Genomic DNA, 72,089 nt, shown 5'->3' with positions numbered 1-72,089 from the left:
TAGAATACTAACATGTTCAACCAATCAGGGTCCTGCAAATTGATTCATTCATTTCTAAATGCAATTTAAAAAAAATGAGATGAGCTCCTGTAACTCCCTGTTTTAATCCCTTTCTAATTTCCTACATGTCAAGCCTTTGTACAGGTGAATTTCCTGCCAATAATTTAATAGGCATCGATTGTTTTTTGTGCATTTTGGCATATGCATATGAACAAGTCAGCATTTCCCTCTTGATCATTATTTGATGCTTCCTACTTGACACTATGGAATACGATTTATAGAGTGCCGATATACTGTATACGGACTTATTCCAGGGTACATGCACTTTTTTAAGGTGAAGAAAGTGCAGCAGCCGAAGGGCTCAGTTATACTCCCTCAATTTGTATATTGGGAGCTCCCTTGCTTTTGATTTACAACGCTCGCTTGCCTAGAGCCCCTTGAACTTATCGTATAAGGTGCACAGAGCACTAGTCGTGGGCAAAGGGCTGCGTTCCCACACTCTGGCACCCCACAAATAAACAGTGTCCCAGTCACACATTGTCCTGCTTGCAATGCAGTGTAATCATTTTCAGGAAGGAGGTCCCCGCTGCATCTACGTCCTTTGGTCTAGGATCAGATACACATAAACCAGGGACACTCACTTCTTAACAACCAGTTCAACTTTATTTAGCAGCCTGAGTTCAAGTTGATGACAAAGCACAGTACATTTACATGTTCTCCATTAATTCAGCCTCAGTTATCACTTTGCTTACTGACTCTGCCCCCGGGATACTCTGTCTAGCTCCCCAGGCTTTACAAGACCCGTCCTGTCTCTCTCATGCACTTTCCTGTCCAGTTTCCACTCGTTGGAACAGAATAAGGCACGCCTCCCAGTGCCAAGTTCATGCTGTAGGACCCCTGGTCATTATAGGAATGTACGCTGGTCATTTCTGACGTTCTCGTACTGCCAGAAGAGTGTGTACTTCTCATGTCCTCCAGTCCTCTGGCCTTGAACTCTTACTATAACTTTATCTATCTCTCTATTGAATTTAACCAGGAAGTGCTCCCCTTTTTAGAAGACCGCACCCCCTCCCATCCTGGACTGGTCCCAAACATTTAACTATTTCTAACTCTGTGCTCCACTTCCTATAACTAATATGCCCACCACTGCATATTTTCCTTCCTAATCTAAAGCCTTATACTACACCTTATGTCCTGAACCTATCTCTATTCTTTCCCTATCCAATACACATTAATAATATTGTACATTAATCATAATACAATAGAAGAACAGCACACATTAGTGCCCATAAGGTTCTATGCACTTTGCATTTTGCACTGCTAAGAAAATGCAATAACACCGCATATTTAAATACACTTCTTGCTAATGTTGTGTTCAGGGGAAGAGACATATGACAATCCCTGTCACACCCTTACAAGAGCACTGACACTGTCTAAGCCTGGCCGTGTGCACACAGTGTCAGTGTGAGCAAACAGATAGTATGGCCGGGCGATTTCTTTTCACTGTCTCCTCTCTGAAGCCGCTCACTTGCTATTCTTCTGGTGTGTATCAGTATGGTGGGAAGGAGTATCAGTGTAGGAGAATACGCCAGCCCACACTGACACTGTGTGCATGTTAAGGCAGTGTCAGTGCACATGGGCAGACATGTAGTTTTAGTCCAGACAGTGTTCGCTCTAGACAAGCAATTAAAAGCAATTATCTCAGGCACTGTACCACTAAAATATACAGTGCTGGTAAGATTTGTATAGGGGTCCGCGATATCAATATACAGCTGGTTTAAACAGCATCTTTCAATAGGATCAACCCCCCCTAAGCCATCTACAGTTAGGTCCATATATATTTGGACAGAGACAACATTTTTCTAATTTTGGTTCTAGACATTACCACAATGAATTTTAAACAAAACAATTCAGATGCAGTTGAAGTTCTGACTTTCAGCTTTCATTTGAGGGTATCCACATTAAAATTGGATGAAGGGTTTAGGAGTTTCAGCTCCTTAACATGTGTCACCCTGTTTTTAAAGGGACCAAAAGTAATTGGACAGATTAAATAATTGTAAATAAAATGTTCATTTCTAGTACTTGGTTGAAAACCCTTTGTTGGCAATGACTGCCTGAAGTCTTGAACTCATGGACCTCACCAGACGCTGTGTTTCCTCCTTTTTGATGCTCTGCCAGGCCTTCACTGCAGTGGTTTTCAGTTGCTGTTTGTTTGTGGGCCTTTCTGTCTGAAGTTTAGTCTTTAACAAGTGAAATGCATCCTCAATTGGGTTGAGATCAGGTGACTGACTTGGCCATTCAAGAATATTCCAGTTCTTTGCTTTAATAAACTCCTGGGTTGCTTTGGCTTTATGTTTTGGGTCATTGTCCATCTTTAGTATGAAACGACGACCAATCAGTTTCTCTGCATTTGGCTGGATCTGAGCACACAGTATGGCTCTGAAAACATCAGAATTCATTCGGCTGCTTCTGTCCTGTGTCACATCATCAATAAACACTAGTGACCCAGTGCCACTGGCAGCCATGCATGCCCAAGCCATCACACTGCCTCCACCGTGTTTTACAGATGATGTGGTATGCTTTGGATCATGAGCTGTACCACGCCTTCGCCATACTTTTCTCTTTCCATCATTCTGGTAGAGGTTGATCTTGGTTTCATCTGTCCAAAGAATGTTCTTCCAGAACTGTGCTGGCTTTTTTAGATGTTTTTTAGCAAAGTCCAGTCTAGCCTTTTTATTCTTGATGCTTATGAGTGGTTTGCACCGTGCAGTGAACCCTCTGTCTTTACTGTCATGCAGTCTTCTCTTTATGGTAGATTTGGATATTGATACCCCTACCTCCTGGAGAGTGTTGTTCACTTGGTTGGCTGTTGTGAAGGGGTTTCTCTTCACCATGGAGACTATTCTGCGATCATCCACCACTGTTGTCTTCCGTGGGCGCCCAGGTCTTTTTGCATTGATGAGTTCACCAGTGCTTTCTTTCTTTCTCAGGATGTACCAAACTGTAGATTTTGCCACTCCTAATATTAGAAAAACGAGAACCACCGAATGATAGGTCCAATAAAGGATACATATAAGACTTTATTATAATAACGGCAACACGTGGCACTTCATGCAAGAAGAAAAACCGCATTGCAGTGACCAAACACAAACAGAAATCATATAATAGAGATTACATAGTGAGCTGCATAGACACATATGAATAATAGTACAACAGGTATACATATAAGACACATGTTAAAGCTCCATTGGACATATAGTAAATACCACCTAAGAGAACAAACACAGAGACAGGCATCAAGCCATCTCATGAATATAGAGGTGCATGTACATCATCATTGTAACCATATTGGTATCAAATGTATCTACTGGGTAAATACTTAGGTGACAGCATGTAATCAGTAAAAGAGGAAATAATATACCTTAGTCTATAGCAGCTTGTGTGGATGGCACGTGCGGCGAACCCCGACGCGCGTTTCGGACAGCAAGTCCTTCGTCAGGGGTTCGGACTTGCTGTCCGAAACGCGCGTCGGGGTTCGCCGCACGTGCCATCCACACAAGCTGCTATAGACTAAGGTATATTATTTCCTCTTTTACTGATTACATGCTGTCACCTAAGTATTTACCCAGTAGATACATTTGATACCAATATGGTTACAATGATGATGTACATGCACCTCTATATTCATGAGATGGCTTGATGCCTGTCTCTGTGTTTGTTCTCTTAGGTGGTATTTACTATATGTCCAATGGAGCTTTAACATGTGTCTTATATGTATACCTGTTGTACTATTATTCATATGTGTCTATGCAGCTCACTATGTAATCTCTATTATATGATTTCTGTTTGTGTTTGGTCACTGCAATGCGGTTTTTCTTCTTGCATGAAGTGCCACGTGTTGCCGTTATTATAATAAAGTCTTATATGTATCCTTTATTGGACCTATCATTCGGTGGTTCTCGTTTTTCTTATGTTTGTTACCGAATGGTCTGCCATTCCCTATTGGTCCATACATTAAGCACGCGATATAGGTTAGACCAGGCCAATCTACAGGTGATAGTATGGTCTGTGTCCCGTGCTCTTTAGTTCAGTGTTTTTTGTTTCACTCCTAATATTGTAGCAATTTCTCGGATGGTTTTTTTCTGTTTTTGCAGCTTAAGGATGGCTTGTTTCACCTGCATGGAGAGCTCCTTTGACCGCATGTTTACTTCACAGCAAAACCTTCCAAATGCAAGCACCACACCTCAAATCAACTCCAGGCCTTTTATCTGCTTAATTGAGAATGACATAACGAAGGGATTGCCCACACCTGTCCATGAAATAGCCTTGGAGTCAATTGTCCAATTACTTTTGGTCCCTTTAAAAGCAGGGTGGCACATGTTAAGGAGCTGAAACTCCTAAACCCTTCATCCAATTTTAATGTGGATACCCTTAAATGAAAGCTGAAAGTCTGAACTTAAACTGCATCTGAATTGTTTTGTTTAAAATTCATTGTGGTAATGTCTAGAATCAAAATTAGAAAAATGTTGTCTCTGTCCAAATATATATGGACCTAACTGTATATGGGCATGCAGCTCATAGAATGTTGAATCAAACAATACCTTGGTATCTGCGATCCTATGAATGGTTCCAAAAAAATCCATGTTTTTTCTTATAAGCAAATGAGCTGTAAAGATCTATGTGTCAAATTAATTTGCATATAAGAAAAATGTGGATTTCTCAGAAACCATTCATCACTTATTAAAAGTACATAAGCGTTTGAAAATCCACCAGAAGACCTATAGTTGTGTACAAAGGTCAAGTATAGCTCCACTAGTGATTTTTTTTTAGGTTGATACTTGTGGCCATTTTTTGACTTGTAGCCAACACATCAATATACAATACACTGAGAGACAGCTGAGATTTGAGATGTCTTTCATACGTTATCCCAAACTCATCTGTTGGGGTAAAATTCCATATTTATCAATTAACAATGGTGCAGAAAATAACTCTATGTTTCAAGACTATCAGCAGCTGTGTGGAACTGCTATGGGTTCGAGTGTTCCTCCTCTATGTACCAATTGGCATGGCTTGAGAACAAATTTATTTACCCAAACACATTATTTCCTAAACATTGCACCATATTGCAGTGTCTTACAGAAGATATTTTTAGAGTATGAAAAGGCAAAATTAATCCTACAAACCCTACAGACCATACAATCCTTGGGTCATACCTGAACTCCATTATGGAAACTGTTACGCACACGCCCGGACTGACTGGCGTGAGCGTGATTACTGATCCCACTGGACCATGAACCGAGGAGTGCCTGGAGGGGTGTAACTAAGTATCAACTCGGTCACACGGCGGCTCAGTCGACTCCGTGAACCAGGGAGGAACCAAGCAGAGGGACCAGGTGCTACTCCAGGTCAGATCCAGGTCACAGCTGTTGACCCACACCGGGGAATGCAAGAACAGGCAGGTTAGGCTGGCATACAGACAGGTGGGTACTGGCAGGCACGGTTGGTATGCAGACAGGTGGGTATTGGCAGACACAGCTGGTATGCAGACAGGTGGGCACTGACAGGCACAGCTGGTACGCAGACAGGTGGGTATTGGCAAGCACGGCTGGTATGCAGACAGATGGGCACTGGCAGGCAAGGCTGGCATGCAGATAGGTGGGCACTGACAGGCACTGCTGGCATGCAGACAGGCTAGTACTGGCAGGTAGGAACGCAGGCAGGATAGGGACCAGTACACACTGGGACACAGGAACAGAGCCGCAGGTGCGGTAGACAAGCAGAAAAGAGCAAAACCCGCAGATGCAGTAGACAAGCAGAGCAGAGCAAAACCCGCAGATGCGGAAGACAAGCAGAGCAGAGCAAAACCCGCAGATGTGGTAGAGAAGCAGAGCAGAGCAAAACCCGCAGATGTGGTAGACAAGCAGAGCAGAGCAAAGCCCACAGGTGCGGTAAACAAGCAGAGCAGAGCAAAACCCCCAGGTGCAGTAGACAAGCAGAGAAGAGCAAAACCCGCAGGTGCGGTAGACAAGCAGAGCAGAGCAAAACCCGCAGGTATGGTAGACAAGCACAGCAGAGCAAAACCCGCAGGTGCGGTAGACAAGCAGAGCAGAGCAAAACACGCAGGTGCGGTAGACAAGCAGAGCAGAGCAAAACCCGCAGGTGCGGTAGACAAGCAGAGCAGAGCAAAATCCGCAGATGCGGTAGACAAGCAGAGCTGAGCAAAACCCGCAGATGCGGTAGACAAGCAGAGCAGAGCAAAACTCGCAGATGCGGAAGACAAGCAGAGCAGAGTAAAACCCGCAGATGCGGTAGACAAGCAGAGCAGAGCAAAACCCGCAGATGCGGTAGACAAGCAGAGCAGAGCAAAACCCGCAGGTGTGGTAGACAAGCAGAGCAGAGCAAAGCCCGCAGGTGCGGTAAACAAGCAGAGCAGAGAAAAACCCGCAGGTGTGGTAGACAAGCAGAACAGAGCAAAACCTACAGGTGCGGTAAACAAGCAGAGCAGAGCAAAATCCGCAGGTGCGACGAACAAGCTTAGCAGAGCGAAACCACAGGTGCTTTGAACAAGCTGAGTGTTACGGATCAGGGTGGTGGAACCTCTGTGCTGCGGTGCAAGGAGGGACCAGAGGGGCCTAACTAGGTATCAACTCGGACCGACCAAGGTCGTACGGCGGCTCAATCGACTCCGTGACCAGGGAAGGACTGAGCAGAGAGACTAGTTGCTACTCTGGGGACCGACCTTGTATGAGAGCAGGTGACTACCAGGGGTCAGAGGGCAGGGACTGACCGGTACAGCAGATGAGCACGGCAGGCAGGCTGACGGGTGATCCGGCCAGAATGTTCTCTACCTCATAGACGTCCTCAGCGGAGACCGAAGCTGGGGAGGTACCTGGATTGTCGGAAAAAGAATTAAGCACAACTGGTTTGAGGAGAGATACGTGGAAGGAGTTGGGAATCCGTAAGGTGGCCGGGAGTTTTAACTTGTAAGGTACTGGGTTGATTCGCTGGAGGACTTCAAATGGGCCGATGAACCGTGGACCCAACTTATAGGAGGGTATTTTGAGACGAACATGTTTGGAGGAGAGCCAAACCTTGTCTCCCAGACGGAATTGAGGCGGATCTAGACGTCTCTTATCAGCATGTCTCTTCATCCACTCGGAGGATTGAAGAAATGTGGACCTAGTGTTCTCCCAAATGGTAGAAAATTCGCTGACCAGAGACTCCGCGGCAAGGTTGTCCACAGCAGCGGAAACGGGAAAACGGAATACGGGGATGTTGACCGTAGACCACAAAGAACGGGGACTTGGAAGAAGATTCGCTCTCATGGTTGTTGTAGGAGAACTCGGCCCATGGTAGGAGCTCCACCCAATCGGTATGGTGAGCGCTGACGAAGTGTCGGAGGTAGCTGGTAAGGATCTGATTGATACGTTCCACTTGGCCATTGGACTGCGGATGGTAAGCAGAGGAGAAATCCAGGGTGACATCCAGCAGTTTACACGTAGCTCTCCAGAAGCGCGAAGTGAACTGGACCCCTCGATCAGACACTATGTGGAGGGGTAGGCCATGGAGACAAAAGATGTGATGGATGAAATCCTTAGCCAGCACAGATGCAGACGGGAGACCAGGCAGAGGAATGAAGTGGGCAATTTTAGAAAAGCGGTCAGCGACCACCCAAATGACTGTACAACCGGCAGAAACAGGGAGATCAGTAATAAAGTCCATAGCAATGTGTTCCCATGGGGCAGCAGGTACGGGAAGAGGCAGGAGATGGCCGGCTGGAAGATGTGTGGGAACTTTATTGCGAGCACAGGACGGACAGGCCGTGACGAAGTCTACCACATTCTGCCGCAGGGTAGGCCACCAGTAATGCCGGGTAATGAGCAGGAAGGTCTTCTTCTGGCCAGCATGGCCGGCTAGTTTGGATGAATGACCCCAGTGAAGAACCTTCTTACGATCCGGAACCGCTACCAACGTCTTACCAGGTGGGAGACGAGAAAGGTCCAAGGGGGCCACATTCATCACTTTGGAGGGGTCGATGATATGCATAGGCTCCTCCTCTTGATCGGGACAAAGCGTCGGCTTTAACGTTCTTGTCCGCCGGGCGGTAATATAGGGTAAAGTTGAAGCGGGCGAAGAACAAAGACCACCGGGCCTGACGTGGATTGAGTCTTTGGGCATTCTGTAGATAAGCCAGGTTTTTGTGGTCAGTATAGATGACCACCGGGTGCAGGGTCCCCTCGAGCAGGTAACGCCACTCCTTCAGCGCCAATTTGATGGCTAGCAGTTCTCGGTCTCCTATGGAGTAGTTGTGCTCAGACGAGGAGAAGAGCTTGGAGAAGAAGCCGCAGGTTGGACCTGAGGGCTTAAGCAGAGTATAACACACAAAGCTACAACCTTGCATGGGCACCTCCATTTTGGAGGAAGTGCCTTTTATATGAGAGGTCCTCCGGCCATTGGCAGGGGACTCCTTAGGACGGCGCGCGTGGCCCCTTTAAGAGGGAGGGAGCACGTGTGCGCGCTCTAAGCACAGTGCCCGGGAAGCTGCACGTGCCGGCAGCAACAGAGGCAGGAGCGCCGGAGGACGCCGGGCAGGGAGCGCGGCAGTAAGTGGGACGGCGTCTCTGCCTGTCAGAGACGCCAATGCTACACTGAGCAGAGCGAAACCGCCGGTGCGGTGAACAAGCAGAGCGGAGCGAAACCGCAGGTGCGGTGGACAAGCAGAGCAGAGGAAAACCGCAGGTGCGGTGAACAAGCAGGGCAGAGCGAAACCGCAGGTGCGGTGAACAAGCAGAGCAGAGCGAAACCGCAGGTGCGGTGAACAAGCAGGGCAGAGCGAAACCGCAGGTGCGGTGAACAAGCAGAACCAGATATACACAAGGTACTTACAATGAAGTAGCGAGTGTACACGAAACTCACAAACAGAAGTTTAGAGACGAGTTGGAGTTAGGTGCAGGTTCAGACACTGCAGGAAAAGGGAAGGTTCGGACATAGAGAAAAACAGGTAACGGGTTAGGACACAGTTCAGACAGGAACTGAACCAGGAATAAGATACAGGAACGAGCCTGGGAACTCAGCCCCCAGGGTGGCGGAGACAGACTAGAAGTCACAGATACAGGTAACAGGCCTGGGTATACAGCCCCCAGGGGCGGAAACAGACAAGATACAGGACAGGACCTGGCAACTCAGTAGCAATAGGCTGGGGAGGCATTAGGAGTGTGCACACAGTAACTATAAGAATCAGGCAGTAGCCGCGCCGCCGCCCTAAGCAATCAGACAAGAGACACAGCAGGTACTGGAGCAAAGTGTGCAGCCTGGATTGATAGGTAAGATGGCGGTCTTGCATGGTGGGAGGTGGTAAGCCATGCCAGCATGCCGCCAGGGATGTTACAGAAACCACTGCAATTTACTTTACAATATGATATCAGTAAAATAAGATTTCTCAACACAATGGTAACTATGTAAGAATGAAAAGGTCATCTATATACTATTCACCAAAATAGTCTTTTGCCCTTTTTAAGTAATGAAAACAACAATAAAAGATAACTTTCCCTAGGTCACAATTATTTTCAAAAAGTCAGACAAATTGTTTCACAACCTAAATTTTTTTCATGGAAATGAAATGACAATACATTTCTAAAATTGGGATTTCCAGAAAAAAACAATTTTTCTCGGAGAAAGTGATATTTGCAAGTAATGTGCAACATACGCATTCTACTCTCAATGCAGACAGCAGCAATAGCTGCAAGAACCGCAGTGCGGCTAATGACAAGTGTGTGTACGTCCTATAGCCAGTCACTTCAGTTCACACTCTGATGGTCATTGTACGGGTTATTAGTATATCGTTTATGGTGTGTTTATTATTTCCATTTTACTATCTTGTGCTCTCAATTATAGTGTTTCACCTGCCAGCCCTTCTGATTTTACTATTTGGTTTATCACCTTGAATTCACCTACTTCTGACCCCTAACAAGTGCCCGACTCTGCTTCTGCCTGATCTTCTCCTGTTCCTGACCCCTGAGTTGCATCAGACATTATCTTTGCTTAATATTTCAGACATTATCTGCTCTTCATCGGTATCCATCCACTGAGCTTATATTTAGTGTTGGGCCACCCCCGTAGTGTTCGAGTTCGGTTCGGTTCGTCGAACACCCGTATGTTCGCCGAACTGTTCATCGTACTGTTCGTCGAACACCTTCGAACACCGTTAAAACCAATGGCAGGCAAACAAAAACACATAGAAAACACCTTCAAAGGTGTCCAAAAGCTGACAAACTGCTCAGAAGACACAACTAACAAATGGAAAAGTGACAAGTACATATAGTCATGCGAAAAGAAAAGAGGTGGAGGAGTAAAAGGAGGGGGAGACACAGATATAGGCATGTCATGCCCTTCTAAAACCAAAAAAGTGCGAAGCCGACACGGCCAGTCCGTTCCTGCCCGTGCGACCTCCGTGTCTCCGGGTTTGTGCCAGAGCTGCGGTGGACTCTGACGGCCAGCCCCCCTCTCTCAATACTGGTGCCTGTTCGCTGGTGGGTCGAGCCCCCCTGCGGTGGGGGGGAGTAACATCTGCAGAAGAAAGACCATCTTCCAGCCAAACTAAGATGTCTACTTCTTTTTGTGGACAATGTGATACGATCCCTTTCTTACGGACACGCCCATCGCTACAAATTCCAGATGAGGCACAAAAACAGCCTGTGCTTCAACGTATATCAAGTGCTCCTTCAAGTGGGCTCTCCTCCACCTCAACTTCAACATCACAAATACTCCAGTCCTCAGAGGTGTCACCCCAATCGCACTTGCTTCCTCACAGCTCCCAAGTCTCCAGCTGCCTGTCTGAGTATGGGGTAACACAGATGGTTGAGTCTGCACAGCTTTTTACTCATACTATAGCCTGGGAAACGGAGGTCTGCTCCAGAGCTTCTGTTAATCCAGACAAGGAAATGATCTGCACTGATGCCCAGAATCTTTATGAGTCGGATCCAGGACCAGATGAAGAAGGTTCTGAGCATAATGTAGACCCTCATTCCCAAACTGTAACTCCTGTTGGTGGAGACAATGATGAAGACGATGATGAGACTCAAATACCTGATTGGAGCGACAACTTGACTTTTCGGTCAGGGCAGGAAGAGGTTGGCTCTGAGGACGACGGGTGTGAGAACACACAGGATGATGATGATGAGGTTGGAGATCCCACTTACTGTCAACCCCCAGTCAGCCAGTCGATGAGGTCAGCAGAGGAGGTGGAGGAGGATGTGACTAGCCCAGGGGATGGGGATGACTCGGTACCTGGGCCTTTGCCTGGCCTTTGGGATGTTGCGGTGGTCGGCTCCCGGGCCCATACCCTGGGGTCAGTCTTTAAAAGGGTGGATAATTGTTAATTTTATAAGAGTTCGTGACGCCACCTGTGGTATCTGGTGAGAAGCACCAGCGCTGTAGCAGTCCACTGAGGCCGGTGATAAGGCAGCTCGATGGTATAGCTCCCCACAGGTGGAGCTAGGCCTCAGAAAAGCGTATGCAGGGGGAATGCAGGACAGGCGAGACCCAGCTGGGTCAGAGCAAGAACGGGAACGGACACGGTAGTCACTTCAGTACCTTTTACTGGTGGAAATTCAGGCACATCACGGAGCACTGTAGGGTGAAGGGTGCATATCAGGATCCTCCCCAATGAGCGGGTGTAGGGCCTCCTGTTTCTTGCCTCTGCGTAGTAAGTTTCTGACCTGCCTGGAGCTAGGCCTAACTTTGTCTCTGTCCTGCGCTGGCTGACCTTGTGGTAGGGCCTTGTCTTGGAGTTCACACTCCCAATATGCGGGGCCTAAGCGTCTCCTGGCTCTGTTATGTATCAGCACCTTAGCGATCCTGGGACTTGTAGTTCTCCAGGGATTCCAGTTATGCCTTACTGGGTCATAGAGATCCCGGTAAGCTCGGATCCGGTGTTCGGTAAATGCTTCGGGGTGAGCTGGTTAAGCTCCTCTGCCCCCTATGTACTAACTCTCCACTCGCCTTCGGCCTACTCGGGCCCTCACTAGGCTATACACACTAACGGCAACTTGCCGCGCTTCACCGATCTTATGGCGCCGGCACACCTTAAGCTCTAACTGGGCTTCCTGAATCTAGCTAACAGGAGCCTCGCGCTCCACTGCTGAACTATTAACTGAGTTCTCTAGACTAGACTGAGCTCCACTGCAGACTGACCTCTCTTAGGCTTCTCTACTGCAGGAACTCTTCAGAGGAGCTGAACTGCCTAGCTCCACCTTCCCTATTTATATCCCTAGCGGGCTCCCTCTGCTGGTCTGAGGTGGAAGGTGGAGATGTGTGAATGTTTATGGGGGCCTCTTGTGGAGGATTCCATCAATGCACTCTTCTAGGATCTGTGATACCAAGAGCAGCTGGGCGTCACAGATGCTATTGACAACGAGGTTAGGTTGCGCCTTCCTGGACAGAGACGGAGTACTGGAAGCACGTCAACAACTGCATCCTCAACCACAACTCTGCCTCTGACCACAAGTCGTAGTGGCTCTTCAGGTCGCATGGGCTCTAAGCCTTGCATAGCCTGGGCATTTTTTCAGATCGATAAGGATGACCCAACTTGTGTTATCTGTAATATTTTTCACCAAAAGCTAAGTAGAGGCCAAAAAATACATAGTTTGAGTACTTCATGCATGAACCGTCACATGGATATGAAGCATAGGTTGCAGTGGGAAGCTCACTGTGCTACAATGCGGCCTAGCGGGCCAGGCCAACCACCGTCTGCCCCATCTTGTGCATCCGCGGCCTCTTCATCCTCTGTGACTGGAGGGACAGCAGTCACACATGTTTTTGGATGCAGACCTGCCACCTCTTTACCCGCAACAGCCAGTGTGATTGGCAGGTCATCATTTCATTTGGAAGTGGAAACACCAGCTGGTGTTGAGCGCTCTCCGACATCGAGAGCACCACCTTTGGATCAAGGCAACCTAACTTTTCCGCCTGCATCTTCCTCACAGACCGGCAAGTTTGCCGGGGACACCCTACTCAACCCCGTCTAAGCACAACAGCCAGCCCTCGGTCCCTCAGATGTTGACAAGTAAAAGACCATTTCCTCCTAGCCATGAGAAAGCTAAGAGGTTGAATTTCACCATCTGCAAGCTGTTGGCTACAGAAATGCTGCCTTTCCGCCTGGTGGACACAGAGGATTTTCGAGACCTTATGTCCGTCGCAGTGCCCCAGTACCAGATGCCCAGTCGGCACTACTTCTCAAAGAAAGGTGTGCCTGCGCTCCACCAGCATGTTGCAAACAACATCACCGCTTCTTTGAGAAACTCTGTGTGTGACAGGGTGCATTTCACCACAGACAATTGGGCGAGTAGGCATGGACAGGGGCGTTACATGTCGCTGACTGGGCACTGGCTAACCATGGTGACAGCAGGATAAGGGGCTGCTGTCCAAGTCTTGCCGTCCCCCATGAGTTGTACGTCAATCCTCTTTATCTAGAAGTTCCTCCACTGCTTCTGCCTCCTCAACCTCCTCTCGGTCCTCCACCTGCACCCAAAGCCTGCCTGGTAATGCCTCCCGCTTTCTAACTGCGCAGATGGAATCCTGCACACCTCCTTACTATGCTGGCAGCAGGGCTCAACGGCATCAGGCGGTGTTTACTTTGAAATGTCTGGGAAATGTGAGTCACACAGCTGAGAAGTTGTGGTCAGCTCTGGAGACCCAGTTTCATGAATGGTTGTCTCCACTGGACCTGCAACCAGGGAAGGCCATGTGCGACAATGCTGCAAACCTGAGTGCGGCCCTTAGCCGGGGCAATGTCACACACGTGCCTTGTATGGCTCACGTGTTGAACCTGGTTGTCCAGCAATTTTTAGCCCACTATCCCGTACTAGATGGCCTTCTGCAGAGGGCACGGTCGCTGTGTGCTCACTTCCGCCGTTCGCATCCCGCAGCTCAACGACTTACATCTCTACGGAAGTCGTTGGGCCTGCCAGTTCACCGGCTGAAATGCGATGTGCCGACACGGTGGAATTCAACTCTGCACATGTTGCAGCGACTGTGGCAGCACCGACAAGCCCTGGTGCAATACGTTCTGACGTATAGCCTGGGCCAACGAGATCCAGAGGTGGGGCAAATCACGCTGCAGGAGTGGTCTCAGATCAGGGACCTATGAAGTTGACGCGCCCCCTTGGCCGTGGGGTACCCAGAGCCGGGCCGGTAGACGCTGGGGGTTGTAGTCACTGTGGCGGCGACCCGGTCCGTGACCCAGGGCGGTCAATCCAAGGGTAATTTGCATATATGGGTTTTATAATGTCCGACTACGCGACCTGTGGAGTGCGGCCAAAGGGGCCGCCGCTGCGGAACAGTCCTCTGAAGCTGGTGGTTTTGCAGCAATGGTATTATTACTCCCCACAGGAAGAGTGTAGCTTCAGGGCAGTGTGGGTGGATGATGGTGGTTGTAGTGCAGGGAGTCAGTAATGAACACAGAGTCCGTGTGATGCAGTCCCAAGATCTTTACTTACAGTTTTTGCAGTCCAGATTACAGGTACCAGAGCAATCTCCCCCGTCGTGCTGTGCGTACTCAATGAGGGGCTTAGTCCACCCCCAGATAGCTCCGGAGTACTTAGCAGGACCTCCTTCTGTGTGTCCTTTCTCTGACCTTCTCCCTGCACCTCACACCCAGTGACACTTCTATCTGGTATCCTCGGGCCTTGGCGGGCGACGTGTTCCGTCCCCTAGGTCCTATGTAGCTACCTTCTTAGTGAGACTGGTGTGGACTTTGGCCTGCAGTACATGAAATGCTGCAGCCTCCGGTTTCTAGTTGAGCCTTGCTGTTTCTCCGCTAGTTGAGGGACCGGTTCCCCTTATCTGGCCTGACCCCTCTACCTCCTGGTAGCAGCGGGCGTACGGGTGGCCTTCTGCACAGTCCGTACCCCTAGGGTCCCTTCGGTTCCTGGAGCCTTCCTGCTCCCACTCCTCTCTTCTCTCCTTCAGTCCTGGGCCTCCCAGGCTAGGCCCGCCTCCGGAGCAGAGCTCATGCAGAGCCTCGGCTCCTGTCACTTCTCCTCCTCTGACTGGCTTGCTCTTTCTAAGATGTCTTCCTATTTATACTCTCCCTGTCATGTGCTCCCCTAAGCTGCTTTTTCCACCCACACCCACTACATAGGACCCTCCCACCAGCTAGGGACCTGGGACTGTGCTCTCCCTTAGGAGCAATCTCGCCCTACCCCCACTGCGGGTATGTGTTGGATGCAGGTGTTAGGGTCTCGAGCCATACTCCTTCCTTACCTGAGGGTGAGATACCACACCTCTGGGTGAGATGCAGTACCTCTGTGGCGACTGAACCCTCAGGGGCGCCACACACCCTTCTGCACAGTTTTGAAATGGCGACGAAGATGTTTAGTGCTGACGACGATGCCATTATCAGCATGACTATTCTTGTGATTTACATGCTGGAGCACACGTTAAACAGAATTCAGAGTCAGGTGGTGGGACAAGAGGAGGTGGAGGAAGTAGAGGAGGAGTCGTATGCGGAAGGGATAACATCTCCAAGGTCCAGACGGTCGGCAGCACCAAGGTGGCAGGCATGGGAGGGTGGGGGAGAGGGATTAACCAGGGCACATGGTAGCAGCCAAACTGTTGAGGAAGGTGCAGGAGCCGAGGAAGAAGTGGAGGACGAACTGGCGATGGGCATGTCAGACTCATCAGATGAGGGAGACCTTGATCACATTTCTGTTGTGCGAGGTTGGGGGGAGAGGGCAGAGGAAGGAAGCATGATTCTTACCTCGCTACCAACACAACAAGGACTTGGTCCTCCTAGATGCGCAAGACACATGAGTGCCTTCTTGCTGCACTACCTGCAACATGACCCTCGGATTGTCAGAATTCGAAGTAATCCCGACTACTGGGTTGCCACACTCTTAGATCCCCGGTACAAAAGTAAATTTGCCGAAATAATTCCTGCCATAGAAAGGGATTCACGCATGCAGGAGTATCAGCAGAGGCTGTTGCAGAATCTTACATGTGCTTTTCCACAAAACACCAGTGGTGCACGTAGTGAATCTCACAGTTCTAACTTGCAAACTGTGGGACTATCGAGTCTTCATCACTCAAACCGTAACAGTAACACAGTATCTGCTGGTAACAGCAATTTTGTGGAATCGTTTCACCACTTTTTTAGACCATCCTTTGCAAGGCCACAGAAGACAAGAAGTCTGACACATAGTCAACGCCTAGAGAGGATGGTACAGGAGTATCTCCAAGTGAACATCGAAGCTATGACTGTGTCACTGGACCCTTGCTCATTTTGGGCTTCTAATCTGGAAAAATGGCCGGAGCTCGTCACTCACGCCTTGGAGATCTTGTCATGCCCTGCATCCAACGTTCTCTCGGAACGTGTGTTCAGCGCTGCTGGTGGTGTGCTGACAGATAAGCGCACGCGGCTGTCCACTGAGAATGTAGAGAGACTCACGTTCATAAAGATGAACAAATCATGGATCCGCAAGGACTTTTCTACCCCTGTGTCATCCTGGGGAGACTAAAAGCTTGAGGATTTGGTAAAATCACCTCACCAACCGTTTTAAGCAACTCTGGGGCAATTGATGCCACTTAAGTGGTGTCTGTGCCACAATTTTTGGAAAAAATGGAGACTCTTTTTGGAGTCTCCTTGCTCTGTTTTACGTGACGTTGGCATCGTCAATTCCAGGTGGGTTGGGTCGCTCCCCCCGCCTTTTAACTGTAAGAAACTACATACACTATGGCTTGGGGTAACACAGATGGTTGAGTCTGAAGAGCTGTTTACTCAGAGGTCTGCTCCAAAGCTTCAGTGTCTGCTAGTCAGCGTAGAATTTTTAACTGCATCTAGCATAGGCAATACTTTGGGCGTAGTAGCCCAGCTGCAAAGCAAGCTGCACCGCCTGTGTATCTAATAAGAATTTTTAAATGCATCTAGCCTAGGCAGACTGTGGGGACCCCCAACCAAGCCCAGACGCTCAGCCCCCCTACCGCCCCCCCTTTCCTTGACAATACAATAATGTAACTCTTACAACTGGATGGGTGAGGATCGGTCACAGCTTTATTAACTCTTTATACTCATTCCATTAGAAAGGCATTTTATTTCTAAAATAATTCAGCTTGTTGCACCATGCCCTGGGTCTCCACATCGGCAAGTTGGCCAACAAGTGTAACTCTTCAACATGTCCTTTCTATTTCCAGGCCATGGAGGATCCTGCGTACTCGTATGCAGGACTCTGACCCCCATCCATCACTCTTAACGCTTGTTCCACTCCGTCCTGGAGTCCTGACAGGAATATGTCCAGTCCAATATCCATTAAGTGAACACCGTCGGGCCATATGAGACCTGCTTTATCTCTTTCCAGTTGTCGTTGTTGTATCACTACACCACCTCTGTCTCTTCTAAATTTTGCCATCCGAATATTTATTACCCGTTCGATGGCCGTGATGTCTCGCGCACCTTGCCATACCGCTATCGGCACAATCTCTGACCATACTATAGTTAGTTTTGTGAAAAATTCTCTGAAGCGCTCAGTGTCTAGTTTCATTATTGCCATTAGTTATGTGCTCTTGTGATGACCTAGGTCGTTTCCCCGGGCCTGTATAACTAAGATGACCGGACCTCTTGCCTCTCTCCCTACCTTGATTACCTCCATTAGTACCTGTGGCCATAGCAGGCCTCTAATACCTCTCCAGATGAAATATGTGTTATGAAACTCTAATTTGCTCCCGCATGGGCGGACTTTCGCCCTTTTTTCTGCCCAATATATATACGAGTGGCCTATCACCCACACTGTTGGCTTAGCGTCACCTGTAAAAGAAACAAACCACGTTAGGATAACAAGTCCGGTCTTATATATCTCGCCAAACACGTGGATCGCTATCTCCCTATCCTCTGAACTTCCGTTTCTGACAGTCCTGCTCTTGCTGCTTCCGTGGCCGCGCCTATGCGGAATGAGTGTGTCCCGTAATCTTTGGGGTGGTTCCCTGCCGATGTTATGCATTTATTAAATATAGCTTGGAACTGGTATCTTGATAATGGCGTTCCATCAATGTGTGATAGGAAGAAATTACTTTGTGATCTGATGGTTATATATGTTTTTACTATTGTTACCCGACTCAGTGTACCGTTTGTGGGTTGTAGAAGTACCCAAGTGCCCCTGCCCGCTGGAACCGTTTTCGATTGGCGTATGCGTAGACATATTACATTATTGGCTATGACTACGTCCTGGTGTAGTAAGCCTCCACTGGTGGTAATTTTGGATTGAGGGACTAATTCGCTTATGCATAGCGCCCCGAAGAAGGCGATCGCAAATGCAGTAGACAGTAGTGTTGCTTGAAATTGTGAGTGTCATGTTAATGGTGTTAGGGATATGATGTGAGAAATCAGTTTTAGTGACACGGGACGGGACGTCTACACTCCTGACTTGGCTGACCCCTTTTCCACCCTTTCATGGATTGTCTGATGATGAATCTCTTTGTCACATCTCCTCAATTCAGTAGTTGGAAGTGAAATGCTACTCCGGTCAGACACCGCTGCGCTCACACCCCTGATATGCCCCTCATCATTAGCTGGTCGAGAAATTCTATGGTGACTTGTAATCTGGCTTGTTCACATTGGTCAACCCGTCTGCCTGCTACTAGTCGTATCCACTCTTCCCATGCCTTACTGTATGCTTGCCACGTCGACGGGGCAACTGACGCTCTGATTAATGCCATCAACTATTCGCTACTAGATCCCATAGGGAGGGTGGCCAACTGTTGCCCGATGGGTGGGCGTTGGGGAGGAGCTCTGTGAAAATCTGCCAATTGAATTGTGATAAAGCGTTAGCAGCAGCTTTAGACCCCTCAGCATCGTGGCTAGCGCGGACCCATGCATTGTGTTTTAGGCACAGGAATGATAGCCGGCGTAGACGGGAGAGATGATGATGCCATCTTATTAATGCAGTGCGCTAGGCTGGTGTTTTTTGTTATGAAGCGTATATTTTTGTTAGCCAGGAGCGCGCCCCATATTTCTATTGCTACCACTATTGGGAAGAAAAAAATTTTTCCGGGCTAAATTATTAGTAATTTCAAAGCTGGTGGAGCTTAGTATAGATGGCCTAATACAATGAGTACCACACACTGCTACTATGCCCAAAATTATTTTCCAGGCAAGATGCAGCTAAAAATTATTAGTAATTTCAAAGCTGGTGGAGCTTAGTATAGATCGCCTAATAGAATGAGTACCACACACTGCTAATATGCCCAAAATTAGTTTACAGGCAAGATGCAGCTAAAAATTATTATTAATTTCAAAGCTGGTGGAACTTGGTATAGATGGTCTAATACAATGAGTACCACACACTGCTACTAAGCCCAAAACTATTTTCCGGGCTAGATGCAACTAAAAATTATTTTAAATTTGCAACCTGGTGGAGGTTAGTATAGATGGACTAACAGAACAAGTCCCACACACTGCTACAAGCCGAAGCCCAAATATTTTTTCAGAGCTAGATGCAGATAAAAATTATATTGAATTTGCAACCTGGTGGAGGTTAGTATAGATGGACTAATAGAACATGTCCCACACACTGCTACAAGCCGAAATATTTTTTCAGAGCTAGATGCAGATAAAAATTATATTGAACTTGCAACCTGGTGGAGGTTAGTATAGATGGACTAATAGAACAAGTCCCACACACTGCTACAAGCCAAAATATTTTTTCAGAGCTAGATGCAGATAAAAATTATATTGAATTTGCAACCTGGTGGAGGTTAGTATAGATGGACTGATAGAACAAGTCCCACACACTGCTACAAGCTGAAATATTTTTTCAGAGCTACATGCAGATAAAAATTATATTGAATTTGCAACCTGGTGGAGGTTAGTATAGATGGACTAATAGAACAAGTCCAACACACTGCTACAAGCCGAAGCCCAAATATTTTTTCAGAGCTAGATGCAGCTAAAAATTATATTGAATTTGCAACCTGGTGGAGGTTAGTATAGATGGACTAATAGAACAAGTCACACACACTGCTACAAGCCGAAGACCAAATATTTTTTCAGAGCTAGATGCAGATAAAAATTATTTTGAATTTGCAACCGGGTGGAGGTTAGTATAGATGGACTAATAGAACAAGTCCCACACACTGCTACAAGCCGAAGCCCAAATATTTTTTCAGAGCTAGATGCAGATAAAAATTATATTGAATTTGCAACCTGGTGGAGGTTAGTATAGATGGACTAATAGAACAAGTCCCACACACTGCTACAAGCCGAAGCCCAAATATTTTTTCAGAGCTAGATGCAGATAAAAATTATATTGAATTTGCAACCTGGTGGAGGTTAGTATAGATGGACTAATAGAACAAGTCCCACACACTGCTACAAGCCAAAATATTTTTTCAGAGCTAGATGCAGATAAAAATTATATTGAATTTGCAACCTGGTGGAGGTTAGTATAGATGGACTAATAGAACAAGTCCCACACACTGCTACAAGCCGAAATATTTTTTCAGAGCTAGATGCAGATAAAAATTATATTGAATTTGCAACCTGGTGGAGGTTAGTATAGATGGACTGATAGAACAAGTCCCACACACTGCCACAAGCCGAAGCCCAAATATTTTTTCAGAGCTAGATGCAGATAAAAATTATATTGAATTTGCAACCTGGTGGAGGTTAGTATAGATGGACTAATAGAACAAGTCTCACACACTGCTACAAGCCAAAATATTTTTTCAGAGCTAGATGCAGATAAAAATTATATTGAATTTGCAACCTGGTGGAGGTTAGTATAGATGGACTAATAGAACAAGTCCCACACACTGCTACAAGCCGAAATATTTTTTCAGAGCTAGATGCAGATAAAAATTATATTGAATTTGCAACCTGGTGGAGGTTAGTATAGATGGACTAATAGAACAAGTCCCACACACTGCTACAAGCCGAAGCCCAAATATTTTTTCAGAGCTAGATGCAGATAAAAATTATATTGAATTTGCAACCTGGTGGAGGTTAGTATAGATGGACTAATAGAACAAGTCCCACACACTGCTACAAGCTGAAATATTTTTTCAGAGCTAGATACAGATAAAAATTATATTGAATTTGCAACCTGGTGGAGGTTAGTATAGATGGACTAATAGAACAAGTCTCACACACTGCTACAAGCCGAAGCCCAAATATTTTTTCAGAGCTAGATGCAGCTAAAATTATATTGAATTTGCTACCTGGTGGAGGTTAGTATAGATGGACTAATAGAACAAGTCCCACACACTGCTACAAGCCGAAGCCCAAATATTTTTTCAGAGCTAGATGCAGATAAAAATTATTTTGAATTTGCAACCGGGTGGAGGTTAGTATAGATGGACTAATAGAACTAGTCCCACACACTGCTACAAGCCGAGGCCCAAATATTTTTTCAGAGCTAGATGCAGATAAAAATTATATTGAATTTGCAACCTGGTGGAGGTTAGTATAGATGGACTAATAGAACAAGTCCCACACACTGCTACAAGTCGAAGCCCAAATATTTTTTCAGTGCTAGATGCAGATAAAAATTATATTGAATTTGCAACCTGGTGGAGGTTAGTATAGATGGACTAATAGAACAAGTCCCACACACTGCTACAAGCCGAAGCCCAAATATTTTTTCAGAGGTAGATGCAGATAAAAATTATATTGAATTTGCAACCTGGTGGAGGTTAGTATAGATGGACTAATAGAACAAGTCCCACACACTGCTACAAGCCAAAATATTTTTTCAGAGCTAGATGCAGATAAAAATTATATTGAATTTGCAACCTGGTGGAGGTTAGTATAGATGGACTAATAGAACAAGTCCCACACACTGCTACAAGCCGAAGACCAAATATTTTTTCAGAGCTAGATGCAGATAAAAATTATTTTGAATTTGCAACCGGGTGGAGGTTAGTATACAGTACAGACCAAAAGTTTGGATACACCTTCTCATTTAAAGATTTTTCTGTATTTTCATGACTTTGAAAATTGTACATTCACACTGAAGGCATCAAAACTATGAATTAACACATGTGGAATTATATACTTAACAAAAAAGTGTGAACCAACTGAAAATATGTCTTATATTCTAGGTTCTTCAAAGTAGCCACCTTTTGCTTTGATGACTGCTTTGCACACTCTTGGCATTCTCTTGATGAGCTTCAAGAGGTAGTCACCGGAAATGGTTTTCACTTCATAGGTGTGCCGTGTCAGGTTTAATAAGTGGGATTTCTTGCCTTATAAATGGGGTTGGGACCATCAGTTGTGTTGTGCAGTAGTCAGGTGGATACACAGCTGATAGTCCTACTGAATAGACTGTTAGAATTTGTATTATGGCAAGAAAAAAGCAGCTAAGTAAAGAAAAACGAGTGGCCATCATTACTTTAAGAAATGAAGGTCAGTCAGTCCAAAAAATTGGGCAAACTTTGAAAGTGTCCCCCAGTGCAGTTGCAAAAACCATCAAGCGCTACAAAGAAACTGGCTCACATGAGGACCGCCCCAGGAAAGGAAGACCAAGAGTCACCTCTGCTTCTGAGGATAAGTTTGTCCGAGTCACCAGCCTCAGAAATCACAGGTTAATAGCAGCTCAGATTAGAGACCAGGTCAATGCCACACAGAGTTCTAGCAGCAGACACATCTCTACAACAACTGTTAAGAGGAGACTTTGTGCAGCAGGCCTTCATGGTAAAATAGCTGCTAGGAAACCACTGCTAAGGACAGGCAACAAGCAGAAGAGACTTGTTTGGACTAAAGAACACAGGGAATAGACATTAGACCAGTGGAAATCTGTGCTTTGGTCTGATGAGTCCAAATTTGAGATCTTTGGTTCCAACCACCGTGTCTTTGTGCGACGCAGAAAAGGTGAACGGATGGACTCTACATGCCTGGTTCCCACCGTGAAGCATGGAGGAGGAGGTGTGATGGTGTGGGGGTGCTTTGCTGGTGACACTGTTGGGGATTTATTCAAAATTGAAGGCATACTGAACCAGCATGGCTACCACAGCATCTTGCAGCGGCATGCTATTCCATCCGGTTTGCGTTTAGTTGGACCATCATTTATTTTTCAACAGGACAATGACCCCAAACACACCTCCAGGCTGTGTAAGGGCTATTTGACCAAGAAGGAGAGTGATGGGGTGCTACGCCAGATGACCTGGCCTCCACAGTCACCAGACCTGAACCCAATCGAGATGGTTTGGGGTGAGCTGGACCGCAGAGTGAAGGCAAAAGGGCCAACAAGTGCTAAGCATCTCTGGGAACTCCTTCAAGATTGTTGGAAGACCATTTCCGGTGACTACCTCTTGAAGCTCATCAAGAGAATGCCAAGAGTGTGCAAAGCAGTCATCAAAGCAAAAGGTGGCTACTTTGAAGAACCTAGAATATAAGACATATTTTCAGTTGTTTCACACTTTTTTGTTAAGTATATAATTCCACATGTGTTAATTCATAGTTTTGATGCCTTCAGTGTGAATGTACAATTTTCAAAGTCATGAAAATACAGAAAAAATATTTAAATGAGAAGGTGTGTCCAAACTTTTGGTCTGTACTGTAGATGGACTAATAGAACAAGTCCCACACACTGCTACAAGCCGAAATATTTTTTCAGAGCTAGATGCAGATAAAAATTATATTGAATTTGAAACCTGGTGGAGGTTAGTATAGATGGACTAATAGAACAAGTCCCACACACTGCTACAAGCCAAAATATTTTTTCAGAGCTAGATGCAGATAAAAATTATATTGAATTTGCAAACTGGTGGACGTTAGTATAGATGGACTAATAGAACAAGTCCCACACACTGCTACAAGCCGAAGTCCAAATATTTTTTCAGAGCTAGATGCAGCTAAAAATTATATTGAATTTGCAGCCTGGTGGAGGTTAGTATAGATGGACTAATAGAACAAGTCCCACACACTGCTACAAGCCGAAGACCAAATATTTTTTCAGAGCTAGATGCAGATAAAAATTATTTTGAATTTGCAACCGGGTGGAGGTTAGTATAGATGGACTAATAGAACAAGTCCCACACACTGCTACAAGCCGAAGCCCAAATATTTTTTCAGAGCTAGATGCAGATAAAAATTATATTGAATTTGCAACCTGGTGGAGGTTAGTATAGATGGACTAATAGAACAAGTCCCACACACTGCTACAAGCCGAAGCCCAAATATTTTTTCAGAGGTAGATGCAGATAAAAATTATATTGAATTTGCAACCTGGTGGAGGTTAGTATAGATGGACTAATAGAACAAGTCCCACACACTGCTACAAGCCAAAATATTTTTTCAGAGCTAGATGCAGATAAAAATTATATTGAATTTGCAACCTGGTGGAGGTTAGTATAGATGGACTAATAGAACAAGTCCCACACACTGCTACAAGCCGAAATATATTTTCAGAGCTAGATGCAGATAAAAATTATATTGAATTTGCAACCTGGTGGAGGTTAGTATAGATGGACTAATAGAACAAGTCCCACACACTGCTACAAGCCGAAGCCCAAATATTTTCTCAGAGCTAGATGCAGATAAAAATTATATTGAATTTGCAACCTGGTGGAGGTTAGTATAGATGGACTAATAGAACAAGTCCCACACACTGCTACAAGCCGAAATATTTTTTCAGAGCTAGATGCAGATAAAAATTCTATTGAATTTGCAACCTGGTGGAGGTTAGTATAGATGGACTAATAGAACAAGTCTCACACACTGCTACAAGCCGAAGCCCAAATATTTTTTCAGAGCTAGATGCAGCTAAAATGATATTGAATTTGCTACCTGGTGGAGGTTAGTATAGATGGAGTAATAGAACAAGTCCCACACACTGCTACAAGCCGAAGCCCAAATATTTTTTCAGAGCTAGATGCAGATAAAAATTATTTTGAATTTGCAACCGGGTGGAGGTTAGTATAGATGGACTAATAGAACAAGTCCCACACACTGCTACAAGTCGAAGCCCAAATATTTTTTCAGTGCTAGATGCAGATAAAAATTATATTGAATTTGCAACCTGGTGGAGGTTAGTATAGATGGACTAATAGAACAAGTCCTACACACTGCTACAAGCCGAAGCTCAAATATTTTTTCAGAGCTAGATGCAGATAAAACGTATATTGAATTTGCAACCTGGTGGAGGTTAGTATAGATGGACTAATAGAACAAGTCCCACACACTGCTACAAGCCGAAATATTTTTTCAGAGCTAGATGCAGATAAAAATTATTTTGAATTTGCAACCTGGTGAAGGTTAGTATAGATGGACTAATAGAATGATGCTATGCCCAAAAGGTTTTACTTCACTAAGTGCAGTTGTGCCACCCCAGGCCTGGATGCCACAAACTTGTAAGGCTGTGTCTGAGAGCAGTAGGGAGGTTCTCTGGTCATGGACCATTTGCATGCAGCACCTCCTGTCCCTGGCCAGTAGGGGGAGCAGGCTGCCCCTATAAAAACTGGTACTGAGGGCAGGGTTAGAGAGACCAGGACCCACTTCTGAAGCATCCAGAAGGGTTCCCAGAAGAGAGGGACAGGTCAGCCGCAGCTGAGGAGTCCAGGAGGCAAAGGAGGAACAGAAAGCCAGGGACAGAGGTGACGAGAGCCGGTCCTGGCAGAGAGAGACTACATAACCGGACACTGGGGTCCGAGGCTGTCAGGGTTGCAGGTCCTGCAGCAGATAACCAACCCGCAAGGGATTTCAGGTCCCTTGGCCTAAGAAGCCTGGAGGCTCCGCCACACAGAGGGACCAGTACAGCACGGAGAAGCTACAGGTACCTAAGGCCCGAGTCGCAAGCCATACAGGCGTAGTACACGGCAAGCTCAGGGACGTGCGCTATCATACCACTAAAGGGGGAGATAGTCAACAAGGGCAGAGAGAGAACGGTAGGCTTACCCACTCACCCTGGCCAGTGGAGCTCACCCGAATGCCCTCACACAAGTCCATTCCTACCCAGTACTCCTGGTGGGTCTGTGATAAGTTCTGCAGTAAAGGACCCTGGACTGCATTATTGGACTCTGTGTGATTACTGCGGCGTGTGCACCATCACCTCCAACATCCTATTACACTGCCCTGAGGCTACACTCCTCCCGTGGGGAGTTGTACTATTCCCTACTGCACCCACAATACCAGCCTCAGCGGTCTGCACTGCAGCGGCGGTTAGCCCTGATCGCAATCCACGGGTGGCGTAGTCGGACATTGCAAAGCACATAGTAGACTACCACTGGTCTGACCACCCTGAGCCACGGACCGGGTTGCCACTACTACCCCCATCATTACACTGAAGCCCGGTTCCGAGTGCCCCAAGGCCCAGGGGGCGAGTCACAGTAAAAAAAATTGTATTCTATACACAGGTGGTGTAGCTTGCAACACAGATAGGCTACTCCACTGACTAACACACACTGCAAGAGGCCAAAAAGGATTTGCTTTGCTCGATTTAGCCAAATGCTGTGAAAAAAACTTGCACAGCACTGGCACAGACCTGCCTGGCAAAAAGTGATAGGAACTGATGTAACCTAGCCCTCAAAAGGACTACAATTACAATTAGCCTTTACTCCCAACCTATCTATTTAAGAGCACGGACCTGCCTGATAAAAGTCGTAGGAAATGATGTAACCTAGTCCTCAAAAGGACTGCAATCACAACTCTTCCCTACTCCCAAGCTATCTGTAGATTTGTGCAAAAATTGGCTTGAAATTAACACTGAAAGTATAGCGCACACAGCAACAGCGGTGCCGTCTAACACGCAGCTGCAGCAGTGAGAAAATGGTGGCGACAGGGAAAATGGCTGGGTCTTATAGGGCAAGGACATGTGACATACACTGCCAATGACACATGCCCTTGCTTGTGTGAAAAAAAAGCAGTTCGCTCCGTGTGTGCGCTGCTGATAGGCTGACAGATTGCACCTCCCCACTGTAAATGCGGGAAAGATAAAAAAAAATGGAGATCTTCATTATTCCTGCAGAGATCCATCCCCTGCCCCTCCCCCCGCCCTGCTGTACACTCAAACTGCGTATTAACATTAATTTTCAGCATTACTGAGAAAAAATCCAGTTATGATTTTGGTGCACGAACAGTTATCAAACATAACCTCGAACAGCTGAATTTTTTTCAAATTGTTCGTGTTCGCCGAACGGCTCGAACACCACCCAAAACAGCTCGAATTTGAGATTGGCGAACAGTTCGAGTCGAACACCGCTCATCTCTACTTATATTGTTGCAGCTTTACCGGTGCTGTTTCTTCTGTGGCTTGTGTGACATTATTATGTCACGTGAGCCCTACAGCCAATCAGCAGCAACGAATGGGCCTCTTTATTCTCATTTTCATTGGATAATACTCATATGCCAAAGAAGTCAGACCTGTTGCTGCTCTCTCACTTCCTCTGGATGTCAGCTTCGGTCAAAGGAAGTGAGTGTGAAGCGTCCCACTAGTGGCCGCTGATTGGCTGTAGGGTTCTCGTGACATAACAATGTCAAGCAAGCCCCAAGAGAACCAACGTCGACATCGCTGGAATGGTACCGATACCGGAGAACAGGCTATTTTTATTTTACATGGGGGAATGTAATATTGAGAAGAGGTTGTCTGAGTACTTGACAACACCCTTATCCTTACAGAATAACTGGACAAAATACATAGATCGGGTACATTTACCGGTCAACTAAATGCAAGGTTTGTCGTAATTGGTTTACAAACAGACTGAACATTTAGCCCAACAATAGTAGTCTTCAGACCAGGCAGCTGCAGTGGCTGCTTTACCAGCTGTTAAGCTGTGTGCCCACGATGCGTTTTTTAAGAATTTCCGCAGCGGCAAAAACGCTGCAGAAACGCTTAAAAAACGCTTGGTAGAAGGTCTGCCATGTTCCCCAATGATAATCCGCATGTGCTGGCACATGCTGCGGAAATTTCTGTTGCAGATTATCATTGCGGAAAAAAACGCAGCACTACCAATTATTTTGCGGAAGTGCTGCGTTTTTGCCGCCATTGACTTGCACTAGAACGCCCCAATTCTGCCAGACTGCATCTGTACTTGCGTAATTGGTGCGTTCTAATGTGCGGATGGTACCTAGGTGTGGAGGACAGGAGACTCTCCTCCACACCCAGGTACCCTAAAAGCTGTAAAACTCCTTTCCTGTGCTCGCCTACAGATCGCGCAGGACTGAAGGACCTGCAGTGACGTCACAGTCATGTGACGGCAGGTCTTTCAGTACAGCGTACCACGATCTGCTGGCAGCCAGCACAGGAGCGCAGCAAGACTGCAGGGGCCATCGGAAGGTAAGTATAGGTTTATTTTTTATTTTTTGACATTCTCTCGGGTCACACTATATAAATCCATGCTGTTTGCATGGATTTATATAATGTGACCGAGTTGTCAAGCACTTTCCAAGTGATGCTAAAATCGCTTGGAAAGCGCTTGTCAATCCGCATGCGGAAATGCATGTGAAGAACGCTTCACATCCGCATGTCCCTGGCAGGAAAAACGCATGTACAATCCGCATGCACAATCCGCATGTACAATCCGCATGTACAATCCGCATGCGTTTTTTTCTGCCAGGGAGATGCAGAAACACTTAGGAAAAAATCCGGAACATTTCTGCATCGTGGGCACATAGCCTTACTAAAACTCAAGGTTAATTTTCTAGCAATGGTAGAAATATTATAACCTCTTTAAAGTTGTCAGTTCTATTTCAAGCTATCACCTAAATCTTAATCTTAAACCAGGTGTTCTTATTGACTCCCTAGAATTCGCCTATATTGATGTCATCTTTGGTGCCATGAAAATGCTCTAGAATGATCCTGATAGAGTTTCTACAGTCGAGAGCAGAATCGATGGGTTTGGGAAGAATAACTGCAGAGGATTGTCAATTGGCATTAGTTTTATATTCTTAGCATGTATATTACTACACTGCTCAAAAAAATAAAGGGAACACTCAAATAACACATCCTAGATCAGAATGAATGAAATATTCTCATTGAATACTTTGTTCTGTACAAAGTTGAATGTGCTGACAACAAAATCACACAAAAATCATCAATGGAAATCAAATTTATTAACCAATGGAGGCCTGGATTTGGAGTCACCCCCAAAATTAAAGTGGAAAAACACACTACAGGCTGATCCAATTTTGATGTAATGTCCTTAAAACAAGTCAAAATGAGGCTCAGTATTGTGTGTGGCCTCCACGTGCCTGTATGACCTCCCTACAATGCCTGGGCATGCTCCTGATGAGGTTGCGGATGGTCTCCTGTGGGATCTCCTCCCAGACCTGGACTAAAGCATCCGCCAACTCCTGGATAGTCTGTGGTGCAACGTGACGTTGGTGTATGGAGCGAGACATGATGTCCCAGATGTGCTCAATCGGGCGGGCCAGTCCATAGCTTCAATGCCTTCATCTTGCAGGAACTGTTGACACACTCCAGCCATATGAGATCTGGCATTGTCCTGCATTAGGAGAACCCAGGGCCCAGCACACCAGCATATGGTCTCACAAGGGGTCTCACAAGGGGTCTGAGGATCTCATCTCGGTACCTAATGGCAGTTAGGCTACCTCTGGCGAGCACATGGAGGGCTGTGCGGCCCTCCAAAGAAATGCCACCCCACACCATTACTGACCCACTGCCAAACCGGCCATGCTGAAGGATGTTGCAGGCAGCAGATCGCTCTTCACGGCATCTCCAGATTCTGTCACGTCTGTCACATGTGCTCAGTGTGAACCTGCTTTCATCTGTGAAGAGCACAGGGCGCCAGTGGCGACTTTGCCAATCCTGGTGTTCTGTGGCAAATGCCAAGCATCCTGCACGGTGTTGGGCTGTGAGCACAAACCCCATCTGTGGATGTCAAGCCCTCATGCCACCCTCATGGAGTCGGTTTCTAACCGTTTGTGCAGATACATGCACATTTGTGGCCTGCTGGAGGTCATTTTTCAGGGCTCTGGCACTGCTCCTCCTGTTCCTCCTTGCACAAAGGCGGAGGTAGCGGTGCTGCTGCTGGGTTGTTGCCCTCCTACGGACCCTTCCACATCCCCTGGTGTACTGGCCTGTCTCCTGGTAGTGCCTCCAGCCTCTGGACACTATGATGACAGACACAGCACCCCTTCTTGCAACAGCTCGCATTGATGTGCCATCCTGGATGAGCTGCACTACTTGAGCAACTTCTGTGGGTTGTAGAGTCCGTCTCATGCTACCACGAGTGTGAAAGCACAACCAACATTCAAAAGTGACCAAAACATCAGCCAGAAAGCATTGGTACTGAGATGTGGTCTGTGGTCCTCACCTGCAGAACCTCTCCTTTATAGAGGGTGTCTTGATAATTGCCAATAATTTCCATCTATTGTCTATTCCATTTGCACAACAGCATGTGAAATTGATTGTAAGTCAGTGTTGCTTCTTAGGTGGGCAGTTTGATTTCACAGAAGTTTGATTTGCTTGGAGTTATATTCTGTTGTTTAAGTGTTCCCTTTATTTTTTTGAGCAGTGTATATATATATATTATCCAGCACTTACTACGAGCTGCGTGTGTCCGGAGCGTAAGTGCGAACGAAAGTAAGTGTGTGACTTGTTTTTCAGTGAAGAGGTATTTGGGAATCCTGCAGAAAATACCTTTGTGAATTGCGGTGAGTGCTGCATTGTGACCTGCTGAGTGCTTTTCTACCTGTTTAGATTTATTGGGCTTTTTAAAACCTATTTTCTCACTACAGTTTTAGTTTCTTAGTTTACTACCTGTGTATTTAAGGGTTAACTACAGTCATGGCCAAAAGTATTGAGAATGAGACAAATAGTAATTTTTCCAAAGTTTACTGCTTCATTTTTTGTAATTGCAATTTGCATATACTCCTGAATGTCAAAGAGTGATCAGCTTAACAGCAATTACTGTACTTGCAAAGTCAATATTTGCCCAGAAAATGAACTTTAACCCCCAAAACACATTTCAACATCATTGCAGTCCTGCCTTAAAAGGAGCAGCTAACATCGTTTTAGTGATTGATCCATTAACACAGGTGTGGGTGTTGATGAGGACAGGGCTGGCAATCAATCAGTCATGATTAAGTAAGAATGACATCACTGGACACTTTAAAAGGAGGCTGGTTCTTGGTATCATTGTTTCTCTTCAGTTAACCATGGTTATCTCTAAAGAAACACGTGCAGCCATCATTGCACTGCACAAAAATGGCCTAACAGGGAAGAGTATCGCAGCTACAAAAATTGCACCTCAGTCAACAATCTATCGCATCATCAAGAACTTCAAGGAGAGAGCTTCCATTGTTGTCAAAAAGGCTCCAGGGCGCCCAAGAAAGACCAGCAAGCGCCAGGACCGTATCTTAAAACTGTTTCAGCTGCGGGATCGGACTACCAGCAGTGCCGAGCTTGCTCACGAATGGCAGCAGGCTGGTGTGAGTGCTTCTGCACGCACTGTGAGGCGGAGACTCTTTGAGCAAGGGCTGGTTTCAAGGAGGGCAGCAAAGAAGCCACTTCTCTCCAGAAAAAACATCAGGGACCGACTGATATTCTGCAAAAGGTACAGGGAGTGGACTGCTGAGGACTGGGGCAAAGTCATTTTCTCTGATGAATCCCCTTTTCGATTGTTTGGGACATCTGGAAAACAGCTTATTCAGAGAAGAAGAGGTGAGCGCTACCACCAGTCTTGTCTCATGCCAACTGTAAAGCATCCTGAAACCATTCATGTGTGGGGTTGCTTCTCAGCCAAGGGAATCGGCTCACTCACAGTCTTGCCTAAAAACACAGCCATGAATAAAGAATGGTACCAGAATGTCCTCCAAGAGCAACTTCTCCCAACCGTCCAAGAGCAGTTTGGCGCCCAACAATGCCTTTTCCAGCATGATGGAGCACCTTGCCATAAAGCAAAGGTGATAACTAAATGGCTCATGTAACAAAACATAGAGATTTTGGGTCCATGGCCTGGAAACTCCCCAGATCTTAATCCCATTGAGAACTTGTGGTCAATCATCAAGAGACGGGTGGACAAACAAAAACCAACAAATTCTGGCAAAATGCAAGCATTGATTATGCAAGAATGGACTGCTATCAGTCAGGATTTGGTCCAAAAGTTGATTGAGAGCATGCCAGGGAGAATTACAGAGGTCTTGAAGAAGAAGGGGCAACACTGCAAATATTGACTTGCTGCATTAACTCATTCTAACTGTCAATATAACCTATTGGTACTCATAATATGATTGCAATTATATTTCTGTATGTGATATAAACATCAGACAAACACTAATAAAAACCAGAGGCCAGCAGATCATGTGAAAATATAATTTTGGTGTCATTCTCAAAACTTTTGGCCATGACTGTACATTGCACTAAAATCCTGAGGTGTAGATTTACTCACAAGGGATTAATTAAGGGGAAGGGGTCATAATTAAGGGTTTATAAGGGGCAGCTGGTTGGACATCAAGTCCTTTGGAAGTGCATTGAGGTGAAGGGTACATTGCTGGAAAAGGAAGAAGAAAAAAAAAAAAAAACCTCTTTAAATCTCTTAGTTTGCGAGTGTGAACGAGCTGCGTGTGTCCGGAGCGTAAGTGCGAACGAAAGTAAGTGTGTGACTTGTTTTTCAGTGACTTTGGATTCAGGGAGTTTGGAAGGGAGGACTTAGGACTGAATTGCTGACTGTATTTCATTCTTTCTTTACTTTACTTTTTACTTAATTAATCCACCTGACCTACTTATCTGATTCCCCCGTCCATACTTGATACTTAACTGATCCCCCGCCGATATCTAATTGATACACTTGTGCATCCCTAATTGATCCCCGTCCATACACCTATATATAAATAATTGTGTTTTGTACTTGTATATATATACTGACTGTATCCCCATATTTAGAATGACGTCCATGTTGGCCGGAGCCGTGCAGTGTACATCTTGCGCAATGTATGCATTCCGTGAGCAACCGCTCGATGATCCATACTGCTGCGAGAGATGTGAGCATATCGTGCACTTGGAAGCCCAAATTCTGGATCTAAGTGCTCAGATAGCGGTACTGAGGAGCATCGACAACATGGAACGGAGTTTGCTGTTCACCGAGCAGACACTCAATGGGTCAATACTGGGGGTGGAGCATAGAGGGGAAGTGCAGGCTGAACAGGCAGGGAGCTGGATAACAGTTAGGAGGGATAGAGGGAAGAAGTATAGGAAGGCTGGTTCAGAACCGGCATTATTGGAGCACGACAGATCCTCTGACCGCCGGGGGAGTGTATGCTCCAGTAATGAGGGGGAGGGGGGAAGTGTAGGGCAGGCAAGACAGGTTCTGGTAGTGGGTGACTCTATTATTAGGGGGACAGACAGGGCAATCTGTCACAAAGACCGGGATCGCCGAACGGTGTGCTGCCTCCCTGGCGCTCGAGTCCGGCACATCGCGAATCGGGTTGACAGATAACTGGGTGGGGCTGGCGAAGACCCAGCGGTCATGGTCCACATCGGCACCAATGACAAAGTGAGTGGTAGATGGAGGGTCCTTAAAAATGATTTCAGGGACCTAGGTAGGAAGCTTAGGGCAAGGACCTCCAAGGTAGTTTTCTCAGAAATACTACCAATCCCGCGAGCCACACAGGAGCGCCAACGGGAAGTTAGGGAGGTGAATAAGTGGCTAAAGAGTTGGTGCAAGGCAGAAGGGTTTGGGTTCATGGAGAACTGGGCCGACTTCGCGGTCGGCTACAGGCTCTACCGTAGGGACGGGCTGCACCTCAATGGGGAGGGTGCAGCGGTGCTGGGGAAGAAGATGGCTAATAGGTTGGAGGAGTTTTTAAACTAGAGACGGGGGGGGGGAAACCAAGGAAATAGGTGGGATGTGAGGCAAGCAAAGGGGAAGGGGAGAAGTGAATATAATGAGGGTGGAGAGGGGGGTGGGGATAGTACAGTTAGATCGTTAGAGAAGAATAGGATGCTAAATAACCCCAAAGTTTTATCTTGCATGCTGACCAACGCAAGAAGCCTGACCAATAAGGCGGATGAGCTGCAGGCGCTTATATCGGAGGAGAGGTATGACATCGTAGGTATAACAGAGACTTGGCTAGACGATAGCTACGACTGGGCGGTAAATTTATTAGATTATAGTTTATTTAGAAGGGACCGGAAACAGGGGAAAGGCGGAGGAGTCTGCTTATATGTAAAGTCATGTCTAAAACCCAGACTAAGGGAAGATATAGGAGAGGGAGAAGAGGGGGTCGAGTCCATGTGGGTAGAGATAGAGGGAACTAAAAATAATAATAAAATATTACTGGGGGTCTGCTACAAGCCACCAAATATAACAGAGGAGAATGAGAATCTGCTATTAGGACAAATAGACAAAGTAGCAAAACATAATGAAGTGATTGTAATGGGGGATTTCATCTACCCGGATATTGACTGGGAAACAGAAACCTGTAGATCTCAGAAAGGAAAAAGGTTCTTGACAAATATTAAGGATAATTATCTCTCCCAACTAGTGCAGGAACCAACGAGAGGGAAGGCCGTGTTGGACTTAATATTGACTAATAGGCCTGATAGAATAACTGAGGTACAGATAGGGGGGCACCTAGGTAATAGCGATCATAATATTATCGACTTCAAAATGCCCTTCAGTAGGGTTATCAATAAGGGAACAACAAAAACATTAAACTTTAGGAGGGCGAAGTTTGATCAGCTGAAAGAAAGCCTTCAACTTATTGACTGGGACAAAGTTCTTAATCAAAGGAATACGAATTGTAAATGGGAAACCTTCAAAAGAATTCTGAATACTCAGTGCGAGAGATATATACCGTATGGGAATAAAAGGGCCAGAAATAAGAGGAAACCAATATGGTTGAACAAGAACGTAAAAGGGGCGTTAAATAGCAAAAAAGAGGCATTCAAGAGATTAAAACAGGAAAACAGTAAGGAGGCACTAATGTGTTACAAGGAAAAAACGAGAACCTGTAAAAAACAAATAAAAATAGCGAAGGAGGAAACAGAGAGACGTATTGCTAGGGAAAGTAGATCAAATCCCAAACTGTTCTTTACGTATATAAATAGTAAAAGGATTAAATCGGATAATATTGGACCGATAAAAAGTGAGGAAGGCAAAATCATAGAGAAAGATGAGGATAAAGCTAATCTATTAAATAATTTTTTTTCGACAACTTTCACAAAGGAAATCGAACTAACAGGAGAAATGAGAAGTGACAAACTTAATCCTCCACTAAGTATGACAAATCTAACCCAAGCTGGGGTACAGAAACGCCTCAGTAACATTAAAATAAACAAATCACCAGGACCTGATGGCATACACCCACGGGTACTAAGGGAACTAAGTAATGTGATAGACAGACCGTTATTTCTTATATTTAAGGACTCTGTTGAGACTGGGTCTGTGCCACTTGATTGGCGACAGGCGAATGTAGTGCCAATATTCAAAAAGGGAGCGAAAAGTGACGCCGGAAACTATCGGCCGGTGAGTCTGACGTCCGTTGTGGGCAAAATTTTTGAAAGCTTCATTAAAGAGGCAATTACGGAGCATCTTGATGCTTATAATCTTTTAATCCCGAACCAACATGGATTCATGAGGAATCGCTCCTGCCAAACAAACCTGATTGACTTCTACGAGGAGGTTAGCTCTCGAGTAGATCAGGGGGAACCAGTGGATGTCGTGTATCTCGACTTCTCAAAAGCGTTCGATAGCGTGCCACATAATAGGTTGGTATACAAAATGAGAATGATGGGGCTGGGGGAAAATGTCTGCAAGTGGGTAACTAACTGGCTAAAGGATAGAAGGCAGAGGGTGGTTATAAATGGAATATACTCAGATTGGGTAAGCGTCACTAGTGGGGTACCACAGGGGTCTGTACTAGGCCCAATGTTATTTAATATCTTTATTAACGACATAGTCAACGGGATAAATAGTAAAATATCAATATTTGCAGATGACACAAAGTTATGTAAAACAATTAATACAAAAGAGGACAGTGCAGACCTACAGAGGGATTTGGATAAGCTGGGTAGGTGGAGCATTAAATGGCAAATGAGGTTTAACGAGGAGAAATGTAAGGTCATACATATGGGAAGGAAAAATGGAAGTCACCAGTACTCACTGAATGGGAAATCATTGGGGAATTCAGAGATGGAGAAGGACTTGGGCATCTTGATTGATAGCAAACTAAATTGGAGTGCCCAAAGTCAGGCCGCTGCTGTAAGGGCAAACAGGGTAATGGGATGTATCAGAAGAGGTATAGCTGCAAAGGATGAGAACATTGTTCTTCCACTGTACAAAGCACTGGTCAGACCACACTTGGAATACTGTGCTCAGTTATGGGCCCCACTATATAGAAAGGATATAAATGAGCTTGAAAAGGTACAAAGGAGGGCAACAAAATTAATAAAGGGAATGGAGGGACTGCAATACCCAGAGAGGTTGGCAAAACTAGGACTATTCAGCCTGGAAAAGAGAAGGTTGAGGGGGGACATAATAAATGTGTACAAATATGTTAGGGGACAGTATAGAGATCTTGCCCGGGATTTGTTCAAAAGGAGGGATATTACGGTAACAAGAGGGCACTCACTAAGACTGGAAGAGAAAAGGTTTCAGCACCAGCATAGGAAGGGGTTCTTTACGGTAAGAGCAGTGAGAATATGGAATTCACTGAGTGAGGAGACGGTAATGTCGGATTCACTACACCAGTTCAAGCGGGGACTGGATGCATTTCTAGATACCAGGCAGATTTCAGCATATACTTAAAAATAAAATAAAATAGTAGGTTGATACAGGGATTTATTCTGACTGCTGGTTTCAGAGTCGGGAGGGAATTTTTCCTCAGGTGAAGATTGGCCAAATCATTTGGGGTTTTTGCCCTCCTCTGGATCAACTTTAGCAATTACAGAACTAACAGGTCGAACTTGATGGACGCAAGTCTTTATTCGGCTTTACAAACTATGTTACTATGTTACTATATAATTCTGGTCATGTATATGGTTCTTGTGTGGTCATCAGAAACCACCAATTTTGCTTTGATCAACTTTTGAGCTATGTTTTTAATAAATCTAAATAAAATTTGTTATTTTTCTATAAATCGTGAACTCCCAAGGTCTCTCCTTTCTTTTCTTATGATATTCGGAGATGGCTATGTTATAATATAATAGTACTATCTAATTGATATGCATATCTAGAATAATATGGTAGGTCAACTGACTCTGACTCAAAAACAAGTAGCCCACCAAAAACATTTATCCACACCTTAATGAATGCACAACTTTGACAACTGTCTTTTAATCAAAAACATAATTTGCTATTAAGTGAGCTCTTCTGATATATCTCATATTCTATTTTAGTAAATGCAGGTACATCTAAAAACATCTATTTGGTAGTGTCACAGAGACGCAGCCGGGGGTGGTGCAGATCCCACCGCTGCCACCAGTTGTCAAAGAGACGCAAGTCTGCTGCCTCCAATCGTCAGGTCAATTAAGCAAAGATCATAAAAAATGAGAACAAAACAATGCAGTATTTACAATTACATAAAATAAATAACGAAAGAATAGTACTAAACCCGATGTTGCAGGAACTGCTCTTATCTTTATGGAGAGAAGCACTCCGATTGAGAAAGTGGAACACTCTCACAGAGAACTATGTCTTCCAGAATGACAATGACAGACATCCAAATTCTGCTTTTTATTAGATCAGGGTTATGGCTACATACCTCCCCATGGAGAGCAAATGTGGGGGCTGGTTGAGGGATGTGCTGGGTCTTTCAAAATTTTATGAGATCCCCAACAGGATAATTTTGCCCCTGGAGGTCCCATGCTGTAGATATTGTCGTCATGCAATTTTACCTTCATATAGAGATGAAGCATGGCATGGATAGCATCATCCATAGGACCATTATTAAGTTGGAGGGGTTAGAATGGCTTTACGGTGATGTGAATGAATGCATTATGTCAGTCGCTTCGCTGTGATACAGAAAATATATTTCTCATAAATATCGGATCAATGCAAACCCTAATATTCATCACTGACCACTGGCTCCAAAAGGTCTAGTGAGCCACGCTTTGATCAGAGGAAGCTCTTTGGTTTGGAAGTGTACTTCCCCGCCTTTGCATAAATGAATCTCAGACTTGGTATCTTTTTCCCAGCAAATTTTCCTGATGTTATTACCTGGTCACTGTAGGAGGCCCCTACTTCAAAGGAGACAGAAGTGTCAGCTGTCTCTCACTTCCCCAGTTATAATTAGTTTCTCTCTTCCCCGGCCACAATTAATCCCATGTGTTCAGTGTCAGGGTGATATATCCCCTCTCTGGAGATGTCTTTATGGATTTGAATTTTTCTCTATGCAGGTAGGGTATACATACCCTATCGTAAAAACTTGTGTAAACCTTAACCTCAAAATAAAAAATGTAGGTATAACACTAATACCAGCACCCCTTCATGGTCCCTCTTCTTCCTCCATGAAGGGATGCTGACATACTCACCGCCCCAGCCGCGCTGTGACCTCTCCATCTCTTGCTCCCTGCTTCCTGTGCACGCTGCACAGGCTTCCTGGGGTTTTTTAAGGGGCAGTGCACGCACACTGTCAATGCCCCCAGCCAACGGCTGGGAGGCATCTTGTAAAAAGGGCACGCTCCCCAGTAGGGAGGTGCCTGAGCAATCCCTATAGTTCCTTGTGTAGAATGTGTGCAATTGTACGTTGGCAAGTCCTCCATCCTAGTATTCTGTGTAGTTGAATGTGAACCTGATCCCCTGGTCCTTGTGTGGCCAGGGTCCTCATCTGGCGGTCCCTGAACTTGAAACCGCATCTGGCGGTCCCTTGAGCCTGTAGCCGCACCTGATGGTCCCTGTAGCCAGAAGCCGCATTGGCGGTACCTGAACCCTGAAGCCGCACCAGCTTTACCTGAACCTTGAAGCCATACTGGAGGTACCTGAACCCTGAAGCCCCACCGGCAGTACCTGAACCCTGAAGCCGCATCTCAGTACCTGAACCCTGAAGCCGCATCGGCGGTACCCGGACCCTGTAACCGTTCAGTCAGTACTAGAACGTCCACCTGTGTCAGTCCTCGTTAGTGTTAGTTAGAGTCCATACTGTCGGAGCCTGTTGCAGTATCCAAATTCAACCCTGTCTGTGACTCTGTGTCAGTATCTGTTCTGTCCGAGGATCCTGAACCTTTGTAGTCTGAACAGAGTCCGAATCCTCTCTTGCCAGTTACTCTGAGACCAGTCTGTGTCTGCAAGGCTGACCCCTGGGGTCAGCAGCTGCAGTCTGCAGTACTGGTGACTGCCTAGGAGTGGTACCTGGCGGCTACCTGCAGCTCAAGCCTGTCCAGTGAAAACCAGGTAGCCGCTTAGCTACGCCCCTCCTACGTATGTTCAGCCCCGTGGCACAGTGGGTCCACGAACCATGTGCGCCACACGCGTGCTTGACAGTAAGATAAAGGAAAATACATAAATGAAAAATTGTTGCTGTGTGACACATTCACCTCCACAACGTGAGATCAGGTTGTTTTTATACCACTGCATTTCTAATTATAGCAATGATGCTGACTACAAATATATGCAACAATTTGTATAATGAAGAAAAGCTGTGTGATGTACCTGCTGCTTATGAACATTCAATAATTTGGTAGTAATTTTTCTTTGGCAGCAGGAGAAGGGTGCGGGGCCTTTTTCAGTCTTGTGTTTCACAATGCGGCTTTCAATCAGTATACAAAGCTAGATCTATTTTTGTATTGCTGGTGGGTAGTGCGGGCAATTAATGCTGCATGTCACAGTGAAAATAAAGGACGGAACAAAAATGTAATTTTCTTTCCTTACTAATTACATGGATACAGCAGCTTGATATTATTCCAGCTAAGTGGGAGGACTGTATTTTACATATGTGCTGAGCAGCTTATTCTCAGCTAGTTTTACTGTACCTATTTTGTTTTACATACAATTTACATTTCTATAAGTCCTGGGAACAGCTTAAAGGGGATGTCCGGGCAAAAAGAAAAGTTTGTCAGGGGCTTGGTGATGAAAAAAAACCTCAAACTAAATGATACTCACCATCTGGCACCCAACTAGATTCAGCACAGACTGTTCCAAGGATACAGGAAGGAAGAGTAGGCGTCATCATTCCTCTAGCACTAGAACCGCTGCGGACTGTGATTAGCTGCAGCGGTCAGGTGACTTGAGCAGCACGTCATTGGATATTTACAAGTCACCTGAACGCTGAAGTGGTCTGCACTGGGTTCAGGTGGGTGCTGATAGTTGAGTATCACCTAGCTTGTTACTTTTCTACATGTGTGGTGCAGAGGGATCAATGAGAAGCCATTCCATGCTATCGGCAGATTAGGCGCACTGTGGGGCACAGTAGTAAGAGGGGGGGGCGCATTTGGAAATGGGAACGCAAATATTACTTGGTAGGATGAGCCACGTTGCTGTTCAGAGCCTTTCAACTACTTGTGACATGGAATTTTTTTTACATTGACAGATGATAGATCTGAGTGGGGGCTTGCTTTTATTGGTAGAATTTTTGGACAGATGATATTTTTGATTGCTTATAAGACATTTATCCTGTGCTCTAGGCTGATCATCAGGATTTCTGTCTATAACCTCAAAAAATGAGATTCAGATGAAAAGGATCCATTCACTCTAATGAGCCAGATGGAATCACTTTGGCCTCTTTTCCACTGGTGTCCTGTCTTTTCAGGCATGCACGCCACTGTGATTGACCACACTTTGGTGCATTCTAAAAACACCTAGAAAAATGGACACCGCAGGAATAGGAGTCAGACAGAGTCCTAAGCGTGGGTTTGTGTTCTTAGGGGATTTCTATGGAAAACCTACATAAATGTGTGGCGCAGCTGAGGGTTCAGTCACCACAGAGGTACTGCACCTCACTCAGAGGTGTGGTGCCTCCCTTCACTCAGGTAAGGAGGGAGTGCTGCCTGGAACCCCAACACCTGCATCCAACGCTACACTGCTCCAGGCCGGCTGGAGGGGCGACATGCAGAGCGCAGCTGCTGAGCCCTGTCCCTGGCTGGAGTGGGGGGAACCCAAAGGTAGGGGGAACCAGTAGTGGGGGTGGATGGAGGAAGTAGTTTAGGGGAGCAATCATACAGTAAAGATATAAAAAGAAGCTATCTTAGAATAGTGCAGTCCAGTCAGTGAGAGGAGAGAGTGAAGACAGTCAGGGAGCAGAGTTTCAGTCAGAGCTCTGCTCCCCAAGCAGGGCCTAGCCTCAGAGGCCCAGGAGGGGAGCAGGGAGGAAGCTCCGTTCTGAAGAAGGGATCCTAGGGGGTACGGCGAGTGCAGGCGGCACCCGTACACCCCGAACCTGCCAGGTGTCAGGAGGATCTAGGCTGCAAGAAGGGGATCGGCCCCTGGCTCAGTCGTGCAGCTTCAAGCCCCGGCTGGAAAAACCGGAGGCTTCTGACTTCTATAGCAGAAGCCAAACTCTCACTTCAATCCAGAAGTAAGGTCAAGCAGGTCTGAGCAACTCCGACGGACAAGGGGGACCTGCAGCACCTGAACAGGATCCACAGTGAGAAGCGCAGGGCAGGAGGGAGTAAAGACCCAGCGTGAAGTCGGCCTAGGAAGGTACATATGAAAGTGAGGTTCTGCCAGGTACACCCGAGATGCCTGAGGAAGGACTGAACCCCAGGCCCGGTGAACGCAGTGCGACATGGGAGGATTGCACCAGTATTGTGCACCTGAGGAACTTGTATGGAACTGTGAGTAAACTCGGATGACTGCACTGAACTGCATCCGCTCCTTCATTTCGCCAGTACCTTTTCCCTCCCTGCACTACAAAGCCCAGCGCACCTCCTCCATCTTCTCCTACACTGCCCTGAGGCCTGCTCCACCTGTGGGGAGCCGTTCCATCACAAGCTGCCCTACCACCTGCCTCAGAGGACTGTTGCAGCGCTGGTGATCCCCACCAGACACCACAGGTGGCATCACGACAAATCCCCTATACATATTCCCCCTTTTTCAGTGACCGCCCTGGGCCACCGACCGGGCCAGCCACCGTGATATCCCCCCCGGTTACCGGAGGCCCGGCTGCTGAGTACCCCACGGCCCTGGGGGCGCGTCAAATGCTCAGCAAAGAGGACAAGATAAATGAGAATCAAGGCTTATGCTGATTTTTGGAAGAATGAACAAGTAAACAGCAGTTCAAGAATTGCTTTATTTTATATATGATGGCTTTATTCTTTTGGTCACTGTGAATAGAGGGGCACCAGATTTGTACAGGTTTTCTCTTTTGCTACTTTTTCAAACTAAAAGTATTTATTTTAAGTATTTTATAAAAAATAGTTTTCTGTTGCCATTTTCTGAGAGTTAACAGAACTGAGTAAGGGCTTGTTTTTTTGTGGCATGAGTCAAAGTTTTTATTGGTACCATTTTGGGGTACATAACATATTATGATCACTTTTTATTTAGATTCTTTCTGACGTAGAATAAACAAAAGCCAACAATTCAAGAATTATTTTTATTTATTTTTACGTCATTTTTGAGTATTTGAGTATTTGAGTGCGTTATTTTACATGCATTTTTGTCTCATTTTTGATGTTGTGTTTTTTGTCTCTTTTTGGTATGTCATGTTTTAAATAAAGCTGCTTTGTTTTTGATGCTTCCTGGTATTTGGCTTTGACAAAACTTTATTGATATAGTCATTTGTTTTTCATGCATTTCCGCTGCAATTTTTGAGCAATATTTACTTGCGTTTTTCTGCATCTTATGGAATTCTATGGGGAAAATCTGCACATAAAACTCTGTGTACCCGCAAGAGAAATTGACATGTTGCGGATTTGAAACCCGTCAGATTACACTGTGTAAATAAAAAGCACATCGGGCAGGAGATTTCTGTAAATCCCATCCTCTCTACTAGAACTGTAAGACGCTGCATTTTGATGCAGCGAAAATACGCAACTTCAAAAATGTCAAAATAGCACATTTTTCAACATTTTTTGGTAAATTCAGATTTTTTTCATAAATAAGTGACTCGCCCCCTGGGCCGTGGGATACCCGGAACCGGGCTTTCTGGTGTACGGTGCTGATGGGGGTAGTAGTGGCAACCCGATCCCGTGGCTCAGGGTGGTCAGACCAAATTGTGGCAGTCTATTTATCAGTGTTTTGTGAATGTCCGACTACGCCACCCATGGATTGCGGTCAGGGATAACCGCCACTGCGAGGCAGACCGCTGAGGCTGGTGTTGGTGTGCAGCACAGGGGTAGGATAACTCCCCACGGGAAGAGTGTAGCCTCAGGGCAGTGTAAGTGGATGCTGGGGGTGATGGTGCCGGCGCAGCAGAAATCACACAGAGTCCAATGATGCAGTCCAGGGTCTTTTACTCACAGTTGTTATCCAAGTCACTTCTGTCAGCAATGACTGCCCAAGCCGTGCTGCGTCCACCAGGTGAGGGGCTCGGTCAACCCCCAGGCAATTCAGGAGTATGGCACAGTACCCCCTTCTGTCCTTTCTCTGGCCTCTTGTGCCCCACCAGTGACCAAACTTCTGTCCAGCTACCGCGGACCGTGTCGGGTAAGCGTTGGCCTCCGCTTCCCGCTATCCTATATGGCGCCTTCCTAGCAGGTTTGGCGGGGGATCGCACCAATAAATGATCACGACCTCCGGTTCTTGGCTGAGGGATAATTTACCTCCACCAACTTGGGAATCCGGTACCCTTCCACAGCCTGACCCTTCACCCGATATAACACGGGTTTGCAACGGTTGCTGTCCGTTCTGCTCTCTTAGGGACCCTTCTGCCTTCTTGTTTCTGGAGCCCTTCCACTCCTCTGTCTCTTCTCCTTCCTTCCTTCTCCTTCTCCTCTTCTCCTCTCTGGCCCCGGCCTTTTCTCTTGGCCTGCCTCGTGGAGCTGAGCTCAGGCTGAGCCTCGGCTCCCTGTCAGCTCTCTACTCCTTTACTCTGCCCTGCTTCTCCTCTGACTTAAGATGGCTCCCACCTTTTATCTGCTTCTCTGTGTCTGAGCTCAGGTGACCTGCACCCAATGAGCTCCTTCCTGTGCTCCAGAAACCGTCCCCTTTCTGCTCCTACACCACTGGGTTCTCTCCCCCCTCCCCACTCCAGCCAGGGACATGGTCAGTTGTGCCTGCAATATGGGAGCACCGTTGAGCTGTCCCCCGGAAATGGGGAGTGTATGTGTGTGCAGCTAACTGAGCCCTGGTCCACACTCCATCCTTACCTGGGAGTGGAATATCACACCTCTGGTTGAGGTGCAATACCCCAGTAGCAACCGAACCCTCGGGGCGCTACATTCCCCCCTGGTAAACCACAGCACGTCCTCGGGCTAGAACAGAGCAAAAGACAATTCAAAAACATGCAAGTTTTTAGAATGCATCCATATATAAATTTGTAAACCATTATTGCTCATCCCTTTATGGGAGGCAATTTTTCTCTTTTAACGTTACTAGCACATTTTCTCTTTCAGCAATTATTATAGGACTTTCTTCACATATATAAAACATTATAAAACTCTTTTCACTTTTATAACCACATTTGTCACATATAAAACATTTTTCTTATAAACATTCTTCATGTAAAACTTTTGTTAACTGGTCACAGTGCGCTTTGCGACCAGGTGTCCATCTTTCTATTAAGTGCAAACTTATGAACACAAACATGAGGGACCCGTTTGTAAACCCTCAACGAAGGCCCTGGGGTGGCTGCAGGGCGTAGCTGATCCAGCTGCTGGCCCTCTTCTTCAGCCACCTCTAACGGGTTTTTGCTCTGAGGTCAGTTGTTGTAGTTTCTTATAAAACCAGTAGGGGGCACTTTAAGAAGTGCAAATATATACAAAGTTGACCGCTCCCAGTCCTCGGCCGGATAGTTCACTAAGTTGGCTGCTCCCAGTCCTCAGCCGTCTTTAACTGACCCGTTGCCGGGTAACTCTAGGTAACAGTCTCTTTACCCTGACAGGTAACTATATACATTGTATGCTGCCGCTCATCAGTAGCGGTGTCCTCCTTGCGCACCTTCTTCCTCCTCACTATACTCTCCAGACCCATCCGGGTCATCTGGGTAGCAATGCTCCTGGTACTGTTCCTCCTCCACCCTCTGGACATTGAGGGCATACCACCCTTTTAGGCCTCGATGTCGGGTGTATATTACCCGATCTCCCGGGAACAACTCCCGCTTCGGGTGACCCGCTGGCAGGTGACCCTCCACATCCCTCATGTCGACATGGAGGTCTGTGGCTGTGGCAGAGTCCCAGATAAACCCCCACCCTTTCTCCTGGTGGAACTTCACCACGGTCCCAGCTACATTAGGACCGCGTGCTGCTTGGGGGTTTCTACGAGTCTGTGTCTTCTCCTCCGCGCTCTGGGCCTGCAGCTGCTCCCTCTTCCGGCGCCGCACCCGCTCCTCCTTTGCAAGCTGCTCACAGATCTCTCGCCTGCGAACTGCGGCCGCCCGTGTCTCCTGTGCAAACCCCATCACATCCTCCCCGGTCTGGTCCCATCTTATCTGGACCTCTTCCTCCGGGAGCTGAGAAACGGCGACTGACTGTGGTCGGGGCAAGAGCGGAGCAAGCGGGGCCTCAACCTCTGCAGACAGGTTTTTCCGCTGACTGGGGTGGACCCATCCCTCTGGTACAGGGACCGGCTCTCTATCGGGTCCGGCGAGCTGGCTGTACAGGTCAGTCCCAAGGGGTGGTGGCTTCAGGACCGGGGGCACACGCGGTTGGGAGGCGCCTGGGGAGGTCAGGCCTTGCGACCGGGCCTGGAGCGGGCCACTTCCAACCGCACCTGGGGTCAGGGGGCATGACGTGGGGCGTGGTTCTGCGGTGGTGTTCGCGGCTTGACGCCCAGGTACATGCGGCGGAAGCGTGGAAGCTGCAGCGGCTCCCGGGACTTCTGGCTCCGCGGCGGGATCCAGGGGTAAGCTTACGGCATCGGGACCCAGGGCAGGGGTGTCCGCCTTACCTGCCTCCACGGCAGCGCTGTTCTCGGCCTCCGGTCTCCTCTCTCTGTCCTCGGGGGCAGGCGCACTGCCGGGTGCTGGCAGCGTCTCTTGCTGCTGGGTCGCGACCTGCCGGGCCATCTCCTCCCTCCATCCGGCGATGACTTCCCTCTGCGCCCGGACCGTCCTCCGGTCCAACTCCTCCAGCGCCGTCCACAGGAACCCAGGGTCTTCTGCGGGGAGCTGAGCAATCAGCTCCGTGAGGCTGTACGGGGTCGCCTCGGCCTGCAGCAGGCCGCTTGCCAGGGTGCTGGAGTTGATGCTCCTCTCCATCTACGGGTGTGATCTGGCGAGACTGATCCGAACCACACCCTGCCCCTCGGTTTTCTTCTCTTTCCGCCCCTTTTGGGGGTGGTCCCGGGGCAACCTGCTGACAATCACTCTCAGGGGCAGCCCCCCACCTTGATGGACATCTCTACAGCCGCACTCATGGCTGTTGGGGGTGGGCTCCTTTTTTGGCGCCATTCTGGGACCTGGCCCATGACCATGATGGGAGGTGGCTTCCTGTTATCTTTTGGCGCGCACATTATGGCGTCCGTTCTGCTGGGGCGGGCACCATTTTCAATACAGTGAAACAGTCTCTTTTCAGGCACGCAATACCCGTTTGTGGCGGGTTGGTCACAATCCTGCCGACTACGCCAAAGCTGACTCGCCCCCTGGGCCGTGGGGTACCTGGAACCGGGATTTCTGGTGTACGGTGCTGATGGGGGTAGTAGTGGCAACCCGATCCCGTGGCTCAGGGTGGTCAGACCAAATTGTGGCAGTCTATTTATCAGTGTTTTGTGAATGTCCGACTACGCCACCCGTGGATTGCAGTCAGGGATAACCGCCGCTGCGAGGCAGACCGCTGAGGCTGGTGTTGGTGTGCAGCACAGGGGTAGGATAACTCCCCACGGGAAGAGTGTAGCCTCAGGGCAGTGTAAGTGGATGCTGGGGGTGATGGTGCCGGCACAGCAGAAATCACACAGAGTCCAATGATGCAGTCCAGGGTCTTTTACTCACAGTTGTTATCCAAGTCACTTCTGTCAGCAATGACTGCCCAAGCCGTGCTGCGTCCACCAGGTGAGGGGCTCGGTCAACCCCCAGGCAATTCAGGAGTATGGCACAGGACCCCCTTCTGTCCTTTGTCTGGCCTCTCGTGCCCCACCAGTGACCAAACTTCTGTCCAGCTACCGCGGACCGTGTTGGGTAAGCGTTGGCCTCCGCTTCCCGCTATCCTATATGGCGCCTTCCTAGCAGGTTTGGCGGGGGGGTCGCACCAATAAATGATCATGACCTCCGGTTCTTGGCTGAGGGATAATTTACCTCCACCAACTTGGGAATCCAGTACCCTTCCACAGCCTGACCATTCACCTGATATAACGCGGGTTTGCAACGGTTGCTGTCCGTTCTGCTCTCTTAGGGTCCCTTCTGCCTTCTTGTTTCTGGAGCCCTTCCACTCCTCTGTCTCTTCTCCTTCCTTCCTTCTCCTTCTCCTCTTCTCCTCTCTGGCCCCGGCCTTTTCTCTAGGCCTGCCTCGTGGAGCTGAGCTCAGGCTGAGCCTCGGCTCCCTGTCAGCTCTCTACTCCTTTACTCTGCTGTGCTTCTCCTCTGACTTAAGATGGCTCCCACCTTTTATCTGCTTCTCTGTGTCTGAGCTCAGGTGACCTGCACCCAATGAGCTCCTTCCTGTGCTCCAGAAACCGTCCCCTTTCTGCTCCTACACCACTGGGTTATCTCCCCCTCCCCACTCCAGCCAAGGACATGGTCAGTTGTGCCTGCAATATGGGAGCACCATCGAGCTGTCCCCCGGAAATGGGGAGTGTATGTGTGTGCAGCTAACTGAGCCCTGGTCCACACTCCATCCTTACCTGGGAGTGGAATATCACACCTCTGGTTGAGGTGCAATACCCCTGTAGCAACCGAACCCTCGGGGCGCTACATAAGCACATTGTCTAACGAAATTTACCACTAACATAAATTACAATGCATCAAGAAAAAACTATTTCTGAATCACTAGGATATAAGAAGCATTCCAAAGTCATTATCACATGAAGATATAAAGGTATGAAAAACATGCTTTTTCAGTAAGCACAAAATTGGTTTTGGCTGGAAGGGGATAATACATCCTCACACAAAAAAAGTCATTTACTTATCCTGTATTTTAAAAGGTAAAGTCAGGCATTTTTTCTTATTATTCAGGTAATGCATGCAGGCAATTTCTTTTCAGTATTAGAAACCTGAATGGACTAATAAAAACTAAAATTATAAAACAATATTCTCATGTAAAGTATTTTTGGGAGGTCAACAGGAAATGGAATATGTATATACAACAGTCTATCTTGGCTGACATACAAGAAATTCCAGTACTCACTTTACTTCCTTATTCATGCAACTGCATTCAGAAGTCCAGGTCCTGAACCTATGTATCAAGTTACTTGAATAAAGAAGTGAAAGATGATAAAGGAGGGTTTATAAATTGTGTAGATCTTTGTACATTAGAGATTATTCTCTTCCTCCACATGCACCACAAATATTGCAAGCAGTCAAACTTATGTAGTGGAAGGCAATGAACTATTAGGAAAACTCTTGCAGGATGTGACAGAGGTGAGAAGAGATTGCCATCTGGTGGCCAGGTGAAATCAAGTGGAACCAAGTTGTGCTAGAAGAGTTGAAGGCGGAGCAAATTAAAATGCCGGACCTGATCAGGTGACCTCCAGGAAGGATTTCCTGGATATAAAAGTCCAGTGCGCCAAGACACAGGGAAATTTGGCGCCAAGCTGCAGAATAGAGCAGACGTGCTCCAGACGGACCACACAGCCCAGAGCGACAGGCCTCAGACGGAGGCCTGCGCTGCACCAGAGTCGGACTCTGCCTGCTAAGCTCCGGACTCCTAACAGAAGCGCCCTGAGTGCTGCGCATGTTTGTCAGAGTCAGGACCCGCACTCCACACTGAGGGAGTTCCCGGAACCCGTCGCCGCCTGCCAAGAGCCAAGGTCTGGATCCCCTTATAGCAAGCGTGAGAGACTACCATCAACGGTCAGGCCGAGAAGAGCTGAGAGAAACTGCAACAGGAGAGACGCACCAGCAACAGCGGAAGAATCGCGCAAGTGAACATTACCGTCACTTCCAACTCTCACCTACAGTACCGGGGATAGTTGGGATTAGGACTTCAAGTTGGGAGGGGGCCGGTTGGTGTGTGTGAGGCTAAACGGGATCTGATAGACTTTATCCGAAAGAGACTTGCGGGAAGAACCGGTGACCCCCACTAGCGCCATATAAAGAGAGCTCACGTGGTGACTCCCACGACTCGGTGCATCACACTTTTGCAAATAACTTTACTGTTATTCACTGAAAATATTTCTTATTGTTATTCCAAGTTGAAGTTTATTAACCTTCTTACTAACCCCCCTGTAGAATAGTTGTTATACATATAAAGTGGTTATATCAACCCCTGACTGGTCCCCCCTTGTGTCTCTATACGTTGCATTCCGGCACCTATGTTACACTTGGATATATTGTCTGACTTACTGAGAAGTATCACCTAGCCAACTTAGTATTGGTCCCCTGACGTTTTAGGAGGGAAATGCACGGCATTACTACACACTTCTGTGTGCTTCTCTCCCACCAATATCTCCCTTTGTCTTGGGCTAATTTGCCCAGTGACATGATTGTTGGCTCAGAATTGAACTAGTCAGGAGTGTAACGAAGGGGAAGAATAAACTTTTTCCCCAGTGACAGGAAGATACAGTATCTGTGAATATATACAATACAGGTTAAATGGTGGTAGCGCTGATGGGTTTGTGTCAGACAGTCAGCATAGCTACCTGGGAGCTGCTGCTTTGTCCAGTGTTGGAGATGGATCTCCTTCTGGTAGAAATGAAGAAGAAGGTGCTGTGGTTTATCTTCAGCAGAACCCTGAGTCCTATACAGAAGACGTTGGCAGAGGGAGGAAGTCATGACCTGGAAATAAGATGTAAAGATGTTGGCAATGCTGCACCTGAGAGCGGGATAACATCATCAGGAGTTGTGGCAGAAGCACTGTAGCATGGCCTAAGAAGAGGAGGACCTGCTACTCACCCAGGGCCTAGGTCAAGGGGCTCAGCTGAACATTTTGTTCCAGCTCCAGTTCTACTTGCTGCATAAGGCCCGGTCGACCACCAGCATCGGGATGCCAACTCTGGTCCCAGGACCCATGGATATCTTGCTATGGAGCAAGAAGAGAGCCAGGCCATCAGGCAAGACTGTCCTGTAGAAGACCAGTTATGAGGACATGGGGTCTTCCGTGGGTGTAACACTGCACAGACAACACAGGGTGAGGGTAAAACAGTGTGGCAATACTTTATTGAACCACAAAATGGACAATAAACACATAGAACAGTCCCAGCAAATACCCAAGATGTTACAACATTACACAGTCTCAGCCTTCTGCTCCATCCATCTGGGATAGAACAGATGCGACTTTGAGACTTCCAGGGTCAACTACCTCAACCAGTGGCCCCCCCGCTTCTGGCGGGCCCCCAAAGAGAGAAGGTAGCGGCAAGTTTAAAATGCTAGCATTCCATCAAGGTACAAGGCCAGATGGCTGGCTAGTCCCAATCTGGCTTCTCCGAATGTCTCCATGGGTTCCAGGTGACCGGACAGTCTCTCGTGGCAACCCCAAACAACATGTCCATAGGGTCAAGTGACTTCCTCGTCCCAACCTGGTGTTCCCAAACGTATCCATAGACTCTCTGATGGTCAATGGAGCAGATCTGTATCTTTCCAGTCAGGGCCATACCCTTAGGCCGGAATCATGTAGAATACAAATCTGTGTCTCTTTGGGTAAAGCCATACTACCAAGCTGATGGTGCGAAGAGAGTCTGATGTCCTCTTGCTTCTCCTTTATTCTCTGTTTTAAGTCTCTTCTGCTACAGAAGCACATGTCCTTTTTAAGTATACATCCACAGGTTGGGGGGAAAGGGCAGCCTCATGTCTCATTGTTTGAGCATTTAATGAATTTACCTAGTTTGTCCTCCTGTTTTGTGCGTCAATAAGCCACAGGATCCACAAAGGTTAATCAACATAATTAGCAACATTCATTGTTCCAGAATCAAAGAGAAGACAACAATCAGGGTTATACAAATACTCGTCTGTTCTTCTTGACCAGGCACATAAATACACATGCAATTACAAATCAACACAAAGATAATAGTGTATTTCTCTTGGATTAACAAATCTAAACATCTGGCTTATTAAGATTATAGGCTGTATCCTCACACCGGTTAACAGGTGGTGAGTAAGATCTGTCCCATAGCCAACTTCCCACTGTCCAGGCCCAGTTGTCTTCCTATTTAACATCCATGGAGGGCATGCTCAGCCCCGTAGTCGGACAATCCGTACCCCATAGCCCTTCATACCAGGGTCCAGAGGTGTCTGAAGTTTGGAGGTAGTTAGTTTAAGGAACTTATGCGTACAAAAATGAATACCACATCAGAGAATAAATACAATGAAGAAGCAAATAAAGTAATGGATAGATTAGGAGCACGTAGATACCCTAAATGGATGCTTCAGAGAGCCAATAATATAGTTAATAATATTCCAAGAATGGAAATCATGAAAAATAAAAATAAATATAAGAAAACTGATAATAAACAATTAACATTTGTTACTAACTACAGCCCTGAATTCCAACACATAAAGAATATTGTTAATATTTATCTACCGATGCTCCATCAGGATAATAGACTACGAGAAATACTAAGTCATGGGGTAAAATTTACTGCAAAAAAAGCTCCAACACTGGGAACTCTTCTCTCCCCAAGTCTATACTTAAATGAATTAAAAGTGAATAAGCAAACATGGCTACATACCAACGGCTGTTACAAATGCGGCCACAATATCTGCTTATGCTGTGGACACATGAAAAATACTAAAACTTTTTCCTCCTCCAGTACACATAAAATATACAACATCAAAAACTATATAAACTGTAATACTTCATATGTTATATATCTTCTCACATGTAATAAATGCAAAGTTCAATACGTAGGATGTGTAAGGTGCCCCAGCGAGGTAGTCGTGGGCGAGCTGTAGTCCCCACTCGCTATGGCACCCTACAGACAATACGTGTCCTCCCTCTGAAGTGTGGCTGTGTATGTGGTGCTCTTCACTTACTTCAAGCCATCCGATCGCGGCTGTCTCCAGGCATTTCTCTTCTGGGACCAGGGCAGCAATAAATTCAGAGGACACGAGGTTCTTAACCAGAACTTGAACTTTACTTGGGGAAGAGGAATATTTACAGTATTTACAGGCAGATATAATGGATAAGGCCCGACAGGCTATCATCTCTCTCACAGGCACTGGCAACATCTTCAGCCCTGGTTCCCTCTTTAAGTGAAGCATCTCTGTGACTCTATCTCTAGTCCACGAGACTCTTCTGTAACATTAACAGTGACCTGGATCAAATATCTCCCCCACGTCCTAGCCTGGAGTCCTGTTTATCTTCTTCTGCTTCCTGCAGACTAGAAGTGCCTCAGGTCCTCACTACCTCAGATGAGTTTCTCCGACCAGCTAACAGGACTCTTGCTCTTGCGTGAGGAGACTTGCACAGTAGTGATCCTGCTGTCTGAGGGCGTAGAGCTCCCGTCTACCCTAGCAGCCACTATAATCAGGCTGCCCGCACGATTCCCTGTACTGTCTCTTAATGGCCTCTGGACACTAAAACCGAGGCTTTTTGCCAATGTCCCCACCCTCTGTGAGCAGTCATCACACAGCATTAACTCATCACTGCCTGTAACCCTGCTAGCAGACTCAACCTGACATCTGCACCCAGGACAGTGGCATCTTGTGGCTGTTTACAGGTACTGCAGCCCACAATGAATTATGCCAGGAACAAGCTCTATATCACTCAAGGCTTGATCCGGGCACTAAGTTCCCCCTCTACTCTAATGACTGGACCACTAAAGCTAACCCCTTAGCTTGGTCTACCAACAGTTCAGAGAGGTCTGACTTTAGGAACACTTCCTTTAACTATCTCAGTACCAAGGGAAGGCTACGCCCTTCCCCACTATTACATTTATACAACATCAAAAACTATATAAACTGTAATACTTCATATGTTATATATCTTCTCACATGTAATAAATGCAAAGTTCAATACGTAGGATGTACCACCAATTCACTAAAAACTCGAATAAGACGACATCTATCAGATGCCAATAATAAAATGATAACCAAATGCTCAACAGCATCCAGACATTTCAGTGTGGAATATGGAGGTAACACTTTCAGCTGCGAGGTAATTGGGATAGAAAAGGTTAGGAAACCACATAGAGGAGGGGATTATCGAAGAAAACGACTCAACAGAGAATCATGGTGGATCTACGAACTTGATACAAGATCTCCAAAAGGAATGAATTTAAGACAGGACATGATCTGTTATTATGATTAATTGTATCATTTCTCATTGTATTTTGTATATGTTATTTTTTTACTTGTATGGATATGTTTTTTAAAAAAGTTGTTTCATTGGAGGGGGCTAACCATGTGACCTGATAGGATATGACATAAAATGCTGCCCCGTGAATACATGGGGCTATGCAATGACTAAGAATTAATTTCCGAAACGCGTCTGCTGTTCTCCCCTGTTTGGGATGGTTGTGACCTAAAAAACAGCATCTATTTGGCGATATGAAATATTTTAAATGAATTAATAAATATGGCTTTTATTGGAGATTGTCTTGCTGGATTTTCCTCCTCTGCTGAATACTCCTCTACGTGACTCCGTGGGTCCGTGCACACTATCCTAAGAAAAGGGTGAGCTGACTTCTTTTCTATATTTTTTCTAATTGTTGAGTGTGGTCTTGCTCCTCATTTTTTTCTCTCAATAATATTTTGAGAGTTCTATATTTAATAGTAGCCAAACATATGTATTTAGAGAAAACATATATGGACAATTGGTGAACTCTAAATAAGGGAAAACCGTAAAGTTATACTTTGCTCTAACATAAAGAGTCTCTTATAAGATGTCACAACCACCAAGCACCAACAAAGGGAGTTTACCACCTGATCCCCCTGATGAGGCACAATATAATGTTCGATGCAAGAAAGCGGCCTCAATCTTTACATGGGAAAAAGTAATGGATCAGACAACGGAATCTAATGATCTGGATACCCATATGAGAAAACTTGATAGTCTCCTAACCAAAGAACTAAAAATATGGTGGGACAGTACTACACTTCACTCCTATTTGGAAAAACACATGATCCCTAGAGGACTACGTATAAAGAAATTTCCGACACTGATTTTTTCAGATGATTTCCATAAGAAGCGGTACGAAATATTAGACCACTGTTCCAATAAATTAATGCAATTGATTGTTGAATATGAGGAGGATTCCCTTAAAGTAGTGAGATCTGATATTACTAAAACAAAGAATTTATTGACCTCACATACTACAACTAAAGAATATGAAGAGTGGGACCGTCATATAAAAAAAAAATTGTCCAATTAGAGGAACAAATTATGGCTACAAAAAAAATCTAAATTTGAAAGAGATTTGTTGGACTACACAAATAATGAGGTCTATACTTGGAACAAGAATAAAACTAAACAATTTTGGAGGAAAAATAACAAAAATCTGACGCGCCCCTGGGCCTGTGTCGCGCTGCGTTGCGCACGCGGGAGCTTACCCGGAGCCGGATCTCTTGAGGGTTGTAGTCTCGTGGCGGTGACCCGGTCCGTGCCCAGGGAGTCAAACTGAGCGGCGATGTAACAGCGGTAGATGCAGGACGACTACGCCACCCGTTGAATGCAGCTATGGAGCTGCCGCTGCAGGACAGTCCGCTGAGGCCGGTGGATGGATGGTGCAGCGTAGATGGTATAACCCCCAACGGGAGGGGTATGGCCTCAGGGCAGCAGATGTGGATGATGGGGGTAGCAGGAACCACTCAGAGACGGTGCGGTGTAATTCAGGGTCTTTACTGGTAACAACGATAGACCCTCCCGGAGTACTTGCTAGTGAACGGGGCCTGGTCAGTCCTTGAGCAGATGGGATCTCCCCTGGCCAGGCGGAGTTGTAGGCCTCCCAAACTGACTGTACTCTTCTGGCTACCTTGCTAGAAGCGGATATAAGTAGCCCACGTCCCTGAGTGTACCGTGTGGTGCTCACCCGTATGGCCGGTGACTCGGGGCCTTCGGGTTTCTGGGCCTGAGGACCTGAAATCCCCTGCCGGTCGGCTTCTGCTGCTGGGTAAGAGTTAGTCCCCACAGCCTCGGACGCCGGGTCCGGTAAGAAAGCTTCTCAGGGCGAGCTCTGCAGCTGCCAGCCCCTGACTTGTAGTAGTATTGCTCCCACTGAGCTTCTGCTGTTTCTTCCTGTGACTGTTTCTTGTCTCTACTCTCCTTGACTGACTAACCCTGCCTCAGCCCAGGGTTTATACAGGGGAAGTTCTTCCCCTCCCAAGACTGGGCAGGAGGTGTGGCATGCACAGGATCCCTGACCAAAGGACCTCCCACCTGCTCTCAGACATAACATTACATTACTGTGGAAAACCAGACCCCTGGGGTGCCACATTCCCCCCTAGTGAAATTTAGTACTCCGGGACTAAACATATTTTTGTAACATAACAAAGTATAAACAATAACATTACAATAAGGAAACACATAAAGCTGGTCACGGCGTGTCCGTAACTGGGTGCAGTCTTTGAAGAAAGCAAGGTGTCCATTTCACCAAAACAGGGAGACGTAACCAGGTAGGGGTCTGTCCTACCCCGAGTCCTTAACAGTCTCTAGTCCATCCTGGGTTACGCTCCAACTATGTACAAGGATTCCCGGTAAATCCACCAAGGATTCCTAAAAATAACTGGAAACACAAAATTATACACAAGCAACAATACACAGATAAACATAAATAAAACAATTTATACACTTCAAATCCTCCAGCGTGCGGGTAACTGGCCTCTAGTGGCCCTAGTGGACCTACGGAGCTGACTGTCTAGCCCTGAACTACAGGGTGTAGGAGCTGTCAAGGGTAAACTGGGCAGCTGTCTACCGGCTCTTTGTCTCACTAGGGGTACGGCAGGCTCACTATAAGCAGAGGGTTGATCCTCCTGTTCTGCTTGTGTGGAGTCTTCTGCCTCCTGGACCGGCTGTTCTTCCAGCTCTACCTGTTGCTCCGTAGGTGCTTGGGATGCTGGTTGGAGGAAGGTGAGTACGGGTACCACAACTGCACCATTGACTTGAGTCCAAGACCGAGGGAAGTCCCCGAGCACAGTACTAACCATATCTTCCCTTTCCTCTACGGGTCGATGGTCTTCTTGTTCCTCTTCAGGGTTCCTCAGTTGTTCGGGACACTTCTTCAGGTGGTCCCGGGATACAATGGCTGTGGTTTCCCCTCCGTCTTTACTGATGGTACAAACCTTCGGGTTCTCGTGGCTTGAGGGCAGTACGGTGTACGGGTCCTTCTCCCACTGGTCATCCAACTTGTGGAGCCGTCTCTTCCTCTTCAAGACCTGCTCTCCGGGTACCAGGGGAACAGCGGGAGCATACTGGTTGTAAGTTTTCTCTTGTCTTTCCCTAGCCTGACAGAGACTTCGCTCCACGCTCTCCTGTACTCTCCGGTACTGCTGCTGCCTCTCTGTGTCCCAGTCTGTTTCTGGTGAAGTGTCCTCGGGTGTCAGGACTCCCATTTCCAGGTCAACAGGTAACTTACCAGGTCTTGCCCTCATTAGGTAAGCCGGGGTACAGTTGGTGGAACCTACCGGGATGTGGTTGTATAGGTCCACCAGATCGGGCAACTTCTCAGGCCACAGACTGCGTTCTTCCAGGGGCAACGTTTTTAGAAGATCCATTACCACCTGGTTCATTTTCTCACAAAGTCCATTAGTTTGCGGATGGTAGGGTGTCGTCCTTATCTTCCGGCAGCCATACAGATTGCAGAATTCCTGGAAGACCTCCGCTTCAAAGGCAGGTCCCTGGTCCGTCAGCACTTGGTCCGGGTACCCGTGTGGACGGCAAAAGTGCTGCTGGAAGGCTCTAGCTGCTGTTTGAGCCGTTAAGTCCTTGACGGGGACGACAACCAGAAACCGGGAGTAATGATCCACGATGGTTAACGCGTAGACGTAGCCACTTCTGCTTGGGGTCAGTTTTACATGATCCAAGGCTACCAGTTCCAACGGTTGCCGGGTGACGATGGACTGCAGGGGAGTCTTCTGGCTGGCACGGTCCTTCCTTCTCAGGTTGCACGGGCCACAGTCTCTGCACCACTTCTCGATGGTTCCCCTCATGCCTACCCAGTGGAACCGCTCGCGCAGCAGGAACTCCAGCTTCTTCCACCCGAAGTGTCCAGCTCCGTCGTGGTATGCCTCCATCACCATGGCTGCGTCTCTTCGTGGCACCACTACTTGCCAGAGTAATTCATGCGTTCGGGAGTTAACCATTCTGCGGCACAACTTCCCTTTGTAAAGGAACAGTCGACTCTTCTCTGCCCATAGTTGTTTGGCTTCCTCCGGAGCGTCTGGTTCAAGGCGAGCCTCCGGCCGAGTCAGCATCTCCTTCACCAGTCGGACGGCAGGGTCGCTGTCTTGCGTTTCCGCCCAGTTGTAGTGGGGTAAGGGGTTCAACGTAGCAGCCTGCTTACTCCTTACCCGGTGGGAATACTGGATAGTCCCATGACGGTGGAACGCAGGGAGTTCAACTTCTTCCAGTCCCTCCGGATCTTCTCCTCCGTCCGGCAGGTTGGGCATCCTGGACAGGGCGTCCGCGTTGGTATTGGAGCGTCCTGCCCGGTATTTGATTGTGAACTCGTAGTTGGACAGACGGGCCATCCACCTCTGCTCCAGGGCACCGAGTCTTGCCGTGTCCAGGTGTGTCAACGGGTTGTTATCCGTGTACACGGTGAACCGGGAAGAAGCGAGGTAATGCTTAAAGCGCTCGGTGACTGCCCATACTACGGCCAGGAACTCTAACTTAAATGAGCTGTAATTCTCGGGGTTCCTTTCGGTGGGTCGCAGTTTTCGGCTGGCGTAGGCGATTACTCGTTCCTTCCCCTGCTGGATCTGGGACAGTACGGCTCCTAGCCCGATGTTACTGGCGTCGGTGTAGAGGATAAAGGGCTGGCTATAATCCGGGTACGCCAGGATTTCGTCCCCCGTGAGGGCCATCTTCAGCTGGCGGAAGGACTCTTCTTCCAGCTCCTCCCATTTAAAGGGCGGCTTCTGGTTCTTGGCCTTCCGGGACTGGCCTATCAGGAGGTCCTGCATAGGTGCTGCCTTTTTGGTGAAACCGGGAATAAACCTTCGGTAGTAGCCTACCAACCCGAGGAACTGCCGCACTTCTTTTACGCTGGAGGGGCTTGGCCATTCCTTAATTGCGGTGATCTTATCAGGGTCGGGAGCCACTCCGTCAGCGCTCACCACGTGTCCCAGGTACTGCACCTTTGGTTTCAGGAGGTGACACTTGGAGGGTTTCACCTTTAGGCCGTAACTTGCCAGAGCTTCGAACACTTCCGCCAGGTGTTTCAGGTGGTCCTCATACGTCTTGGAATATACGATGACATCGTCCAGGTACAACAGGACCGTCTCGAAGTTTCTGTGGCCCAGACAACACTCCATTAGTCGTTGGAAGGTTCCCGGTGCGTTGCAGAGTCCGAACGGCATGCAGGTGAACTCGCTAAGTCCCATCGGGGTGGTGAATGCGGTCTTCTCCCGGTCCGCCTCTGCTACAGGAACCTGCCAGTACCCGCTAGTGAGGTCCAAGGTAGAGAAGAAGTTAGCAGATCTTAAAGCAGCCAATGACTCCTCTATCCTTGGTAAGGGGTACGCATCCTTGTGTGTGATACGATTGATTTTCCGGTAATCTACACACATCCTCATGGTGTTGTCTTTCTTTCGGACTAAGACTAGTGGAGCTGCCCAGGGGCTACAGCTATCCCTGATCACCCCAGCCTCCTTCATGTCTCTAAGCATCCCCTTGGCGTGTTGGTAGTGTGCAGGGGGTACGGGTCGATACCTCTCTTTTATGGGAGGATGGTCTCCCGTGGGGATGTGGTGTTCTACCCCCTTGACTCGCCCGAAGTCTAACGGGTGTTTACTAAACACTCTCTCGTACTCTTGAACCACCCGATAGACTCCCTGTTTCTGATGTGAGGGAGTGGAGTCAGTACCCAAATGTAGTTGCTGACACCAGTCCTCCTTTGTTTTCTTAGAGCCGTTACCTTCCTCCGGGTGAGATGGAGGCAAGGGTTCCACAGATTGTATAGCATTTTGGTTAATGGTATATAATTTGGCTAGCGTGGCATACCGGGGCAGGTACACTTCCCTCTCCCCGATATTGATTATGCGAACGGGCACCCTCCCATGGCGTACATTGACCACCCCCCGTGCTGTCAAAATGGTGGGCCTACTGTCTGAGTAAACTGGTTCTACCATTGCCTGGTAATCTCTACCTCTCAGACCAATAGCTGCCCGGCACCAAATCATCATTTCACTTTTTGGGGGCATGGCAATAGGAAAAGGGTCACACATTCTTACGCTACCAATCTCACCGCCGGAGAGTTCCACCTGTTGCCGTCGCATCAGTGCCCGGATCTCTTTCTGGAGCACCTGCTGCTCGCCGGAGCTGGCGTTCTTGGCAACCTGCTGTAAAAGGAAAATCACCTCTGCAAGACAATTTTCAATTACATTAGTTCCTAGAGTTATTTTTGGGTGACTCTCATGTTTGTCAATATCTACAATGATCAGTCCCTGTGCTGCCAGTTCGACTCTACCGATTTTGATGGTCACCTCTTTAAATCCGATCTGTGGCACGGGCTGGCCATTGCTGGCGATGATACTCAAGTCGTCGTCAGGGTAGCGGGTAATATCCGAGTCATTCCAGTACTGCTTAAAGAGCACGTACGGGATGGTGGTGACCTGTGACCCGGTGTCCAGTAGGGCACTCATGGGAATGCCATCCAGTACCACAGGCAAGACTGGACGTCCTCCCACATATCTGTCGCGCCAGTTCGATGGGCCTGGTGATCTTTTTCCTGGGGGTTGGCCCTCTACCCCAGGTTGTGCCCGTTTAAAGAACAGTACCTTGCCATATGTCCAGGTTGATTGCAGCGGCGGCAGATGGGTCGTCCGTCCTCGCTGTATCGGTCACTGGGTCTTCCTCTGGCCGGTGGGGTCCTCCTTGGTCGACGCCACGGGATGTCCTCCGGTCCGGATGCCAGCTGGATCTTTCCTGGGGTGGAAGCCTGTAAAGACTGCACAGTTCGGGTTAGCGCAGCAACGCTCTTAGCTAGCTCTTGGACCTGATGGTGTAGGTCTGGAGCCGGGTCATTGTCCAAAGCCTGCGCATCAGCTCCCACAGGCCCTGCCGACAAGGGCGCCGCCTCCTGGTGGTAAGTGATAGCAGGGCGCTTGTGGGTCACAACGCCACCCGGTGCCGGTTCTCGGAGCACCCGGATGGCTCTGTCCTTGAACTGTGCAAAGCCCAGATGGGGATCCTGTAAGGCCATTGCCCGCAACTGGGTTCGGTGGGTATTACAATACAGTCCCTCTATAAACTGTTCGGTCAACAGCCTGTCCTCGTTTCCCACTCCATCAGGGTCGGTCTGCTTAATGGCCCTCAGGGCCTCTTGTAGGTTTAGTGCATAGTCCCTTATACTCTCATGCGCTCGCTGCTTGCACCCGTAGAATCTAAGCTTAATCTCGGCTGAGGTGCGGGTATCAAAGGTGTCCTTCAGCCGGGTTAGTATCCCTGCGACAGTCTTCCTCCCAGGTGGCCAGGATTTTACTTCCCTTTTGGCTGCCCCGGTTAGTTGGGCCACCAGGATGCTCACTTTTTGCTCTTCTGTGAGGGGGTACACCTGGAAGAGGCTATCCAGCTTTTCTCTAAAGTCATGCAGGGTATGTGACTCCCCTGAGTACTGGGGTAGCCAAGCTGCTCCCGGGATATAGGGCATGGTGAAGGGCATAACTGCAGCAGCGGTAGCGCTGGCGGGGGTTGAGGCAGTGAAGCTCTCCTCCGTATCCGACATCTTCCTCCCCCCTAGTGGACCGTGGCCTACCTTGCGATGATCCTGTTCCGTAGGCCGCGGCTCCGCAGTGGATCGTCAGGGTTGAGGACCTTCCGTCGCGCTCCTGTGACGTCGGCGTCTGCTGGGCTCCTTCCAGGACCTTACGCAACGTCCGGACGTGAGGCGGGGCTTCAGTTCTCGCGCGCTTTCGGAGTCCACGCCCCTCTTCTTCCCGCGCGGCGTCCTCAAGATGGCGTCCAATGGCGGGAAAACTCCACGGATGGCGGGAAGAAGGCAGAAGATGGCGCCGGATGGCGGGAAACTTCACCGATGGCGGGAAGAAGGCTGAAGATGGCGCCGGATGGCGGGAATCTTCACCACAGGTAAGTTTGAAAAGTCTCTTTTTCAGGCACGCAGTACCCGGTGGTTGCGGGCACGAAATCCTGCCGACTACGCCAAAGTTGACGCGCCCCTGGGCCTGTGTCGCGCTGCGTTGCGCACGCGGGAGCTTACCCGGAGCCGGATCTCTTGAGGGTTGTAGTCTCGTGGCGGTGACCCGGTCCGTGCCCAGGGAGTCAAACTGAGCGGCGATGTAACAGCGGTAGATGCAGGACGACTACGCCACCCGTTGAATGCAGCTATGGAGCTGCCGCTGCAGGACAGTCCGCTGAGGCCGGTGGATGGATGGTGCAGCGTAGATGGTATAACCCCCAACGGGAGGGGTATGGCCTCAGGGCAGCAGATGTGGATGATGGGGGTAGCAGGAACCACTCAGAGACGGTGCGGTGTAATTCAGGGTCTTTACTGGTAACAACGATAGACCCTCCCGGAGTACTTGCTAGTGAACGGGGCCTGGTCAGTCCTTGAGCAGATGGGATCTCCCCTGGCCAGGCGGAGTTGTAGGCCTCCCAAACTGACTGTACTCTTCTGGCTACCTTGCTAGAAGCGGATATAAGTAGCCCACGTCCCTGAGTGTACCGTGTGGTGCTCACCCGTATGGCCGGTGACTCGGGGCCTTCGGGTTTCTGGGCCTGAGGACCTGAAATCCCCTGCCGGTCGGCTTCTGCTGCTGGGTAAGAGTTAGTCCCCACAGCCTCGGACGCCGGGTCCGGTAAGAAAGCTTCTCAGGGCGAGCTCTGCAGCTGCCAGCCCCTGACTTGTAGTAGTATTGCTCCCACTGAGCTTCTGCTGTTTCTTCCTGTGACTGTTTCTTGTCTCTACTCTCCTTGACTGACTAACCCTGCCTCAGCCCAGGGTTTATACAGGGGAAGTTCTTCCCCTCCCAAGACTGGGCAGGAGGTGTGGCATGCACAGGATCCCTGACCAAAGGACCTCCCACCTGCTCTCAGACATAACATTTGTTATGTTCTGCTACCAGAGCTAAGGAAAGAGAGGAGATCTGTCCCTACTATAAGACTCAGCTGAATCCCTACGAAGTAACAGGGAACCTGATCCTGCGATCAGACCTGCTAAAGTCCTAAGCTAGTCTGTACGAAGACCTTTAGATGTGGGGGAGGAATCCCTACAAGTACTAAGGACTGGGAGGAATATGGGACACCTCCTAACAGAAATAGTAGCAGACAGACGAACAAACAAAATATAAAGAACATAGAGGTCCGTAGACCAAGCAAACTAACAGAGCAAGACACAGAGGACAGGCTAGCTAGAAAGTAGATATACAATGAAGTCCAGCAAAGCCAGAAGGGCGGAGCAGGATTAAATAGGCCAACAAGGTCATGTGACCAGCAAAGGAAAAAAAACCTAACAGCAAGGTTCTAACAGTACCCCCCCTTCTAAGAGGATCCTCCGGATCCCCTAGGACCAGGCTTATCAGGAAATCTCCTGTGAAACGCTCTGATAAGTCTGGACGCGGAAACATCATCTGACCTCACCCAAGAGTTATCCTCGGGTCCGAAACCTTTCCAGGCCACAAGATACTGCAAACTACCTCTATACCGTCTAGAGTCAAGGATGCGAGAAATTTCATATTCCCCGTCCTCCACCACCGGAGGAACAGAGGCAGAGGCGTCACCATCCGACACAACAGCTTTTTTTAACAGAGAGACATGAAAGACCGGATTAATTCTCCAGGAGGTAGGAACCTCCAACCTAACAGCAGATTGGTTGACAACCTGAAGCACCTTAAAGGGCCCTACAAACTTGGGACCCAATTTCTTAGAAGGAATCCTCAACCGCAGATTCCTAGAGGACAACCAAACCATGTCACCAACAGCGAACAAAACCTCCTGTCGTTTCCTATCAAAGTAGTCTTTAGATTTTCTGTTGGCCTCCTGAAGATTACCACGCACATCCATCCAAACTCTTTCCAAATCACCGGAAAAATTCTCCTCCTCAGGCACGGCAGATCCCAACTTGGAGAACGACCCAAACGACGGATGTCTCCCAGAACAACAAAAAAAAGGCGAACAACCAGCAGAAGAAGATGTATGATTGTTCAGAGCAAATTCGGCAAGTGGCAGAAACTCAGACCACCCCTCTTGATTGTCTGCCACAAAACAACGCAAGAACTGCTCAACATCCTGGTTTTTCCTTTCTGTCTGGCCATTAGATTCAGGATGATATCCGGACGAAAACGACAAATGAATTCCCAACCTGTCACAAAAGGCACGCCAAAAACGAGCCACGAACTGAGGACCCCTATCAGAAACAATGTCAGTAGGAACGCCATGAAGTCTGACAATTTCCTTGACAAAGGCCTTAGCGAGAGTTTTAGCGCAGGGCAGTTTGATGAAGGGAACCAAGTGACACATCTTGCTAAAACGGTCCACGACCACCCAGATGACAGTAAAACCCTCAGAGGGGGGAAGGTCAGTTATAAAGTCCATAGCCAAATGTGTCCAAGGAGCAGTGGGGACCTCCAAAGGACAAAGCAACCCCGCAGCAGGAGTATGTGAGGACTTAGATCTAGCACATACAGTACATTGGCGTACCCACTTAATGACTTCCTTCTGCCATCCAGGCCACCAAAAACTGCGACCCACCAGTCTCTTGGTCTCAGAGATTCCGGGATGACCTGCCAACCGAGATTCGTGACACTCAACAAACAAATCTCTCCTAAAGGTCCCAGGCACAAACAACCTCCCATGAGGAGTGTTAGATGGGGCATTCTCCTGAGCTTTAAGAATCTCATCTTCCAAAACGGAGTCTAAAGCAGCTATCACAACACCTTCTTGTAAAATGTTTTCCTCTTTCTCAGCACCGACTATGGGAGAAAAACTGCGAGACAAGGCATCCGCCTTAACATTCTTAGTACCAGGGATGTAAGTAACGGAGAAATTAAACCGCGAGAAAAACAGTGCCCACCTAGCCTGACGGGCATTCAGGCGCTTGGCAGCGTCAAGATATATCAGATTTTTATGATCCGTAAGAACCTGAACGGGAAATTCCGCACCTTCCAAGAAGTGGCGCCAGTGTTCAAATGCGAGTTTAATAGCCAATAATTCCCGATTACCAATATCGTAATTCAATTCAGTCTCCGAAAATTTTTTTGAAAAAAAGGCACAGGGATGTAATCCATCCCCGTTATCCTGAGACAATACTGCGCCAACCCCCACAGAGGAAGCATCAACCTCAACCAAAAACGGCCTAGTAACATCAGGCTGCATAAGGATGGGAGCAGAGGTGAACCTCTCCTTGAGATACACAAAAGCTTCAATGGCCTCAGAAGACCACTGAACCGCATCAGCACCTTTCCTGGTGAGATCAGTCAGAGGTTTGACAATACTAGAAAAATTTTTTATGAATTTTCTATAGTAATTGGCGAAACCCAAAAACCTCTGTATCGATTTCAAACCAATAGGCCTAGGCCATTCCTGCACAGCCTGAACCTTAACCGGATCCATCTCAAAACCTTTGCTGGAGATAATGTAGCCCAAAAAACTAATTCTCTGTACAGCGAACTCACATTTCTCCAGCTTAGCAAAAAGCGAATTGTCCATTAATAACTGTAATACCTCACGCACGCTCCGCCAATGAGACTCCAGATCTGGCGAATAAATCAAAATGTCATCCAAATACACAACCACATTTTTACCGATCAAAGGTCTAAGGATGTCATTAATCAGATTCTGAAAAAATGCAGGAGCATTAGTAAGACCAAAAGGCATAACCAGATTCTCAAAATGACCCACAGGAGTGTTAAAAGCAGTCTTCCATTCATCACCCTCCTTCATGCGCAACAGATTGTATGCCCCCTTAAGGTCAATTTTAGAGAACCACTTGGCCCCCAATAACTGGTTAAACAGATCAGGAATCAATGGCAGTGGGTAAGGATTGCGTACCGTAATTTTGTTAATCTCACGAAAATCCAGACAAGGACGTAAACCGCCGTCCTTTTTTTTTACAAAAAAAAATCCAACCGCCACAGGAGACTTAGAGGGCCTAATGTGACCGGCGGCCAAACTTGTCTGTATGTATTCCTCCAAAGCCTTCCTCTCAGGAATAGTAAGGTTAAATAAACGACTTTTAGGAAGAGTCGCTCCAGGGACAAATTCAATAGAACAATCATAGTCTCTATGGGGAGGCAAAACCTGCGAATCTTTCTCAGAAAAAACTCTCCAAAAATCCTGAATAGGAACAGGTAATTCTCCCCTATCCAAAGCTGCAATACGCCCGTTACAACACTTGTCATAACATTTATGGCTCCAGGATTTAATTTCACTGGTAGACCAATCCAGTACAGGATTGTGAAATTTTAACCAGGGCAAACCCAATATTACTGGAGAAGGCAAGTTATTCAACACTACCAAATCCAATTTCTCATGGTGAACACCATTAATAGTGAGAGGAAATTCACAGACCTTGAGAGTAATATTCTTCAAAGGGGAACCATCCACAGAAACCACAGCAATGGGGGATGATAAAGGTTCAGGTTTTAAATTGAGTTTTTCCACGAATCCCCCATCAATTACATTCAGTGTAGACCCGCAATCAACAAACACCCGAAATTCCATTAATTTTTCCTGAGCAATCGTGGAAGCAGCTAAAAATACACCCTTGGAATTTAAACAGGCAATACGGGCGTGACTGACCATTTTTTTTTCTTTCTTCATACGAAGCTCACAGCCTTTAATCAAATGACCAGATTTTCCGCAATAGAAACACAAGCCTTTCGAAAAACGACGGTCTTTTTCTTGAGAGCGAGGTGCCACCGATCCAATCTCCATCGGTTCACCACTGTTAGTACACACATTCTCATAACCAGAAACTGACATAGCAGAGGATTTGCTCTCATTAACCCTAGCACGCAGTCTTCTATCCACCCGTATAGCTAATTGCATAGCCTGTTGCAAATCCTCAGGTGTAGGATAAGCAATTAGCAGGTCTTTAACCCTTTCACTGAGCCCAGCAAGAAATAGACTTTTCAGAGCAGAATCGTTCCACCCTGTTTGAGTGGACCAACGACGAAAATGTGTACAATATTTTTCGACATTACCTGATCCTTGTTTTAAACGTCTCAACTCAGTCTCAGCTGATGCGACACAGTCAGGATCATCATATAATAGTCCTAAAGCAGAAAAAAAACTATCCACTGATCTGAAGCATGTATCACTAGGTTGCAAAGAAAAGGCCCACTCCTGAGGCTCTTTGCGCAAAAGTGACATTATGAACCCTACGCGCTGGGATTCATCCCCAGAGGACTTGGGTCTCAAACGAAAATACAATAAGCAAGCATTTTTAAATGAAAAAAATTCTCGATGTTCACCAAAAAATAAATCCGGCAAACATACCTTAGGCTCCAAGAAATGTGCTCCAGAACAGTTACTCACGTGCTGACGGAGCTCGGCCACTTCCAGAGAGAGTCCCTGCAGGTGTTTAGCCAAATCCTGAACCGACACCATGATGGAACAAAAAAAATCTTTCCTTAGAGAATTTGCTGGCTGGACTTACTGTTATGTTCTGCTACCAGAGCTAAGGAAAGAGAGGAGATCTGTCCCTACTATAAGACTCAGCTGAATCCCTACGAAGTAACAGGGAACCTGATCCTGCGATCAGACCTGCTAAAGTCCTAAGCTAGTCTGTACGAAGACCTTTAGATGTGGGGGAGGAATCCCTACAAGTACTAAGGACTGGGAGGAATATGGGACACCTCCTAACAGAAATAGTAGCAGACAGACGAACAAACAAAATATAAAGAACATAGAGGTCCGTAGACCAAGCAAACTAACAGAGCAAGACACAGAGGACAGGCTAGCTAGAAAGTAGATATACAATGAAGTCCAGCAAAGCCAGAAGGGCGGAGCAGGATTAAATAGGCCAACAAGGTCATGTGACCAGCAAAGGAAAAAAAACCTAACAGCAAGGTTCTAACAACATTACATTACTGTGGAAAACCAGACCCCTGGGGTGCCACAAATCCAATATTGAAACATGATGGAGATAATAGACACACTCGAAAAAATCATTACTTTTTTTCTAAAGAAGTCAGCTTTGTGGACACAGATTCCTCCTTTGAGGATTTAGAAAGAAATACTTCAGGGGAACAATCAGATTCCTCAACGGATTATCACCAATATAGTACCACTAGGAGGAACACTGTTTACAATAAGAGTCCCTCAGAATTTAACTTTGCAAATATGGATCACACAAAGAATTCAAAAAACCAAAAAGGAGAAGACGGGGAGGTAGAAAACATAAGAAGATATGACTCGCCCCCTGGGCCGTGGGGCACTCGGATCCGGGCAAAGGGGAACGATGGGGGTAGTAGTGGCTACCCGGTTCCATGGCTCAGGGTGGTCAGACCAATTGTAGTCTGCTATGTGCAGTTGATAATGTCCGACTACGCCACCCGTGGATTGCGTTTATTATGAACCGCCGCTGCAAGGTAATCCCCTGAGGCTGATGGTGTGTGCAGCTGAGATTGGATAACTCCCCACGGGAAGAGTGTAACCCCAGGGCAGTGCAGTGGATGGTGGGGGTGATGGTGCAGGGCGTCCCAGTACCGTTAGTGCTGGCGAAGTAAAAAGCACAAAAGCAACTTGTTGCAGTCCAAGGTCTTTTACTCACAGTTCGTATACTCCAAGCCACTGCGGTACCGGTAGTGGCTGCCCGAGCCGTGCTGCGTCCACCAGGTGAGGGGCTCGGTCAACCGCCAGGCAGTTCAGGAGCATGGCACAGGACCCCCTTCAATCCTTTCTCTGGCCTGCCTCACCAGTGACCCACTTTTGTCCAGCTGCCGCGGAACTGTGCGGGTAAACGTGGGCCCCGTTCCCCACTGTCCTATATGGAGCCTTCCTAGCAGGTTTGATGAGGTGTCGCACCAATAAATGATCACGACCTCCGGTCTTTGGCTGAGGGTAGTTTCTCCTCCACCAACTTGGGATCCGGTACCCTTAATCTGCCTGACCCTTCACCCTGTATTCTCGTGGGTTCTTAGGGTCCCTTCCACCTTCTTGTTTCTGAGCCCTTCTACACTTTGGGTACTTCTCTTTCTTTTACTGCTCCTTGCTGTTCCTTTCTATTCCTTTCTGTTCCTTTCTTCTACTCCGGCCTTCACTCTAGGCCTGTCTCATGGAGCTGGGCCGAGGCTGAGCCACAGCTCCCTGTCAGCCCTCTCTGGCTGAACTCCTTCTCTCTCTTCTCCTCCTGCTTGAACTCTCAGAACTAAGATGGTGCCCACCTTATATACCCTTCCCTAGTGTGTGAGCTCAGGTGACCAGCAACCAATGAGCTCCTACCTACGCTCAGGAACCGTCCCCTCCTGCTCCTACATCACTGGGTTTTCCTCCCCCCTCCCCACTCCAGCCAGGGACATGGTCTGTCGTGCCTGCATTTCTGTCTAATGGGAGCACCGTTGAACTGTCCCTCGGAAATGGGGTGTGTGTGATGCATGCAGCTAACTGGGCTCTGGTCCATACTCCATCCTTACCCGGGAGTGGAATATCACACCTCTGGCAGAGGTGCAATACCCCTGTAGCGGCCAAACCCTCGGGGCACTACAGATACAATCATCCAAATATAAAATTCAAGAAGAACTACAATGCCCGGTGATCAAAATATCTAGTTATATCCTTAACGAGACACAAATTTCATTATTGTCTAAGGGACTGTCCTTCGCTCCCACCAATGAATTCGTTGTATATAAGACTCTGTTAGATGTCAATAGATTTGCTATTGACACTGAAATGCCATTTCAAAGATGATACAGATATAACGGAGGGAGGAAATATGACTACATTAGAGGATCTTTTCCCGATAACTACCGATATAGAGAACTTTACAGAACAGACTGCTACATACAATCTAAATTCACTGAGAAGTGAACAAAGAGACGACACAATCAATTTGAATTATTTCTTTAATATAAAAAACCCGTATTTTTATCCAACTCAATCTCGCCCGCAGATTTTGGATACCTTTCAAGAAACAGTTGAAAAAGAACTCCATAATTTAAAGAATTCATCAATGGTACAACAAAAAATTGCCAATATTACTAGAAAAGAGAAAGAAGCTATTAAAGAACTTAAAAATAATCGAGATCTATTAATCCGTCAGGCAGATAAAGGGGGAGCTGTTGTTTTGATGAACGCGGGACTATATGAACAATTGAATTTACTGATGTTGGAGGATCGAGTGATCTATAATAAATTGGACTATAATCCTACTAGTAAAATATCCTCTAAATTGGAAAGACTTTTAGAGAGATGGGAGCTATAAATAAAAAATTATCAGAAGATCTGTAAATTAAAAATCCGGTGACACCTATCTTTCACTCATTCCCAAAAACACATAAAAACATATTTCCCCCTCCATTAAGACCAATAGTCGCGGGAATTGGGAGTCTGGGAGAACAGTTAAGCTCTGGGATCGACCTGTGCCTTCAACCTTTGATAAGGACATTGCCCAGCTATATTAAAGATACGAAACATGTGATCTCTTCATTGGACAAAAAATCTTGGATAAAAAATTCTGTTTGGTTAAGCTGTGATGTAGTCAGCCTATACCCAAGCCTACTACACAGGGAAGTTACCTATATACTTACAGAACATCTGCGAAAATATAGTAACTATGAGGAAAATATACAAGAATTTTTAATCATGGCGATTGAATTCTTGTTGGAGAACAATTACTTTTCATTTAATGATGTATATTATATCCCGAAACAGGGAGCCCCGATGGGCTCAGCCTTCTCCCCCTCTATAGCCTTTATATGTTCTATTGGGAAGAATTATTTATTTTCTCTGAATCCAACCCGTTCTCCTCTAATATTGGATGGTACGGTCGCTACCTGGACGACCTGCTTCTGATATGGAGGGGCACGGAGGAATCAGCATTGGAGTGTTATGATCTGCTACAGGGACTAAAGAAAGACAGGAGAACTGTCCCTACAATAGAACTAAACTAGATCCCTACGATGTAACGGGGAACCTGATCCTGCGATCAGACCCGCTAAAGTCCTCGGCTAGTCTGAACGAAGACCTATAGATGTGAGGGATCGATCCCTACAAGAACTAGGGACTGGGATAAGTTGGACACCTCCTAGCAGAAATAGTAGCAGACAAAGACAAACACACAACAAAAAGCATAGAGGTCAGAAGACCTAGCAAAACTAACAGAGAACGGCAACAGAGCTAGCTCAAGAGTAGTAAATACAATGAAGTCCAGCAACACCAGGAGGGCGGAGCCGGATTAAATAGGCAAAAATGGTCATGTGACCAGCAAACTAAAAAAAAACTAACAGGAGAGTTCTAACAGTACCCCCTCTTCTAAGAGGATCCTCCGGATCCCCTAGGCCCAGGCTTACCAGGAAACCTCCTGTGAAACGCTCTGACAAGTCTGGAAGCAGAAACATCATCCGCCCTCACCCATGAGTTATCCTCAGGTCCGAAACCCTTCCAAGCGACGAGATACTGCAAACTCTCTCTATACCGTCTAGAATTTAGGATGCGGGAAATTTCATATTCCCCGTCCTCCACCACCGGAGGAACAGTGGCAGAGGTGTCACCATCAGACACATCAGCTTTTTTCAACAGAGAAACATGAAACACCGGGTTAATCTTCCAGGACGTAGGAACCTCCAACCTAACAGCGGATTGGTTAACTATCTGAAGCACCTTAAAGGGCCCTACGAACTTGGGACCCAATTTTTTAGAAGGAATCCTCAATCGCAGATTCTTAGAGGACAACCAAACCATGTCACCAACAGCAAACAAAACCTCTTGCCATTTCCTATCAAAGTACCTCTTAGATTTTTTGTTAGCCTCCTGAAGATTACCACGCACATCCGTCCAAACTCTCTCCAAATCACCGGAAAAACTCTCCTCCTCAGGCACAGCCGAAACCAATTTGGAGAATGACCCAAAAGACGGATGTCTCCCAGAACAACAAAAAAAGGCGAACACCCAGCAGAAGAGGATGTATGGTTGTTAAGAGCAAATTCAGCAAGTGGCAGAAACTCAGACCACCCCTCTTGATTGTCTGCCACAAAACAACGCAAGAACTGCTCAACATCCTGGTTCTTCCTTTCTGTCTGGCCATTAGACTCAGGATGATATCCAGATGAAAACGACAAATGAACTCCCAACCTGTCACAAAAGGCACGCCAAAAACGAGCCACGAACTGAGGTCCCCTATCAGAAACAATGTCAGTAGGAACACCATGTAGTCTGACAATTTCCTTGACAAAGGCCTTAGCAAGTGTCTTAGCGCAAGGCAGTTTGATGAAGGGAACCAAGTGACACATCTTGCTAAAACGGTCCACGACCACCCAGATGACCGTGAAACCTTCAGAGGGGGGAAGGTCAGTAATAAAGTCCATAGCCAGATGTGTCCAAGGTGCACTAGGAACCTCCAGAGGGCAAAGCAACCCCGCAGCAGGAGCATGCGAAGACTTGGATCTAGCACACACAGTACATTGGCGCACCCACTTAATGACTTCCTTCTGCCATCCAGGCCACCAAAAACTGCGACCCACAAGTCTCTTGGTCTCAGAAATTCCTGGATGACCTGCCAACCGAGACTCATGACACTCAACAAACAAATCTCTCCTAAAGGTCCTAGGCACAAACAACCTCCCATGGGGAGTGTTAGATGGGGCATTCTCCTGAGCTTTAAGAATCTCATCCTCCAAAACGGAGTCCAAAGCAGCAATCACAACACCTTCTTGTAAAATGCTCTCCTCTTCCTCCTCAACACCGACCATGGGAGAAAAGCTGCGAGACAAAGCATCCGCTTTAACATTCTTGGTACCCGGGATGTAAGTAATGGAA

Source organism: Phyllobates terribilis, unplaced genomic scaffold, assembly GCF_046119375.1.
Source record: "Phyllobates terribilis strain yellow unplaced genomic scaffold, ASM4611937v1 Scaffold_12__6_contigs__length_324123572, whole genome shotgun sequence".
NCBI lineage: Eukaryota > Metazoa > Chordata > Amphibia > Anura > Dendrobatidae > Phyllobates > Phyllobates terribilis.
This window is presented reverse-complemented; position numbering follows the sequence as displayed.